Source organism: Chroicocephalus ridibundus, chromosome 11 (genome assembly GCF_963924245.1).
Source record: "Chroicocephalus ridibundus chromosome 11, bChrRid1.1, whole genome shotgun sequence".
Lineage (NCBI taxonomy): Eukaryota > Metazoa > Chordata > Aves > Charadriiformes > Laridae > Chroicocephalus > Chroicocephalus ridibundus.
Window position 1 is genome coordinate 16,074,985 of NC_086294.1, and position 72,089 is coordinate 16,147,073.

Consider the following 72,089-nt stretch of genomic DNA (forward strand, 5'->3'; position numbering starts at 1 on the left):
TCAGTAGGATGTGCAAAGAAATAGTTAATTTTCCAAGCAGTCAACCCCTGTTCCACCATTGCTCCCCTTCACACCAGTCGTCTTCCCACTCAAGCAGAAAAGTGAAAATGGAAGTAGCACTTCAAGTCAAGAAAATAATAAAAAAAAAAATGCTCTGAATGTGGCAATTTGAACAAAAGCATTTCTGTGCATTCTCACTCTTTGTTGCAGACACAAGAAAGCAGACGCATTTGGTCTGCTTTTTATTCACGGCTACAGCTGTGGGTGCAGCTGCAAGCGAGAGCTGCTCCCAGAGAAAGTACTTGCACAGCACGAAGAGCAGAAAAGCTATCATTTTAGGATAAATTACAAAATAAAACCGAAACAAAAGAAAGCACGCTAAAATTCACGTGAAAACATGTCAGGTGAAAATACAGTTTCTAAGCGTGAGCAAATAACATTGCAATGTTGAATTCCCACCTCCTCTTTGCTTTTATTTTGTGCTTGCAAAATAATTCGTATTACATGACGTATTTTCACGGGGAGGTAGGGAAAGGTTATGGGGAATACTCATGGTTACCGCACTTGGTTCATGAAAACAGCGTTTAATGAGTTGTAACTCTATTGCTGAAAATACAGGATTAGAGTCTGGCATACGTGCAGTAATAGTGCCCCGGACATGGTCGGCTATTAAGAAATACTGAGTCCACTCTCAAAGTCTGTTACAGAGAAACATTTTTTTTCCTCATCACCTAAATGTAACTCTAAAATTTGCTCCGGAAGCTAAGTTTAATTGATCTCTTCCGTCAAACAGCGCTAACCAGATTCAACCTGAACTGATGCTTGGGGTCACTGAGGCAGAAAATCCATAGAACTGCTTTAATACTCTGAAACTTGATTATAGGTTTGTAACCAGTCATGCCATTCACTTGACTTGCAATGCAGTTCCCTTCCACTGCACACACAACCCATGTAATGAAAAAGGGATAAAATTTCCTATTTCAGATAGCTACACAATACTATGATAAAATGGTTTGCAGAAAAAAAATGAGGACACGTTTACACTAATTTCCCTTCAAGATTTCTTTAAATTCAACAACAGCAGCTGCACTTACAAACTGTCACTTCCCCAGGACAGTTACTCCAGATCAGACTATATACTTCCAACTCAGCATTATAATCCTTTTGAGCATAAACTGATTTTAGGGTCCCTCTTCCTGATATGGGTGGAAAAGAAGAAGAAAGAACATATAAAACCAACCTCTTTTCTATTTCAAATGCATTAAAGCATCTTAACTTTTGCCAAGACCTTTTTAAAATATTTTGCAGTTGATGTTACAGAAAAAAAGTAAAAAAAATAGCAAGGATTTCATCCACTCTGTACTGGTCATAGTCAGGGACAAATAATAAGCAGCCAGGTTCCAGGATTTATTTTCAATAATGCTGGTTTCATGCCACTAACCACCAAAAAAAAAAAAAGCTATCTGCATTATATATTTCATGTATTTCCTTCTCAAAGCAAGTACCTTGCTGTTTGTTCAACGCTGCACCCAATAAGTTAGTCTGAAAAGAGAACCAGGGAAAAACAGTTCTGCAGGCTGGTGATTTTCAGGTGAGCAGCAGCAAGACAGTTACGGGGAATGGAAACAAGAAACGAGTTGAGGATTTTGAGACAGAGAAAGGAAAGCATAAGGAGAGGGAAACAAAACACGTCCTCGGTGGGAATAGACAGAATTTCAGCAGAAGTGCTCTTGTATGTCCTACTAAGAAAAGACTTTGTCAGAGCAACGCAACGAGACCCCAAGGCATATGAATTTCTGGCCACAGCTCTATCACTAACTCCCTCCCCAGCCCGGAGGAAGTCACTCCTGATGAGCTGAGCAGCAGAAATTGAAATGACACCTTGGCAGTGGGCCCATAAAAGGGGGCACAGGCTCCCACTGCATTATTTCCCCTAGTTCTTGCGGAAAGTTTGCAGCCCACACCACAGCTAGATTTAATGCTCGAGTTGTCTGGTTAGGGCTTATCGCACCAGTCACAGACCTGCTCCCTGCCACCAAGTCACGCAGGCTGTCAGTGCCGTTAGGTGCTTTTGAAGAATACGATGGATGGTAACAGTGCAGGAACAGGCAAGCAAGCTCTGAATTGGGACTAAAAGCAGAGTTAATTTTGGTGTCTCTTGCATTGTGCTGCTAAAGCTCTGGAGAGAAGACGCGATGGTTAACTTCTCAGAAGGACCTAGGGTGAGCTAGACCTATAGCAGTCAGATTGGAGGAACCTAAATGGAACTATTCTCTAACAAAGGTAGGTTATAGTGAAAAGAAAGCATAGAAGACAAGAGGACAAAGGGAACAGTGGAGAAATGAGTTTAAGAAAGTCCCAGGCAACCAAACTATTTCTCTAATACTGAACAACGCACTATTTCTTTTATACTACAGTATCTTGGTCTGCTACCCTTGGCCAGATTAAGTAGTAGTCTCACTGAAATTTCAAATGTTGACCTCTAGATGTATACAACACATAGAATAGAAAGTAAAATCCAAAAAAAAAAAAAAAACCAAACCCAAAGTGAGAAAAACTTCCCTCAGGTAAGCAAGTACTTTCCCATTGAATGTAACTGATAATCTTCCAAAGAGCACCCACTGAAGAACAATTCTGTCACGCACAAATCATTGAAACAAGGGACGGTCTCTGCAACACAGACTTGGCCCCTTTATGTGTCATCAGCTAAAATTTAGGGTTAAAAGTAAAACAACTGTCGAGGCTTTTTCCGCTTGTTTTACACATTTCCTACCAAAACGGCATCAAGATTTAGGATGCTTAAAGTTTATTCCAGCTTTCATTTTCTCCATGAATTCGTTATCTCCATAGCAAATTAAAGGAGCAGATGCATCCCTGGGAAGGTTTCCAGACTGATTTTGAAGAAAGTGAGACATCCAATACTTCCCGAGCTGAGCTGGGTTTTCTGATCGATGATAATACCGCACATAGGATCAAAGAAAAGCTTGGAGCAAACATCTGATGTGTAGAGTTGTATAAAATGTTTAGGATCCAGATGGTTTCTGTACCTCCCCATGGACTCCTGCTGAAGATACAAACCACCGATCCTCATCTCTGATTATCACACAGATGAACTATATTGCTTTACCCTTTGATGCAGCTGAATGCTCTGCATTCCTACATGGGTAGCTATTACGTTTATACTTATTTTCAAAGATTAGGGAAAGCCTTTCAAAAAAAAAATATATTTAAATGTTTCATGACTAATATTGGGTCATAACATAGTAGTCTAAGGAAGTATTTTCTACAAAGAACCTGTCTTTTATCTCTGTTTTATGGCATCTGAATAGCAAAATCACAATACTGCATCCCTGCTTCCCTGGGCACTGCAACAAAGGAAAGTATCCTCTCTTTTGCTCCTAGTGCAGGTCCAAACTAACTGTCGCAGAGCATTTCAAACACTAGGCTATTCATCTGTTCCGTTTATTGTATGTTAACTCCCACTAATTTTCACGGGGGTAATGAGCATAGAAAATGCAGTTGAGAAAATTCAATTACAAAATTAAGCTGACCATGGTACATCTGACTGTGTAAAGTAAGTTTAATCCTTTGTGCGTAGGCAAACAAGAGTTTCAGGCAGGAAAGTGGATTAATCTCAGAGGGGGTATGTGAAAGCTGAAGGAGACGGCGCACTTTTTCTAATATACCTCTGCATAACTGCGGTTTTTTGAACAAAGCTCAGCTGAATTAGGTACATCAGGTGGAATACCACAGACAGATGCTTAAAATGCTACTAAATGACTGTTTAACTAATGCAAACGAGCATAAACTCAGAATAAGAAGCCAAACAAACTCTGTAATTTCTAATACATGCAGTAATATCTTATTTCAGTGACCAATTGCCCTTTTCTCAACATGAATCCTTGCCGTTTATTGGAAAAATGCATTGCTTGAGAAGATTGTTTTGTTTTTAATCATGTGGATAAAGCCTGTGAGGAAATTGTAATATAAGTTGTAATTCATTCATTTTCTTTCAGCTGTAGAATTTATTCTGGCTGAGAGACTGTCCCAGACAGCTTTCATTTCATGCTCATGACTTTGTATTTTCCCTAGTATGGAGCAAAGCGCCATTTTTGTTGCTCTTATTGAAGTTATTTTTCCTGTTTTAAGATCAAAATTGCAAATACCAAGAGAATTATTACATTTATAATAAAAGAAAACTAAAAAACATTTTTCTCTGAATTATGTTTGAAATGTGCGTTCATTCCCTCAAAAGTGCAGTTCATTATACTGTATAAAGCCATATTACTGAGCTACATAGCTAGAGCCTTCAGCAGAGCCCTGAAGGCCAGATCTTGCAGCTCTACCACATAGCTGCTGAAAAAAAAAAAAAAAAAAAAAGGAAAAAAAACAAAGAAAAGGAAATGCTGCAGTTTCATTAGGAAAAAGGGATTACTAAAGGGATTACTAGGCTCTTGTGTGCAAAATATGTATCAAGAAGGTCTAAGTTCCTACCCAGTGTAATGTTTTCAATACTGGCTTTTGGAAACAGCGATCATCTAATGAAGGCAATGTGCAGAAGTGAGGTAGGACTCTCATACCTACTAAGGAGGAACCCACTGATCATAGCAGTGAAGGTACGTATTTCAGTGCAAAAAGTAATTTCAATATCATAGGATTTCCCCATTCCACCATGGAACAACAGCAAGAGCCTCAGACACGGAAAACCCATCTAAACAAAGATTTGTCCCAAAAATGTGCATCACAGTTGGACATCAGGACATTTGGCTGTTTTGGGGTAGAAGAGCAGATCAGGATAAGGATGTAGATCCTGAACTTCCCAGTCTTCCACCTCTATCTAGTTTGACCATCTCCAAAATAAGAAATGTCCAATTTTAATTCCTGATTAAATTTCTTCAAAGCAAGTATAATTCTACTATATAATTCAGCTTGGGCAATAAAAATTCACAACTGTTTCTAGTTCTATGTGGATAATTTCCTCCTAAACGCTTGAAAGTTCACAAATTTGGAAAGCTTCTGAAACTAGATTTTACTGGGGGAAGTGCTGGCAGCTACAGCTAGCACGGCATGAACAGCCTATAATGCTTATTAGTGATGGCAACCTACTATGGAGAAAGAAATTAATAGACTATGAGTCGTTCTTATCGCAGTTAATACTTCTGCAGTGATTAAAATTATATTCTTCATGGAGGGAAGGGAAGGGTGATACAACATTAAACAAGCTGCATGGATGCACTCCGTTAAAGAAACAAATAAGGTGGAATTGGAGCGCATGAGAGAGCATTGCACTAACGTATAGCTGAAAGGCTGGCGTCTCTGGTCCTCATAAAAGTCTTCGGATGTGCAGTTTCCTATCCAGCTGATGCCCTTAGTTCAATGACTTAAAGGAAAGTCATTGAAGGAAAAGCTTCAGTATAATTTGATTTCATTTTATTATTTAAGTAAAACTCTTTCTCCTGCAACGTCCTCAAGGAAGCAGTCTCATTGCAAATACCTTTCCATGTTAAGACCAGATGGAAAGGTCTGCCACCGTTGCTCATTTCAAGCAAGGTGAAAAATATAACCAAGAAATACGGTGGCCATATATTTATTACGTACTGAAACCAATGGCTTTTGTCCCTTCATTTTACATTTTCTTCCCAAGAACTGGGAGGTGAGGAAAGATTATTTTCCTCCAAGTTGTGTTTTCCCAAAGGTTTTTCTTTCTTGGATTTGTTGAGCCTTGAGCTTCAAGATACCACATAAGCTCCTGCCTACCAGAAACCAGCCTGTGGGAAGTACCTACTGTTCTTACAAAGCGGTGTCATTCCTACAAAAGCTTCCCTCCCCAGAGGGCCAGAACACCTCTTACACTGTCATCCACAAATCAGCATCGTGCTCTTGTCAGGTGGGGAAAAGCAAAACTATTTCTGGAAAACAGTCTTCCTGCTTTGGAAACCATGGCTGGACACTCATAGCATATTTTAACACTCTTAATTGACTTACAGCATTTCCAAAAACAGCCCGGTAACATCCTGTAATGAACTAAGTGAAAGTCTAGCGTCAGAAGCCTGTTTTGCTGGTTGTATTCTGAGCAACAAGATAATGGCTCAGGAGATGCAGCGATTCTCTTCTCGCATAATCTCTGCGATTCTCTTTGCAGGTAATCTCTTCAGTAGAGATTATTTTCCTTTAGAGTAGCAATCTCACAGGAAAAAATGGTGCTTTCTTTTTAACTCTCCTGCACACTTCCATTATCCAAAGACTAAATAAGATCCAATTATTCTTCACGCAGAGTCATATCTAGACATAGGGTCAGAGTAAGTGCTCTCCAGCAGCTACCTGGAGACAGCACGAGGAAGCCGTGCAGAGGTACTGCCGCAATCAACATTTGGCAATATCTTTTGAATGACAATACGTATTCAGAGCTGGATTTACAGGTCAAAGCTCATCATATCCAGTTGTAGTATTCAAATTTCCCCTTTCCCTATTGCATTTGTGGTCTACACACAGCAAATTTTGAGCTATCTAGGTATTTTCTAGTTGTTCAGTGGCACAAATGTAGACAGCCAGGAAAAGGTAAAATTTCAAAGACGTTTTGGGTTTTTTGTTTTGGGTCTTTTTATTATTTTTAATATAGTGTACAGGCCACAGCTGGCATTACAGGTCTCAACGTGGGAAGGCTCAGAATGGTAGAATACGAGGAGCTGCTTTTTCAGGGCAATTGAGTATAACTTCATTTTAAGATGAGACGGACACCAAAAGAAACACTGAAAGACATCATATCTTTGTTTCTGAAAGGATGGGGGATACCTCCAGTGCATTTCACAATCCCCAAACTGAAAGCATTTTAAAATTTGAACCAACTAAAAAAAAAAAAAAAAAGGAAAAAATAAAGGTCAAAAAGATTTCAATAAGACCAAAGTAAAAACAGAACAAATGATTCAGCTTGACTCCAAATTGAATTTTTGGGGAAGAAGGAAGAAACACTTTAGCTAAATGCAATCAAGACAAACAACAAAAAAAGAAAAAAAGAACCTCAAGAAGTTATTTTAGCCAATCAAAACCAAGTAGTTTTCCATTTTTACTTTCCTCTTGGACCCACTGTTTTCATTTGGCATCTGAACTGACACACCTGTTTAGCCCTGGAGGTGAGGGAACGTGAAGTGAGGATGGATGAGAAGCAGGACGCAGCACAGCCAAGAAATCCCATCACGTACTGCAGGGACACAAACTAATGCCAAGGGAGTACAACAGCTACCTGCTAATAATCCCTGCCTATCTTGTCAGCTCTAAAGCACTTCCTAAAACATTATCCGCTTCCATTGCTGCACTATACTGCAGGACTTGGGATAGTCAAGGGAATGTGAGTGTTAAATCAGAGTAAAATTACAGTATTCTCATGGAAGAAAACTTAATTAAGAGCTTTCCATCCACATGGAAGACCAGGAGGTGCTTTTAGAAACGCGCTTCATTTCTGGGATTATGTACTGAACCCCAACTAAAATTTCCTCTCAGTTTCACAGATTTTATTTTCCCCCCCCCCCAGGATCAGAGATTTTACAAGATTAGCATTAAGCAGCTATACTTATCTTCATCTTAATGGCATTATTGATGCCCTTTCCAAGGCAATTCAAACTATTTGTTAAGCATTAGTGAACCAGAAATCAAGAATGCCTGACCCTCCCCTCCCAGGAGGGATCCTGGCTCTGGGGACGGTGTCGCACGCTGCCCTGTCCCCTGCTGCACTGAGGAGCTGCCGCCTTCCCCAGCTCTCAGCCATCTGTGCTCCCACTGCTCCAGCAGCAGTGGAAAATTCCTTTTTGTCTGAAGGGTGAATTGCATGCTAAATCTAGATGACAGGATCAGGAAACATCTTAAAACAAATTAGCAAGACAGCAAAGCAGAGCTAACAAGTTATAAATTGCATTAGCCATTCTAAGTGTCCCTCTAGCCTCGACTCTTGCTCTTTGCTTTTAATCTTACAAAAGAAGGGTTACACGATTAGTTTCCTAATGCTTTTTCCACTCCTGTTAGGAGCAGAATTTTTAGAAGCAGTGGATTTTAAGCAGTGGCGTCTCCAATCTTTCATGGTGTGACCCATTTGAACTTCCAGTAGGTCACACAGTACTGAAATTATTTGCAGAGATAAATCCAGGTATCATTACACACCCTGTGTAGCAATTTCTTCCAGAAAAAAAACACCCACCTGCCATGAGACAGATATGAAGTACTTTGCAAACCTGGAGGAAAAAAGAACACGAGCAAACTGACTATTGGTAGCTCTTTTTCAAGCGTGCAAGTAATATTGCTTCTATTTGCTACAGTGCCTCCTCCTTTCCTGCCTTCCTCTAATTCTCTTATTTAGCTTGCTAAATATCCTTCCCATTATATTGTAATTACACAAAATCCCACCATGGATTCAATGAAGTATTTAATACAATCTGATGACATGAAGACAAGAACTTCATTTACAATCACCACTCAACACCAGATCGTCGGCACAACGGGATGACGATGCAACACCGAATGAAATCTTTCATGAAAATTCAGTTCTTTTTAAGGTATAAACTTTGTCACATGAACTGGAAGCTGGTAAGCTAATCTTTTACTGCCATCCTGAACACAATATGAAAGATGAGGTTTTGAGACTCTTCGCATCCTGGGACCGCAGAGGGACTCGTGTGATCTGCTCCTCACTGACTTTAACTCAAGCATGACTGCAACAAGAACTTTGCTGAAAAGATTAAAAGACACTTCTTGTCACTTGAGCTTAGCTTGCACTTTGTCAGCAGTTACATAAAGGCATCGAGGACACTTTGTTCATAAAAAAAAAAAAATCCCAAACTGCATCTATCAGTGTATTTGAAATAATTTTCTGGTTTTCAGCCTGAAATGCTATTTTCAACTAAACTTTGAAAGGATTTTGCCAGGACTCTCCCTGATATTTTCCCAGCCTTAAAGAACGAAGTCTTAATAACTCAGAAGGGTTTTGGAAATCTGAGGAACACAAAAATGGTATTACATGGAAGATGTTCTCCATTCACACCTCAGCAATGAGGTATCCATTTGCTATGCAAGCAGAAGCAAAAATAAAACAATTGTTACTCTACTCTTTTAATCTGCATGAAGACATGGTTCAATACAGCATAAATCTGGAGTTTCAGTATTAAATCCCATACAAGACTTCAATAAATTGATTTGCAGTGGCCCCCCAGCCATATGCACAATCCATTCATAGAATCATCATAGAATCATTTAGGTTGGAAAAGACCCTTGGGATCATCGAGTCCAACCATCAACTCCACTCTACAAAGTTCTGCCCTACACCATATCCCCTAACACCACATCTAAACGAGTCTTAAACACATCCAGGGATGGTGACTCCACCACCTCCCTGGGCAGCCTATTCCAGTGTCTGACCACTCTTTCTGTGAAGAATTTTTTCCTGATGTCCAGCCTAAACCTCCCCTGCTGCAGCTTGAACCCATTCCCTCTTGTTCTATCGCTAATGACCTGTGAGAAGAGACCAGCATTCATCTTAACACCTCTTAAACAACAGAATGGATTTCAGAGCTGTAAATATCCTGGAAATGGCCGTTACAAGAACAATAAAACAATCATGTGCTGAGAAACAATCTTCTTCCTGACCCAGCTAACTCTGAAATCTTTGAAACATTGAAATTCCATAGCAAGCATTCCAATATTGTCCTGTGGGGTTGATTGTCAGAACTGCTCAATACCAGCAGTGAAATATGGAAATATCTCTTAGTCTACAAGAAAACGTGTATGAGGTTAATGTTAGAGTTAACCACCCTATAAGTCAGAAATCCCGTATATTTTCATGCTCCCGTTGCTTCAGCTGTGCTTGTTGTATAAATACAGCACTGAAATAAGCACTAAGGCTTTATCCTCTGATTTTCGCTGTAGATCTATTTAACGAAACATAATGAAATGTGACTAATAGTCCAAACAAACATTTTCTTGTCAGGAGTTTCTCGTCAGGAAAGGACTGTGGCTTTCACAGGTTGCAGATGTTCCCAGTTGCTCCAGAGTACTTATTTGAACCCTGCATCTATACTTCTCATTCTTTAAAGCCAGTCTCTCTTTCTACTCATTTGTTGCAGTGCTAAATATTGTATCCATCTAAGTACAGTCAGACAACAAACAAATCATACACGCAATAACACCACAGTAGAAAATTTACTTCTAATTTTAAGCTAAAACCTCTCATCACTGCATCAGTTTAAGAGATATTAGTGTTCAGGCAAGTCTGATTCCACCGCTGTGCTCCCAGTTCTTGCTTGGGTGACACTTTAGATGCCAGGGTCTCACACAGAGACTAAAAGTATTTCAGTCCAGCTTGACAAAAATTGAGAAAATGATTAAAAATTCTATATGGTCTGTGCACCTTGAAAGAAATAAACAAGCGAGCAAAAGACCTCAGGTTCTTACCTGTCTTTGTAGCTGCACATGGTGAAGAAGTCAGTTCTTAAACCCAAATGGTGGAAGGTGGAATAAACTGCATAAAGAGGAAATGCCATAATAATGAATGACTAGCTGAAACAGCCAGCGATTTCAGCATTCATGCAGTGGAACAGCTGGTAAATAGAAATAAGGGACATTCTTTAAACTTCCATGTTAAACTGATGTTGGAAAATACCTACCTCTTGATTTGCTATCCAAATTGTCATGCTATACAGGTATACGTATTGCCTGGGTTAATGAATAAGAGGCACAACTAGCTGGACTTTTATTTTAATGACCATTTTTCCATTGGAAAAATGTGCCCTCACATTGAAAATGAAGAATATTACCAACATATTCCAATGAATTTCATTGACCTGCTCCTTCCACTTGTTCTGCAAGTACATATTTTACAGCTTCTACCCAGTGTTCAAGTGCATGTGTGATTATTGAAGTTTTACTCCTATAGAGCCATGAGCGCTGCACAGATACTATGACCATGGTTAAAATTCTAACAAGTTGCAGCACATCTGCTACAGATGAACTTTACATACATCCTGTACCAATGATCTGAACTTGCGTCCATCTCAATGCGGATGAAAATCCATCACTGAGTGCCCTTGCATTTGAATGGTGGGCTCGTTTGTCCGCCCCCGTCATGTTTGCTTTCCGAATAGGCTTCTCCTTCCTCAACATTAGGCAGGCCGAATGATAACACACTGCAGCCTTTAAAGCTGCGTCTGCCATCTATAAATTATCTTCTGTCAAAAACCTCAATTTAACTCAGGATGCTGACAGCCAGCTCCACAGACTAGGCCAAATTTTTAAAGGTAGATATGGAAGAAAAACTGCAGTGTCTCCCCTAGTTGTTAGATATGGGCTTCAAAGAGAGTAAACATTTCAAAGTTTATTTCCTTTGGTACAATGGTTGAAGGGACTTGCAACGCAGTTTTTACCGCTGACAGTTCGCACTCAGTGCTAAAGAGAAGTGGTAAATATTTGTTTCCTCTCAAATACACAGCTTTATTTATGGTTGCTCAAAACCAACAGCAGGTCTCAAAACTTCATCCCTCTTTTAGCGTGTGCGTTGCCTGGGAGCAGTGCTTCAGGACAAGGGCTGCAAGGGAGTGAGGCTTTGCATGAGCACAGAGCAAAAAAGACAACTTGTTCTTGCTCCAAAAGGCATCCAACCATTTCTGTCCCCAGTACAGAGCTATGCAGAACTTGGAAGTAAACGTAATATCAGTAGAGATAGCTTAGAATTCCTTTGAAATAATTTTAAACACATATTATTCTACATCTATTATAAGATGGAAGAGGGAGCAAACGTGAGGTTACAAAAAGAAATGGTCAAAAAGGAGGAGAGTCAATGGAAGCAGCATTTTATAGTTGTAAACTCGGAAAGACTTGATGATTCAAAGCCAGACCAGAAGGACGCTGGGGGAAAAGAACTGTAAAACTGCAGAAGGTAAAAAAAGGGAAATAGAGGTAGGAAGGCCAGTTCTTGGAGATACACTGAAGACATTTACTGACCTTGGAGTTCAAGACAGCCTCCAGATCTCAAACCCCAAGCTGGGGTTTGAGATAGGTAACCTGACCTTGGAGTGAGAGTTAGACCACATGCAGCCTTGTCAGAGGAGGAGCTTTTGGACCTTATCAGCAGAAAGACAGAGAGGCACCGGCAGCTCGCAGTTAAGAACACACCGCTAAAACAGTTCATGGGCTGCGACCACCACGACTCTGTCTTTCTCATCTCCTAAATCCACAATATGACGCTGGTCAGGATTGTCCACGAGGAACTTTGTCCATAAGAAACCTGTTTGTCAGTAGTTCAGCTTCCGTACGTCCTCAATGGCTAATTCAGCCGAGGCTGTTTACTGGGGCAATGCGTTAGCCTCTTATGGTATATTTGCCTTCCTCCTGTGAAAATTGCTTTGGAATTTAATGTTTAAAACAAGACCTCTCTTTTCAGAAACACACCCACCCACACAGCGCACGCTGAGTTTGCCAACAATTAACCAGTCAATCTGTCTGTAAAATAATGAAATACGTTTTCAAGGAAAACAAAATATTACTTTTGAAATGAAAAAATTACAGATGAAACAGCACGATTTTTTACCATGTACCGTACACATTTTTTTGAAGACAACATGACCTACGCCTTGTGAGGATGAATTATATGAAAGTTGTGGTTAAGATTTAACAGCAAAGGGCTTGCTCTTAGTCACTCTTACATATCTCAGAAAGCACCGTTCTTTTAAAGAGAGCTTAGCAATGTTGAACAATCTCATGCTTCTGTTGACAGCAACCTGAAATATAATGGGAGTTTTCAAATATAATGGACCTGTTGCTTTTTGATTCTGTCCGTTCACTTTTGTGTAAATCACCCAAATATATACCTTTATGAACTTAATCAAATTAGATTCCATATCAGTCATCATCCTTCACACACATTGGGCCAAGACATTTCCCTAAATACATTCTGCATTATAGGTTTTATTTGCAACACAGCTAGAAAGAAAGCAGCTTATGGAGCCATATCAAACTCCAGGAGGTATCCCCACCCAGGATGGCGTTTGCAGAATACATAGTACTGTAAACTTCTTACCACGGCTGCTCTCTTTTGGATTGTTCTTACATTTACTTTCTTCAACTTCTTTTTTGACATTTGTACATCTTGAATCTACACTAAATAGATCTCCATGCCCTTTCCCTTTGCTAAAACTAATCACCTTCCTGCAAAGCTGCAGAAGAGAGCCTGAAGGTATTGAAAAAGCTTCAAAACTAGACATTTTGAGAATACTGAAGGTAGTCTTTAAAAAAAAAAAAAAACAAAAAACAAAAAAACCCGAAACAAACAAAACCCAACCAAAACAACAATTGCAGCACGCTCACAATTCTGTGCTGTAGGTATCCCTGGAATGAAGGACTTGGTCCCTCAAGGTGCTGAACACTCTGGCTATAAATTAGCCTCAGGGCTGAGCGGATAAGCAGTCACAGAGAGTCAGTCTCACCTACCCCCTGGCACTACACCCATGCTCAGGAGTTGAGGTAGATTGAAATGGGATTACAAGATCATTATGTGATTCAGCAGTATCATCTCAATTTATTGTAAAAAAGCATAAAGCAGTGATCATATGCTTTTAGCAGTTCTCCTATTTAAGATGGCAAGAAGTCATCCGAATCTTTCTAGAATACAGAGTGCATCGTTGCACTTGGACACCTCAGAATTGCTTCAATTAAAATTAATTTCTCTGTTTACTGTAATTCCCAAATTCCCAAAATGGTTTACTGCAATTCCCAAATTATCGACAACTGTTTTATTTGAAGAATTTGTTAGTTCTCCAACAGCACATGGGCAAAAGTGTGCAAGACAGATTATGCCTGCAGCATTGCCAAGCAGAATTTTGCCTGGTACAGCACATTTTATTTTTGAAGACTGAAATGTACTGCTCTAAGAGAAGAACAGAGCCAGTTCCAAAATGTAGGACAACATCACATCATAAATTAATGATCTGTAATATCATACCATGAATGCTTCGTTTCTCTTCTTTCTCCCTCCACATGATGTTTATCTGGTTAAAAAGAAAAATGCAAGAAGAATAAATGCAAGCTGAGTGAAGAGCTGTATATTTTGACAAACTGTCATGACCTTTCCCATTGAAATTTACATATAAATGTTTCCAAGACTTTTTATTCAATTGAGAAAATGAATTAGTGTCTTGGAAGGGAAATACAACCTTTCTGGAAAAGATGACCCCAAAGAAGGAAAAAAACCCACAGTTCAAATTATATAATCAAAATTACATTAGGAATGCAATTTTCATTTCTATAGTTCACCCTAGCTGAAAGTAGGGCCTTATATGTCCTGAATGCCGGCAACATAAGCAACAAGACAAGAGACATAGATCTAGTGGACAGCAAAGGTCTCCATTAAGGCATCCTGAATTCTGAGTGAAACCAACCTGCACATTCTATGAGCAAGCAAATATTACACAAATTTATCCTTGGAGAGAAATGTTGCAATAGAAGTGAGGCAAAGGGTGTTCAGCCCCAGTTTTATCTATGATTCAGAAAAGTTAAGTCAGATAGTTTTTAATATTATGTAACTTTTTTTGCCTCAACTCCTTGGGTTTCCTTCCAACCAATTTTTATGTTACATTTAAGCTATTTAAATCACTTAAACCTCAATCAGCTGTAAAAGCTTTTCTGTCATTGCTACAAACAATTTTGGTTGAACATAACACCCTGAACCAGCAGAGCTGAATGTTCAGGCTGGAATAGTAAACATCATGCCAAATCGGTATAAAGGCAGAATTACTGCCGGGGTCATGATGTACCGTGTGCTTGGCCAAAAACCTCAGCAAAACAGGCAGTACGGAGCTGCACAGTGATATCACTAATTCAGGCTTCCTGCTCAGAGGGTCAACCAGTCAAACACATTATCCTGGGTCAGCGGAGCCGCAATAACTCTGCGTGCAGCTTCTACCAAACCCACTCAGGGTTCTCATTTACAGCATCCAGTTCTTTCCCAAACACTGCTGGAATCACTCATACTGCAAAGCCTTTGCTTTACGTGAGTGCTGGCTTCCCAGCATCCCTGCAAAAATATCCTCCAGTCATAAAGCACTTTCTGGTAGGTCACAGTGCCTGAAAGCATAATATTTTCATTCTCAGGGGAAGAAAAAGGCACCTTTGGTCTAACAGGCCCACAGCCGCTGCAAACCTGAGCAGTCCCACTGAAGTCAGGGGAGATGCTCGACCTCGTGCTACCTCTGCTGGTGCCGAGGTACCCGAGAGATCCTGCACTGAGCACTACCTTGCCTCTAATTAAGCGCTAAAGTATTCTCCGTTGGTTTTTTGAGAAGAATGTTCCTGTTTATAATCCCACCTTCCTCAGGCCAGAGGAGATTAAAAAATTCTCAACTAGGTTCAAAACACACTGATCGGCTTCAAGTTTCTGCCAGTTCCATGCTACCGACAGCAGTGCAAGGTGTGTGGGAAGGAGAAAGCTCTAGTGGAGAAATGAGCAACTTCATATTGATTTAATGAATCTCACAATATTTATCAAATAGATTGCTCATCACTTTGCTTTTCCTTGAAAACCCAGATCCTTTTAAACTTCCCCAATCTAGATTGATTTGTGTCCTGATTTCTTTCTCAAGTTCTGAGAAAGAAAACTGCAGTTTGATGAATTTCAGCTCAAGTTGCAGATTCTCAAGAGCTTTGACTGTCAAGCGCATGAATCCTCAACGCCTTGATTTCCTCTCTCTTCCATGCCAATAGGAGGCAAAATCCTTAACAGGTTTAAGTAGTCATAAATGCTTGATTTCTGAAGAGCACACCCCACTAACGTGCCCACCTCGCAGGCAGTGCAGTGAAACTTGATTATCATCTGCGCGCATTGCTTTAGGAACGCTAGGTGGGAGAGGCTTTGATCAAAAATGTAGTCAGAGCACAATTTTCAAAATATTCAACTCCCACTGAAATCCAAACTCCACTCACTAGCTCTAAAGAAAACAGATTTAGGCCAGCACCGAACACTTTTGAAAATCCAGATCTGAAGTAGAATAACTCTGGGTGGGCTTCCCTTCCTCAATGAAAAAGACACAGGCAAATCAGGTCTGACTAAATTCAGAACTACTGGAATTTACCTAAAACCACACTTGAACCTTTGCTGAGCTTTGAACAGTTTGTTTTCAATTAATTTGCCATTTTTCCTTGCCTCCCAAATGCTGAGTTCTGATAGCAGCCAGGAGCTGGACTGCCACAAGTGTTGTTTCCATGGCATTTCCAGTCTGACTGGAAGCCAGAAACATTAGAAAGCTCATGAGACAGCCTGTTTTCAAGAGTTCTCAGGCAAATTTTGGCTGATCCAGGATGTTTTGATGACTTCAGAACAGCATCCAAACTGGAGCATATCTCATAGCCAAACTAAACCCAAACGCTGGAGAAGTTTTCCTGAAACAAGATGTGATTTGGGTAAGGCAGGGGTGGGCAAATGTTTTCTATGGTTTATTAGAAGCATTTAAAGGTAGACAAAACAGAGACAATAAAAAGAAAGAGATATCCAGAAATACACAATCAACCTATGGTTTTCTGATTCAAGTTTTCAAACTTTACTAAAATCCAGCTCTCCTGCCACACAAAGTCATTCATTTGGGTGAAATGAATTTTGGTGGCATTTGAAGATGGGGATCTCTGCTCTGGACAGGGTTTGTTTCTATATGTGAGAGAAGAGCAATTGCTGTTTTCCCCATTTTATCCAAAGTAAGTGTGGGCTAAGTTCCTGACAAGATGCCAATATAATTTTCAGTGGCATAGGCTTTTCCACCCATATACTAGCGAGAGCAACGCTGAAACATCTACAGGCAGGCTTTGCATCTCTAATTCACATTTTCATTCCTAAGATAGAGCCTTTCCTTCAGCCAGTTGGATATTAGCATGTTATCAAGTCTTCCTTGAGAGCCAAATTGAAACCACAAAATAATAATAGTTCATTCCTCCAGAACACTCATAACTGAGGTGCGAAGTTAAGAGAAATTTGCTATGGTGATAGCTCGCAGCTTGAGCAGTCAGGTAAGTAATGAATTTTCCTGGAGTTGGAATAAAGTTGGAGAACCTCATAACCTGACCTGAGAGAGAGGTGTTTATAGAAAACTTAAAGTTCACCGTAACTTTGGGTAATGTGAAGCCATGCACACATTTTGCTGTAAGCAAATTAGAGCCCCAGCTGTCTCTTTGTCAGCCAGAGGAAAATATGGAAACGTGCTCATTTCGTGCCCTCTCCTCCTGCACAAACACACGCTTTACTTACACCTCCTGACCAAGCTTTCCCTGTCACTTCCTCATGCGTTTAACCATCTTCAAGGCTCATTGCAATCCAGGGGCAATGCTGCTAGAAATGTCCCCAAATAGCAGTAATGCATTCGGGGGAGAGTGTGCGAATGTCCTTTCCATCCAACAGACCTCAGCACCTATTCCTGCACAGCCGAATCTGTGAAAAATCAGAGCTTCTGATTTAGCTCCACTGCATGGTGTGGACAGTGAGCCTGTCTGGAGAGCCCCAACACCTCACTTAGCCCTTCTCCTGTCTCACAGATCAGCTGAGCAAGAGCCATGAGACATTGGGGACCAGCACACACACCTGACACGGACACTGTTCACTTCATGGCATGGTTAGACACATACAACCCTCTTTTCAGCAGCACCTCCTGATAACCAAGGTCCTTCAGAAAGGTGAGAGGGCCACTGCTGAAGAGTGGCTACCAATATCACCGTTCAGTGCAGGAATGCGTAGCCTGCAGATCCTCCTCACATCCCTAAAACACTTGATGTCTCAATATGATATGTGCCTTACTTTCCTGAACCTCAAGTCTGCTTCCTTTCCCCAGGGAAGATGTTTTCTTTCTGAACAGAAAGCATACAACTTCAAATACAGATTTCTCTGCATATTCTTGGCGGAGGCAGAGCTGCCTGCTATAGCTTATGCCTCAATAAGCAGGGGGGGGGGGGAAAAAGCCCCAGACAAATAAGAAACTGAATGCATTCATCTACTCTTCTCTCCATGAAGTACTGAGTTCATCATTTTCTGTAAATCAAAGAGAAGATGAATGCCAAGTGTGATTCCAACTTCTCAGTGCAGATATAACAAACTATTTCCTGGCTCCCAATCTCAATCAACCACCATGCAAGAAAATACATATGCATGTTTGTATTTCTTATTTGATCAATGTCAAGATTGCTTCCATTTTTTTATTTCAAAAGAAACGAAGAAAACACATTTTTAAAATTCATTGCAAAGCGTAGATTCAGCTAGAAGATCAAACTCCCCATTGATTGCACTATTCAGGGTCACTGCTGCAAATTCAGGGTATCAACTTCTTTAGAAATCAGACACAGCATATTACCACATCTTTAGTTTTATTAGCTGCACCACAGATCCCAAAGAGACCTCAGCTCAGTTTGTTTTTCTTTCTGCTGCATATACTGCCCCTGGCTTCTGCTGTACGTGTTACTTCATTCTGCATTTGAATTTCTTATTTCGAGTTCAGAAACACGGTCCTCTTTCCTGAATGGACTTTGAAGCTCATAAAACAGGCCAATACTTTTACATAAATATCTTGATTTTAAGACCATGCTTGTTAGGAAGAAAAATTTGCCGTTAGAAAAATATTCCCTGATAATGTCTCATGATCTGAGCAACGAAATGAATTTTGTTGACTCTAATATGTGGTTACTCATCACAAGGTATAGCTGCAAATTTCACACAGCAGGACTCCTTTGTCAAAACAATCCTCTGCTGCAGAAGTCTCTTCTGCAGGAGCTCCGTGGGGCTCTGAGTACTTTGACATTTCAATCTACTTCACAACTTGTTTTCAGCTCTCCGCACTAAGCGGGTTAGCTCTGGAATTGCACACGGAGAGCGTTCCTTATGGCTCTGCCAGCTCACACGGACGGCTGCGGCTCAAAATTCCCCAGCAATACACTCCATGGGAAGCAGTAAGAAAATCAGTGCAGAACCAAAGACAATGCAGAAGACATTTCAAGGGAACAGCTCGACATTTTGCCTGAGCCTACTTAGTTTTCTTCAAATATTATATGTTATATATATATATATATATATATAGTGTGTGTTAAATGCTTATTAATCTGTGAGAGAGAATTACTGAGGAAAATGTATTTTCAGCATGAAATCTTGCCAATTCCTCTGTTTCATACAGGTGAACGTTCGTATTTACTTTTTATTTTTTCTTTTTTTTCCCTCCTGTTATTAAGTCTTAAACTGGATGAACTAACTATGCGTTTCTTGATTTTAGTTAAATATGTAGTTAATGCCGTGTCAAATCACAGAGTCTGGCTGCCGTCATTTCCTGGACCAAAAGAAGAGCCCCAGAAAATCCTCTCTGAGATCCATCTGATTGAGTCTCCCTTTCACTGTCCCTGCAGATCAAAGGTGTTTCTAGTACACCTTTTTGACTTTGAAAACCACAATCTGGTTGAAGCAGGTAAGAAACGAGTGTGTAACTGCCAGGGACGGAAGTTCTGTGACTTAGTACAGAGCCATGATCTTAGAAAGAAGCTATTATCGAAAAATGAGACTAGTAACATTCATTAAATTTAGTATTGAAAACTTATTTGCTTTCTATTTTTAGATTCAGAAGGAACTAAAACAGTTATTTTTACAAGGAATATGTATTCTAATGAGTTTCTTTTGGATAGGAAAGATAATTGGAATTAAGAGACAGATGTTGCAATAGTTTATTTCAACAGAAAGTGTGGAGAACGTGCCATGAAGAGCAAAGGATACGTAACTTTACCCTTCAAGAAAACTGGTATAATTGGGCTGTACATTTTTTAACACAGAGGACAATTAAGCCAAATATCACAAAGCCAAATACCAGACTTCCAGGGAAAAGAAAGTGAGCTTTCATTCTTTGAAGCTTTTTAAAAATATGTTCCCACAGAAAGGATGAAGGTTACATCAGACCCTGAGACTTCATTGTAAACATTGGAGAAGCTTTTCTGCAAGAGAGCAATCTAGCAACAGTAGCGTGGATTTAGGTGGTAAAAATCCAAAGGAAAATTGACCAGGAACAAGGAAATGGAGATGAAAACATCTGATAATTTTACGAGAAATGGCTCACCACAAATATAATTTCTGAAAATTCATTGAGTTTATCAGAGCAAATTGCTCCAAGGATGGCAATGGATATTTCCTTATTCAAAGATGTTAAGAATTTATGAGGCATAATAATTAAATAATAACCATCACAAATTAATCTAATCATCGGGTTGTCTAGCAGAACAATGACACACAGAGTTCATACCTAATGAATGAAGAACAATACTCATTGATGAGTGTAAGGACAGTGCAAAAGTCAGAGATTTTTAAATATATAAAGTATGACACTTCATGTGAAGTTACAGTTTATAACCGAAGACTGAAAATTATATAATATTAAGTCCTTTAGAGTCTTCTAGAAGTATCCTGCCTTTATTTTTTTTTTTTTTACTTCAGTCAAGCAGGATTCTCAATGAACTGTTTTACGATAACTAAGCAAAGACAGACAGGTAATAAAGTAGATTAATTTGGTCATGAGGTTTTTTCAATTTTCAGCATTGATTATTAACCACTAGCATTGGCAAACACTTTTTTCCCCCACTAAAAAGATTGTGCAACTCACTGTGTTAGACATAATTTTGCTGCAGTTATTCAATTAACATCTACACATATGCAAAGATTAGAACTTCAGACTAATCCACTTTAGTGTAAGATTTTCCTCTTTTCGTCCATCAGTCTAGTAAAATAAGAATCTGTAAATATCCCACCTCTCTAAGCAAAACAAACGCATTTGAAACAGAGAAGTTAATTCAGTTACTGAAACCCAGTCTTCATTCACATGTAATGACAAACAACATTAGACCAACACTGCTTTTGAAATCCTGCATATCATCCTTTAATAATCAATACTCTTATCACTCCTCCGACACAAGACAAATCTTTCTATAACTCATAAAAGCAGAGATTTGCAGGTCACATCATTACCTGAGAAAGCATGATCTCACAATAGCTCTCCACCCAGTAGCTCTGAAGAGAAGCCAACTGCCAGGAATAGACACAACCTTGACCCCCACCTCCAACAGCTGGAGAGCTTGGAAGATCAAAGCTCATCAAGGCTTGGCTCACCAAGGCCACCAATCACTACACACCTTTCAGAGGCAGCTGATTCAGCTTTGCATTTTGAGATCGTTCATTAAGAATGTGTTTTATGGTTAAATACATGTCTACTGAAAACCTTGAAATACAAGAGTTTGCCCCAAAAGCTAGGGATTTTTTGCTAGGTCCTTGAAAAGAAACAATGCTAAATTCAGAGGTAGCTCCTTTGTTAAAAGGAAATCAACTAAATTCATATACCAAAAATTGACACTGAAAGACTTTACCTCAAAGTCATCCATAAGACATTATCCCTTTCTAGTTGTGAAAGTCCATTTCTGAGTGAACAATTCTTTTCCAGCTACTTCTATAGAACGCAAGTTCTATAGAACCCAGGTAGTAACAATTCTGGAGCGTAACTTTTATACAATGAGATATATAAAGTTTGTCTATATAAATTATATACTTATTTGTATGAATGGAGATGTAGTAAAGTGAGATCGACAAAACAAATGCAAAATGGAGAAAATAAGCTGCTGGTGCAAAGCCTACAAGCAGCTTTCATTTCCTTTTAATTTGCTGTGGGTACAATAGCTGCATCTGGTTTTCCTCTGCTTTCCGCTCCCACTGTTTCATATACTGCACAATAATGTGATGGTTTTTATCTTAACTGTGCTTCAAGACAGCTGAAGCCATGGAAAATACAGGCCCAAACGGAATATTCCTGAATATTGGAAGATGAGATCATTTCAAAAGAAAGAAATAGGATTTTTTTTCTGGTATTCTCTGACCATTGCATGTTCTTGTCTGCCAACATTGGGATGAGGTGTCTGAATGGAAAATTCCCAGAGCGTATGATGATCCGTTTTTCCTCTTTTCCCCTTGTTTGTTGAAGCCCTGAGTGTGTTGAACTGTTATCTCTCTTTTATTCAAGATCTAGGATGATCTTGAGTAAGATAGATAGCCTGTTTTCAGCTCTGTGGCGTGCAATTATTTATGAATAATGAGTATCACAGACAGACTGATTAATAGTAATTCTATAACGTGAGAAGGGGCTAGAAAGGAGGACTTTGTGTGGAATATTTATTAATGAAGTACGGCTGGCACTACACAATGAATAAAGGGCAAAAAAGGGAGGGAGGTAAAGAGAAAACTATGCCCAGGAGCTCCAGAGAGCACAGGAAGTAGCTGGCCAAGCAACACGGTATAAAAGGAGGAAGAGCATGAATGAAAGGCAGAGAGAAGCGACCAAGAGATTCACATAAACTTAATTCATGAGCACGAAGGGATTCTGATTAATTCTGTAATGCAGGTGAAGAACAGAGATGATCAGGGTAGTACGTCCCTGGCAGAATGGTTGTATATACTTAAAGGGGCAATCTTTGTCCTGAGCTGACTTGATGAACACACGGCGTTATCTGTATCAGTAGAACCATAGTCCGAGTCTCAGTCAGTCACTTAAACCTGCCATTCAAACACTAAATCACAGTTCTCAGAATAAAGACCCGCCGAAGTGAGCACCTGCTGGGATTTCCCTGCTATTGGTATCAGCGTCTAACAATGCTTCCCAAAAAGTCCCAGACTGAATTACCCTAAATCTCAGGCAGGCCATACAGGAACTCCAATATCTGTAGCTGAAGAGCATATGTTTGCAGCTTACCAGCAGTAATCTGGTATTCTATTCACTGACATAACTGACAAATAAAACGCAAGAAGATTGCAAGATTGAAAATAACCTCTAAGAGAGACATGTTTGCATCACTCAACAGGTTTTTTTCCTGTTTAAGAATCAGAGCACACAGGAGTTCACCTCTGGTGACAAACGCTTGTCAGGGACATGTTTTAGCCATTCACTAATAGCTTCTAAAATTCTCAGCAAACAAAGAAAAAAACTTAGGAAAGCAAAAAAACAATTTTACCATGCATATATTAAAGGTGAAAGCACAATTTGAGAGTCATTCTAACACAGAGAGAAAGAAAAAGAAACAAAACATATGTAGCCATCCACACACAAGACAAGCTTTTGCCTATATAAAGTTGTATGGTGGCCCTTCAGCAACACAAACAAATAAATAGATATATAATAAAAATAAATAAAAACACTTTTTTTCCCCTACTAGTATTTATTTCCCCACCAGTATTTTTCAGAAGTGGCATCTTTTTCTTTGAAAACTGGAAAGTTATTGCATATGTGCACACCCATGGCCGACCAGAAGGTTGCATATTGCTCATCGCTGACCTTTCTTACCAAGTATTATTTTTGTCCTCTAAAGAGGCTATAAATTAACCTGAAATAGTGCTATGCGATATCCTGTTTTTAACACTTTTCTGATTATTGTTTTGAAAATAATAACTTTGCTGTGGAACTGCAGAATCCCCTATGAATCCTTTCTGTGCCAAGCAGCAACTCAGAACCAGTAGGAGACCTTCAGTTCCTATTCCCAATCACATGCTCATCCACTAACTAAGCTTGATTCTTTTAGTCCCTTCTCTATCCTTATCTCTTGTTAGGAAAATAGCAGTAATTTTTTCTTGTTACTCCATTTAGTCATAAAAAACGAGTATAATTGCAATCCTGGTTTATTGTGTTTTTCTCAAAAACCCCACACTTCCTCATTTAAGGTACAATAGAGAAGGATTGTACTTATTTTTTATTGTTGTTGTTGTGTTGGTTTATATATCAATAATTACTCTAAGGAAGATATACAGAGCTCAGCTGGAAAAGAAAGTGTAATGGAGTTTACCAATCTATTTTCAAAGTTATTTGTCTTCTTAAAGACTTTTATTTTCAATTTCTTCTTTGTCTCAATACCCATACAATATGACTTTCTTTTTTTTAATTCAGTGAATAACTGCCTTAGTGATATGTAAAGCCAGGCAAAAAACTCATTTGCAGTATATAATTTCTGTTTCCAGTGACTAGTCCTGTCAATCAACTGGTCTCAGGCTCCCGCAAAAGTATGTCAGAAGCTGTATTTTTCTTGCTATTACCCATAATCAGAGTGAAAGGAGAAAGCACATTATTTCATCCGCAGTTGTGCCATATAAAAAAAAAATAAAATAGGTCTCTCAAACCTCCCCAAGGTTCAGCCACTGCAGATAAGACAAAGCCTCAATTAATTTCTCAGCATCGAGTCATTCTGCATCAGATTTTTTTTGACCCTACCAGTTTGAAACTACCAAGGTAGGTGATCAAAGAGGCCATACGCAGCGACTGTCCCTCACAAGGCCATGAAATATGATGAGAGAAAAGAAGAGTATTTTCACTCCTCTTCCTTTGCTGCTGTCTGGCCTTTTATGCAGCGCAGGATGTTTTTCCAGGAGAAATTGCTCACATCCAGCACCATCTTCCTGTGAGACTTTTTCTGCCCTAGATAAGGACTTTCTCTCCTGAAATTCAGGACATCATTAATGTGATTTTTGAAAGATGCTCTGTTATAGGCATTTAGGGGCCAAGTTCTCTTTGTTGGATGTAGCAAACCATACAGAAAGTTGTCCACTTTAGGAATGCCTAAGGACAGCCCATGTCACCCCATAATATTTGCTGTGGGACCACAGTGGTGAGGGAAGAAATGTCATTTACCAGCGGGTCCCTCCCTCAAGTGCTTGCACGGTGGGTATGAAGGGAACCTGCTCCTGATGTTTCCATCCACTTTGGACCACTCCTTTCCTCCTCTGGACTTTGTTACTCGTTTCCCCAGGCGTGTAAGGTGGAACTTGATGAAATACAGATGTTTGAATAGCTAAAAGCTGGAAACACTATAAATGTGCTGTCATTTATTTTAGTTGCATACTGTGAGCGCAAATTCCTGTCTGTGAGAGAGGAGTACATGGATTAACAGGATGGCATGCCCTCTTGAAGAACACAGCCTTCTTAGAAATGCGGGGTATTTACCGTTTGCATTTCACGTATATATCAAAATAGTAAAGTAACTCTATCGTAGTCCTTTTACCATTTCCTATACTTCTGCCCATATCAAGATTATATCTTTCTTCCTTAAAATGTAAAAGCTTCAGAAAATTGCTTGGAAGGGGACCATATTAGAAATAAAAACATCACAAAACAAGATGAGCTGTATTTCTTTTTCACAGCTCATCATCAGTTTTCTTAAGAGAATACTTGTTTCTCTGCAAAGAAAACCTCTTCAGCTGAAGTAATTCCTCAGATTTTTAATTAGTACATTCCTCTTCAGGACTTGTCTTAATAGCTAATTCCTTCACCTGCCCGTCTGTCTTAACTCTTGAAAACAATCCTCTCAGCAGCTCCAGCAGTGATGTGTTTTGCATGATGACATTTAAAGATGTATCATAAAAGAAGTAGTAAAACTGACCGTCTCAGAGATGAATTTTAGAATGAATATAGAATAAGTCCCAGCTACTTGTTCGGTATAATTTTATTTAATTTAATGCGAACAGAAAAGAGTAGAGGCAATATTTCCTTGCAACGTGGTCTTGCATGGCCTCAGAAGCAGTAAAAGGCACCAGGCATCCCAGCAAAATCTTCTGCTTTTGAGGAGCAGCTGCCACCACAGACTGACGGGCTTTTCAGGCCACTCTGTTTGTCTGCCTAATTGCTCGCTCTCCTCCGAGCGCTGCAGAAAAGCATCTCCCCCATCCACACCAGCCCCCATGAGAAAACCTCGCCATCTCCTTGCAAATAGCCTGTGACCTTTCCAGGAGCAGAAAAGTGCCTGGACGCTCGCTAAAGCTCTGTGTTCCTTCACAGGTGTAAACCTGTCATTTGAAGTTATCATCTAGGAAACCTGAGAAAATTAAGTTAGAACAATATTAATATTTTATCTTGTATAATCACTCCAGCTCTGAAGATCTCCCAACTACTCATCCCAGCGTGTCTTCAAAGCTACAAGCAGAACAGTCCAAAGCTCCAAACATTTTTTACACACAAGTATACACGCGGTGTTTAAGTGAACACACTCTTCTTTGAAAACAGGGGAACTGTAGATAGAAGAAAAAAGAAAATACTTAGAGCAAAATGCGTATTCCTCTTTTAAATTGCTATATAGGTTATTTTAATGGGAGACTTAAAATTGGAAATTAACTGATTCCTTATTTGTGCACAATATGCTGCCTCATCTACTGCCGCTCAATGATAATTTTTGTGTGAACTTTAGAGTCTCTGCTCTATTTAAAAAGACATATTTTATTTTCTCCTTCCCACAGAAGTATTTTTTTTTCCTCAGCAGTAATTCCACTTGTCTCACTGCCAGTATCACTGAACCCAAACAAGGCTGTTTACTGTTCTTCTGCAATTTGAGGCACAAGAAGAATAAACCCAGACACCAAAGTGGCTGCAGGCACTGCCACGCTGAAAGCAGCCCGTCGAGGTAGTCTGATATCGCGCACACTCACACAGGCTGTAAGATAAACATTAGAAACCCTCTGAATTTGTACCGAAGAGCCACAAGTGTGAGCAATTTCATCTCCACCCCCCTCACGTGTTCTCTTGTCTGTAATAGACAACATTGATATTTGGCGTTACTGTAATTCCTAATTCCTCAGGTGCATTCTTTATACTTTTGTTTTCCCTCTGTAGAATGAGTACAATAGAAAAAAAACTTGTTGTACCCCAGATGTTGGAGACGCACTTTGTCAAGCACCTTGGTTTCAACTCCAGCACACATCACCTTTGCTTAGGCTGTGGGACTGACATAACTTCATTGACTTCATCTATTTTCAGCCCAAGCACAGAGCCATATATCAGAAAATCTGGATCATCAGCCTGATTTAATGGTATAGAAGGACTTTTGAGCATTGTAAGACAGGGTGATTCATCACAGGGACTGATTCCCAGGGCTCTGCTTTGTGAAAGGCTTGGTTGGGTAAGCACCAAACAAAAGCGGGGAGGAAAAAATAGTAGAAATATTCGCCAAGTACCCTTTTCTTTTTTAAACCACCATTAAACACAAGAAATATTTATGTAAAAACAATGTTTTAACAGCTTCTGAAAAAAGAGAAAAAGCACGCTGTTGGGTAACAGATGAGTGTTGCAAATCCAGCACAGCTGATTAAGCAGCGTTAATGAAACTGAAGAAAACTAAAGATTGGTCTCAAAATCACCAAAAAAAAAAAAAAAAGAAAAATAAGGTCTATGGAGGAGAATGTTCTATTTCTCGGAAAGTAGAATTGCTTTTGAGAGGGGAGAAAAAGAAATGATTACTTGCAAGAGGTGATACCAAGTCAAGGGCCTGGGAAATTGCTGAGAAATTTGCTGTCGATGTGAGGGACGGGTGAAAGGTCTAGAGTTCCCGACTGCCCGGTCTGTCTGTAATGGAATGCTGGAATTTAGTTTCAGTCATGGGATCCTTTGGTGGCTCAGGTTTGCCAGGACATGTCACCACTACGCATGGGGGTGAGATCAGGAGTCAACACAAGGTGCAATGGGTGAGGCTGAGGTGGGAGGGATGGAGGGCAGAAGGGGACCATCGGGCTCGAGACCTGCCCAGACCTTCAGGGCTTGCTGTGACAGTGAGACATCCCCCTCACTTCTTGAAACCACCGCATTTTTAGCTCTTCTTCAGGCTCTGTGCTCCCGAGGATACGGCAGTGTTCATAACTCCCAACGCATGGCCCAACACGGCGCAGCAATGGAGTCTGTCTCGTGAGGATCAACAGCTCCCCACGTAAAGCACAAGCCCGCCTTTGAATTTGAGCAGACTAGATGAGGAAGATTTTTATCCAGGGAAAAAAACATGTTATATAATAGAAAAAGCTAGCAAAATATGGAGAGGGGAAAAGCACTTTGTTAATTTTAGGTAGAAAATTAATGAAGTCAGACATTAATTTTCAACTGACTGAGATCTTTCCAGTCCTATAGGTTCAGTTTTAATGTCATGGAGAAATGACATCATTTGTCTGTCTGAGCCTTTATTCTTGTTTGAGCCTTTCTGAATATTTATTCTTATTATCAATTACAGCTGGTTTTTAACATGAGGATTTTGAAATACCTAAACATGGTTACATGCACAACGTCCATCTCAGCCAGACCCAATACAAGAGATTATTGCAGAATTTTCATAAAATACAACTAAGAAATAAACCCTACTTAGTCAAGGTTATTTTATTGAAAACTGCCTTTTAGCTTTGCTTCTGCTCCTTGAAATGGAACCAAATATCTCAGTGTCTAATAAAATAGAAGCTCTATAACTGAATAATGTGGAAAGATCTAAAAAAAAGAATATTGGTACAGATTTTTAGTATCCCTGCTTTTGCAAGTAAAGCTTTTACATTAATTAGTGTCTCCACATGCTTATAGATTTGGAGATGTCCCAGAAAAGAGTTTCTAGGGAAACTCTAGTCTGCCTCTGGCAGACTTCACCAAAATCTAATAGGTCAGAGTAGAAGGGACTATTTATTTATTCTTTTATCTATCCATCCCATTATGAAATTATGACGTGGCTCCTGTAAATTAATATTAAATCAAGATCCAAGGCAAGCAAAACAATACATTACTTTTTTATTCTATACCTTTTTAAACAGCATGGAAAGGAGGATAGTAGATGTCTTTGGCTTACGGGCACACCATTGTGCTCTCAAACCTCCAAAGTGGCATTTTCCAGGCAGGGCCCTTTGCATTTCAGTGGGATCCGTTAGAATGAGTGTGCAAAAATATATGACATTTTAATTCTCGGGGAATTTTAGGCTTGCATCTGACTGCTGAATTTCATTCCATTTCAGTAAGAATTGGTCTTTTAAAAAAATACTTTCTTTTTAGTTCAGCTTTCAGAGAAGAAGTGCTGTGTGTAATTACACCCACTGTCAGTCTCAGCTCTGCTCTTCACCTTTTCAGCCGCCGGACAAGTGAAGCTGGACGGAAGGCGGCAGGATTAAGCCATGGAACAGGTCTGGGCAGTCAACTCTATTACTGCTTTCACAGAACTTCTTTTCAAAGAATTTGGCGACTATTCTGCTATAGGGGAGGCTTTGAAGAGATTAATTTACCTTCTTTATACCAGAAATTATATATTTCTCTACAGCTAAAACTCAACTGATTACATATAAAAAACACTAATATTTAATATTTAATTTGAAAATTTCTTAGCTGTCTCAGCTACCATGCTACTTTCCTCTTATATACAAGACCTGTCTTTACTAAAAGAAGAATTTTTTTTTAAAGTGGTGTTTGTCTGAAGGGCATTTTGGACCTTTTTCTTCAATTACAGTGGATTTTCTTCCATATTTGTATTACTAAGATCCAAAACACTGGCATGTGACCATCCGCCGTACCTCATGTAGAAATCAAAAGCACAAAATAATCAAGGACATGGAGGCTAATCATCAGAAGGGGAAAAAAAAAAAAAAAGGAAAACGAAAACTAGACAAAACCGATGTGCTCTGGGGCAGCACAAGATAAACATTTGTTCACAGGAAGATGACAAGCTTTCCTTTCCTTGGCAGCTAGGAAAGACACCAATATACACCAGAGGAAAGAGCCCAATTAAGGCAATTAAAGAAGCAGCAATCAGAAGCTGACCAAGTTGAAAGCTTTTCAAAATGCAAACAGTCATGTGTGTGATAGATGACATTGCTGTATGCCGGGGCACTTTGCGCATTTTCTTTCTTGCTGTAGCTCCTGTTTGATCAGTCAGGGAAGAGTTTTTAAGCTTTTACGTTAGTGTAATTTATTTTGTACTCCATTAGAAGTTAGACAAATGTATTGTCATGGCGAATTTAGGTCAAGAGAATAAATTAAAACCACATTTCTCCACCTTCTACCTTTCTTGGTAATAATTCAACAGTTTTGTAACTAAAACCATAAATCTGGTTGAGTTCATCATAAAGTCAACGTGTGAAAAGCAAAGCTAACTGCACTCTCAGCTTGGAATAGTTTTTAATCTAGGAACAAGGATTACCACCCTCTCCAGAGCCAGGACTGGTTTTATTACTCGTAGCTGCCTCTGGGTAATACACGTTTTCCCCTCCTCCTAAGACTTGCACAGGACGATAGCCTGGAGAAAATCCTTGAAAATGCAGTAAACAAGCCCAATTCAGGCTGTATTCCAGTTTTTCCTTTTGCTTCTGCACACAGAAGCAAAACATAGCTTGGATGAAAATTGTTTACATCTTATTCTAGTAATTTTACCATGGCATAACCATCTGTTTCCAGCCTGCTGGCTCTAATTATGCATCAGGAAAATACCAACCCTACAGGTTCCCTGCGCCTGCCAGGCAGCCGGAGCCAGAGTGGGCTCGGGCTTTGCGTGCTCCGTGTGCCGTTGAGCTTTACTGCATTAGCAATACTGGGAGGACACAATGTGAAAAAGCCCAGAACGGAATATCCTGGTTTGCTTCAATAGGTAAGGAAAGGGAAGGCAGTATTACGGTCTCTAAACACGCGGTAAACTCAGTGGGAAAACCTTTCTGATGATTTCCCGTGAGGTACAGAAAGCTTATTTCAATTATTCATTTATATGCTTTTATTGCAGCTTATTGTCCTCCTCCTAGTCTCTCCCAAACCAAACTTCCCTCCTGCTCCAGAAAAAATGACCACTAAACCTGTAACAACATCCTCCACATCACACCCCCTTTCTAGAGGTGATATTCAGTTCTAAGGGATAGAGTCATGTGGCCCAAATTAGATAACAGAATGCTTAAGCACGTGTTTAATTAAAAGATTAAGTATTGGGAGTTAAATATATCTTTAAATGCTTTGTTGAATTAGGCCATAAAGCAGAATGTCACTTTCCAGTCTAATTTTCAGCTATCGTTTTCTTTTCTACAGCCACAGGAGCAGTCTCCAACCAAGCTGCTACACTGGTTACTTAAAGCACGTCAGGACTTGATTACCTGCCAGCTGCAGCCACTAAACAGGCTCTTGCAGCTTAGAAAATGCTTTCCACTCCTGTGCCAGCCTCCAAATAGCTTTTCCTGCCCCAGGGCCCTCTTCCGTCTAATAAATGCAAAATTACAGGGGCTTGCCATTAGACTTATTTATATTTTTTTTTTATCAGCCTTAAGGAACTGTAGGAATAACATCTAGCATTTAAGTTTTGGAGTAGTCATTTCCAATATTGTATCCCACTGCTATATTGAATGTTGTGCCACAGAGTTTTCAAAGTTAAATTGTGCAATTTTCATTACAAACTTCCATGCTCTAACGTTTATTGTAAAGTTTCCTTCGAAGTACCAGCACTTCTGCAGATTAGGGGGTTCCTGGACAAGCCCTCAAAGCTGTGCCACGGATGGCCTTGAGTTCCTTAACCACATTACAGCTCAGGAAGGGGAGGACTAAACTGTCTGATACTCAGTGGTTTGGGGGTTACTTTTTCCTTCGAAAGAGCATGTTTCTTTTTCAAAATAAATACATCACTCTATCCTTCTGCTTGATGAGCCTGTTGAAGCCTCAGCACGAGCAGAGTAAGAAGCACAGCTATATACAGCCCAGGTACTGCTAAGGTGTTTCAATAACAATTCCTAAGATACTTTTCAACCCTTCTTTGAGCACGTTAGGCTGAGAAGGACACACAGCTTTTAAGGATTTCCATTAACCTCATCTAGCAAGAAACAATCTACAAAACCCCAGCTCATGCACAGGAAAAAAAAAAAACAAAACAGCATATACATATTGCAGAAAGCAAAATATTGAAATATTCTTTTTGGTATTCTGAATCACAGGCTTTAAGGGGAAAAAAAAAAAAGCAAAAAAAAAAAAAACCCACCAAAAAAAAAGCCCATAAAATGTCCTTTAGCTGTGGAGAAGACACCTGTGATTAATTCTGGCAAGGCAGCTGTCCTGGGGAGGGCTTGTGGGTATTTTTTTCTGGGTGTTGCTGGCTGTGTGGGGTTGCTTCAAAAGGGCCATTTTGGGAAAGAGCTGGCTTTTAGGTGATGCAGGATGGAGCTGGGCCCAGAGATCGCTCGGATGCTCAGCATGTCGCCAAGCCTAGAGACACAGACCTGCTTGCGTGGACCAGGTGAGCAGGCTAGTTTTGGGTGGGAACTCTTTTTCTTCTGATCTAGATGCCTTTGAGTCTTCTCTTCTTAAAAAGTGAATTATCCTGATTTGTATTCAAATAAAGCTTCAGTTTAGTCTGAAGATGTTTTGATCTTTGCAGGGAGCTTGCTGCAGAGAAAGGCATGCCTCTTTCAAAGTGCTGGCCTGGGGTCCTCTCCCTTTAGGAAGCAGTGGCTGAGTGACTGTTTCTTTTAAACAAAAGCCTTAGTAGAGTTGATTTAAAATGTGGGAGGACAGTAAGTAACGTGATACTGTAATTTGACAAATTTTGAATCTAGATGCAAAACTTTCTTAGCTCTGCAGGTTCATATGGGTGTTAATGTATTATATGTTGTAGACCTTAAATGTTCCTCAATTATTGTAAGTGCTAACGGAGCACAAAAGTATTCTTTATGAAAAGAAAGAGATGTTTTACTCTTCTTCTTGGTGTTTGGAAATGCCAGTATTGCTGAAAATTGCTGACAATTTATTGGGTATTTCGGAGGTGGGAGCATGTGTTTAATAGTAACGTTGAATTTTGATTAGTGATAATGAAGCAGGTTTATCAGGTGCTTGCTTGTTAAACGTAGTCTGTATGAATGCTTGGGTTACTCAAGGGAGTGCATAAAGAAATTGGAAGCTGGCTTAACTTCAGGCATTCATTGTGTTGGCTTTACTAAAAGTTAAAGAAGCAAAGAATTGTGTTGGGAAAGAAAGTGTCAGTAAAGGCATCTGTACACCTGCTCCTTCTGTGTTTAAGCAGTTGGAAGCTGCTGCTGAACAAGAAAAGAGTTGATGGTTCAAATAAAAAATTACCTTTGAGGAGAAGATAAGGGCTGGTGTGGGATGGCGGGTGTTGCCTTGCTCCTCTGGGTGATCACAGGAGTCTCCATGGAGCTGTTGCAGCCACACGCCTTCTTGTCGATCAGCTAAATGGAACATTGGGCTTCTGAAAGAAGTAATAGGCTTTGAGGAATGGGGTTCTGGAATAAGGCTCCCCAACAGGAATTTTAATGTAAACTTAATTTATAGATGTAATAACACAAATTGTCTCCTGAGGCCAGGACTCCAGAGCCCGGGAGGTACCTCTCAGTCCTGTGTTCCCACATCGCTTTTTCTAAGGCGCGGGGAGTGTATGAGAGCTGCCGGAGCCTGCACAAAATAGGGATAAAATTAGAATAACATTCCTATATTTCCCTATGTTAAAATGTTCCTGTAAAATGAGTGTTACTAAGGGCATTTTTTGCTTTCTTTTTTACCATCTTTCAGGATTAAGTGAGGGAATTACTTATAATCATAGATTAATTTATTAAATTCTCAAAGCAATGTGTTCTAGCATTCATTGGTGATGCTCAGATGAGTAGGTGAATGGGAGAGTTAACAGCCCGAGAAGTGTTACAACATTTCAAGGCATAGCCAGTTCTAAAAGCTACTTCACAAAGCAGCTGGTGATGATACAATGACGCTGCACAAGAAAAAGATTGTTATCCAGCTGTCAACTGTTTCGTGTGTTTTCAGCCATCAAGTGTTTTAGAGGGCCACCTGCCTCAGAGCTGTGACTTCCTAGGTCCATTTTATGCAAATATAAATTATCTGTATGCCAAAAAAACTCTTGACCCCCCTCCCCTCCACCCCCCCCCCCCGTGTGATCTTGAAAACTGAAAAATTCAATAGATCTTTGTATTCAAAATACACAGATGCATATAGAAGATAATTTCCTGGCCTAAAAATTCCCCTGAGTAGTCAGGATCTACCTTTTTTTTTTTTTTCCTTTTTGTTCTTTGCCTTTGCTTCTGTGGTGCTCCTCACAGTTCTTGCAATAAATCACGGGTGCGTGTGCAGCAGTAGCTCTGCAGAGATCCTGGTTGCTCCCTCCATTCCAGCTATTCCAATAGCCAGTATTAGATTATTCCTAGTTAAGAGTAAGAATACAGACATCCGAAGCGTGCATTTTTCTTCTGGTGTTGCTGTCATTAAAATGCTGTGTTTGCTTTTCTCAAAGCTTACCTCTGAAAGGCATACTCTTTCAGTGTAAATATCTGCTTGCCTTAAAAGAATACTTTTTATGGTTAAACATAAACCTAGAAATCTGAACAGATCTCACTCTAAAGACCTAAAAAGCTTGTTTTATCTCTCAGCGCATGATGTTTAGTCAATCTGGAAATGCCTCAATAGGAATGAGTGAACATAATTCCAAGCCAGTTTTCAATGACTCTCGCGAGTGTTTTTAGCTGCACTTAAGAATTTGGGTGTTTTAATATATGAAGTATAACAGCTGTAATATCTGACTGAGACCTGCCAAATATCCATTGAACTTACTGAATTCCTTGATAGTAAATATTCATGAAGTAGCAATGACTTGCATTCATGTTTTAAGATGAAAACTGGTATCAAAAGTAGGATGTTGCCTTGTCTGTAAAGTTGTGTCGAGTTGTTCTCTGCCCCTTTCCAAGTGGGGTGAGGGAGCAGAGCTGAGGGAGCAGGAGCAGGGCTCATCTCTGTCCTGGCATTTTTAATCCATTACCATGAGTCAGAGTGGCATTTTCCAACATGGATTAGCTGCAGGAGCCTGAGTCAGGCCGAAATTCAGTGTGCAATGCAAGCTAAAAGGCTATTGCCACCGCACTCCTAACCTTTCTGCTGTTGCTTTGTTGGGATTTGCTGTATCTCTGCTGCTGTGGGGTTCGTTAGGACCAGTAGCTGCAAAGAAGAGCGGGAGAGGCTGGTCCCAGCTCCATCCCTGGCCCACTGAGATGGTGATGTGTGTGCCAGTATGCTCAGGGGCTCTACCCAACCTTATGTGGCTCTGCCCGGTGTCCACAGGAGCTGCTGTACTGAGATAAGCGTTGGGTTTCAGCTTGTGGTCAGGTCTTAAACTTGACTTCATCCTATGGACTACAGTAAATACCCCTGGGTGTAACAGTAGTGACCTGGCTGCATGTTCAGCGCACGTGGTTCAATCGGGAACGACGTTTGGACAAATCTGTGTGGCCCTCCATGTATTTTATAATATGGTGTTCGTTCTGCTTATTACCACTATGTAAAACAGAAGAAACAAAATATACTGCGTCTGTTCCCAGAACAGATAAACACTGGTGCTTTTTCTCCACTTAGTTGATATTGCTCAAAGCTTGCAGTCTCTTTAAACTTCTGCCCTCACTGTCAGGACGTGGGTGTGAGTCCTTAGTCTAATTTTGCATCATGTAATGTACTGTTTCTTTTCAATGTTTTCTCTTAATGTTGTATTTAATTTCTTGTAGGCTGTGCCTATGCTGACACGGCCTGGTACAAGGAGCACTGATTTACCTTGGTTTTGCTGTCCGTTACTTTATGTATCTCTACTGCAATTCATAAATCCATGCCAATGTCATTTTTCCACAAAGTCAGTGCTTCCTAATTTCTCTTGCCAATTAATTGGAAGTACTCTTGACAGAAATGACAGATATGCCTGAGGAAGAACTGGTGTCTAGGGGAGAGTGTTAAGATAACTTATAAAGCTGAAATTAATACGTAGATGAGTTTCTGATGATGTTCTTGAATAAAGTGGCTAATCAATAAAGCACACTTTGAACAAAAACACTCATTCATTATAAGTGCAGGGGCTTGTCTGTGTCTAGAAAAGGGAAAATATGAGCAAAACTTGCTTTTGTGGTGTTAACGGGACTCTTACAGTAAAGTATAGGGTTTTAATGCAATTATTGGCATATATTTTCCAGAAACACATTATAAATCTTTTGAGTCAGGACAAGAAAAATAGGTAAGGATGGTTATAGGATGTGTTGGTTGAGGAATGCCCCTTTCTCGCTACTGGGTGCAGGGTATTTTTATGCCTTGTTTTCCTGTTTTGTGCAAAACAGCCTTAAGGGCCACAGCTGCCACCTATTTACCAATTGGACAGGCTGGCCTTGTAAAGTGTACACTGGTACAATGAGGTTTTCCCTCCTTTTCTTTTGCATATTTTTCTGATTCTCCGTTCAGTACAATTTTTAGGACCCCCCCAATCGGTCTCTTTCTCCCTGTAATACAGGTTTCCCTACAGCTGTCCTATCGATTAATAATTTGACTTCCTAAGTGTCCATCAATCCCAATGGATGCAAATCCATGCAGGCGGTACCATAACTATTAAATGCCACATTGTAGTTTTTTTCTCACTTAGCATTCATGTTCTAACTGTTTTATTCCTTGCAGCAAAGCGAGGCAGGTTACTTGTTATTCAAAAGCTATCAACAAACCAATACCTTCTGTGCATCTATCCTTCATTCTGTCTGTCCTGTGTTTTTCTTTGTGGTAAGACACATTCTGTTTTCCTTTCACGCTGTTGGCTTTGTTATTGGCTCTGAGATTCAAAACCATGCTCTCCAAAAGTGCTGATAGCCACTATAAAATAATATTTTTAAGTATGTGTAAGAAAAGTGCTTTACATTGCTTGCCTGTGGGATGTGCTGCTCTTCTGATGAAGTTTTTCTGATATCGAGGGAAAATTCCCACACCTAAATTATGGATGTTTCCTTGCCAGTTGTTCAAACTCCAGTTCTTATTAAGCTACAAGGGTAAATTGCACAGAATAACTTGCATATGTTATTTTCTCAGGATAACTTCTGCCAGGAAACACGTTGGCCAGGTTTTTTTTCTCTCCATGTACTTCCTGAAATGGCCCTTTATCAAGGATGAAGGTTCTGTGCTAATAGCTTCAAAATGGGACTTTATGGTATCAAGGGGAGATTTGAAAAACTACATATCGTTACATGGCCCTAGCCGAGCAAGCAGGTATGTTTGGGTTTTGGTGAAGCAAGGCTTTTTTTTTTTTTTTTCTTCACATGCCTTTCATGTCTTATCTTCCTGTGGAATAAATGTTATGCCCTGCAAATCTGCAATCAGAGTTCTCAGGCAGGGATTCTCTGCACTGAGCCATCTGGTGGATTTTAGCTGCAAACGTAGGGCTGGCCAGCTTCATAAAGCATCTGCCTTGTTAGTCCTGCTCCTCTGCCTTCGTGGTTAGTTTTATAGTTGCATGATGCCTTTCCAACTTGGTTTAAATTGTATGATAAGGAACACGTTTCAAAACAAGATTAGAATGGCAGTATGTTTTGGACTCAGTCCTAAAAACGCGTGGTTTTCACTTGTTCCTCAAGGACACTGACTCTTGCTTTGATTTGTGTGCTTCCCTGGGTTTTAGATCCAGTCTGGGCATAAGAATTCCTCATGTAGACACAGTCGGGCAGCAGGAGATCCCTTTAGGCTGAGATTATGTGGCCCCAGAGTAACATGAGTCAATGCAGAACCGAAGGTGGGATGCAGTTTCTGTTGTCATAATACAATGTGTTTTCTACGGTACCTTTTGTTTATACTTTAAGCAATAACCCTGCAATAACAGCCATATGGGGAAAGCAGCTGAGCACCTCTTGTACTCATTTTCCTCCCCTGCTTTCCCAATCATTAACAAACATTCTCCAAGGAGTTTTTATTCCTGTGGGCACTATGTAATTGCTCCTGTATGACTGAGAGAAAAAGTAAAAAAGGGGAAGAAGTGGGAAAACTTCCCCAATGCCTCCCAAAACTGCCTAGGTGTTCATCAGTGCAATAATGTACGTGTCTGCGAATTACCGTGTTTTTCCTTAGTGTTGTTAATGGAGTGGGTGCCTGCAACAACAAAAGTGTTATTCCGCAGACCTTCCCTGTGGGAAGGGACTCATTTGGAAAATCAGCTCTGTGTAATCATAGCGAATTTTGAAGGGGGGGGGGGGGGAAGTGACTGCATCAGGATCAGATGGCAAAACTCTCATTGCTCTCAGTAGGATCAACATTTCAATAATTGGTCCTGCTTCTCCAGAGACTGAGATGGAAGGGGAAAATACTCCGTTTTGGGCAAAGCAGGATGGTCATCCAAGGATATGTACATACACAGTACAGGCGATACTTGTCAAATTGATTTAAACTTTCTAATGAAAACCTTCATATTTCCAAAAGTACAGTCTTGGTGAAAGCAGGAGGTTTTGCAGGGATTTTTGGAGTTTATTGCATGTTTTGATTTGACTTTATCAAAGCCGGCAATTTCTAATATTTTTCAAGGTGTGTAGGAGCACAAGCTAAGCAAATCTGAAGCTGTATTATTTAAATATTTTATAGTAGCTCAGTAAGGTTTATGTCGCTGAAAATTGGAATTTTTGATTCCTTTATGCTATTTTGGTATTTGGATGTGTTTCAAAAAATCTGGGACTCCCTTGCATGGGTTATTTAAACTAATTCTGCTCATTTTTCTCCTGGGACTGAGGGGGAGACCTGTGGATTTGGTGCAGTCAAGCCTTTCTCTGTGTACTTACATCCCGAGCCCCTGCTGGAAAAGGGAACATATTTTTTTCCTTTGATGCAATGGCTAAAATGGCTTTTCTCAGCCTGCTGTAAAAGGAGTGGGCTTTTATCACATCTCCTCTTGACCCTGCACATTCCCGCAGGGATGCAGTTTCTTCTCATAGATGTCTCTGTTACACAGAGCTATAAAATCACATATGGCCAAACTCCGCCACCAAAGCGATGCGTGTTTCCACCGTGGGATGCACTTATGTGAATCTGGCAAAGTCAGATTTCTGCTAAATCAGACTCTTTGCTTAAACCAAGTATATTTCCAATTTCAGTAGTTAGTGTGTGTTCACCGAGCTGAAAAATACATGCGTTGGTAAACTGTGCCTATGAATACAAGGTGTTTGCAGAGTACTTACTGCAGCAGTTTCAAGTGAATATATGTAGGAAATGTTCCTTTACACCTGCCGCATGGGAATGAGCTGGTCGGCCCAATAAAGCAGACAGACTGCAATCACCCCTGTGATTGCTAGGAACAAATTATGGATGGATTTTGACTCAGTTTTCTTAACTGCAAAAACAAGACCGAGTTTCACGGTTATTGATCCTGCTATTTACTTCAGAAGTCATTTAAACAAGTATGGAAGGGAACTTGAAAACATTTCATTGCCAAGTAATCATTTCCATAAAGTAACTGTGGTTTGTGTCTTTACTAGGCATCCTGACGGCGTTTTTCTAGATGTGAATTCAGGATAGTGAGAGGTTCGGAATCAATGTGGTTATTAACCTTCTGGCTTTCAAATCTATTATTTTCTGAACACTCTTTTATATGATACTTCATGTAATTAGTGCAAACCCTCTTACAATGGCAGGTTTCCTTGCAACCAGATAATCTGACCCTGGAAGAGGTAATTTGCTTTTTGTTCTCCTAAAAACTACCCCCAAGATGACAAAACTGCTGGGTTCAGGTTCAACTGAAGCTGATAGTATCTGGCAGTTGACGAACTGCCCTCGGGGTGCATCCCCAGGGGCTGCACTTGTCTTCCTTTCCCCTCCCTCATAAGAGCTATTTTGCTTTATCACCTGGCCAGGGTTTGGAATAGTTGACTAGAGCTGGCTTTTCTGCAGCTTGTGTCAAGAGTCAGGTCTGCCACTGTAAAAAGCACGAATTCGCAGGATCCGTGCTAAGGCCAAATCTTTCACACTAGCGAAAGGTGTCTCTACCTGCCTGGTGATGTGCAGCAGAGGAATTGAAATAATATAGATGAGACTTCAAATAATTAACCTGCTGAGGAAAGCTATTGAAAACATCGGCAGAAATCTGCTCTCTCCCAATGGGTCACAGTGCACTTGTGGAGCTTGTAGTATGCAGAGACAAACAGAGGCTGTTTTGTTCAAGGAGCTGCTGGGTAATGCCGTTAATGTATATCCATGTTTACATATGTATACAAATACCTTTTTTTATATATATCCTTGTAGATTTTTTTCTTTAAATTGCAAAGAAATGTGTCCCTTGGATACACCTCCTTGTAGTTTAAATGGGCTGTTGTCAGTCTACCAGCCCTGAGAATATTGAAATCAGTGGGGTAGGCACTTTGAACGGTTCCTATGCCAAAGGTGGCACTGGCTGTTCTGTGACATACAGGAGGTATTTTATCTTCTAGTTTAGCTGTTTATTTTGCTTTGGGTGGTGGCTGCAGTCTGGAGGCTGGGTGTTAGCCAGCGGAAAGCCACTGTGTAGGATTTGAGGCTCATTCCTGGCCTCTCAAGTGCTCCAGTGTCAGAAAACAAAGGCTGACAAAAATCTTCCTAGCCTTCTCTATTTTGTTTCTTTAGAAAATTTCTCTACTTAAACAAACAAACAAAAAAACCCAAAAAGCAAGTTAATGGCTTTCCTCCTCAAGCAAACGTTTGTACAACTCTTGAGACAATCTGTAGGTATTTTCACCTAGTTCGTAGAAAGCTAATTTAATTATTTTCAGTAGATGGGTGTTTTCTGTGTGTCTGTATGTAGAATAAAAGGATACCACCCTTGGCTCAGGTTGGTATGGTAACAACAAAAAGGTATGTATTTATTTATTCATTAAAAGTGCTGGCAGGGATTTTAAGTCCAATGATTCTGTCCCTTGTGCCTCCATCTTTAAAAGGGCATTAAATCTTCTAGCTGTTTCTCAAAAATAATTCATAACAGTTTCTGGACTAGTTTTTATGTCTCTAAGATCAGAAGGATGCAAAGAGGTACCTAAAATTTTCATCTTCCTATTTCTTGGGAAACTGCAACAAGACCGCCTTGGCAGATGTGTTATCCGAGTACATCAGATGTTCTTTGGAACACTTTTTCATTGATTTCTAGCTACTTATTCAAATATATTAACATTAATATCCTTGACTGCCTGCTGTATTTTACTGACTTATCTTTGTGCATAAAATACAAGATTCTTTCCTACCCCTCTACATTTTTTTCCCCTGTAAACTATTATGACAGTTAGTATTGATGCTTTTCCTACGTTTAAAAAAAAAATACAGGATATAATTTCGCCTGCATTTTGTGAGTGAAATATATTTGAACTTTGGAAGCAAAGTCTCGTGTTTCTTTAATCACATTGTATAAATGGATTTTAGAAAACCTGAATGAGTATCAGCGTAAGTAGCATAAGCTTTGTTATCAAAGTTTCATCCATCTCATGGGACTAACTTATCTATTCATCCAGGTTTTTGCCTGAGGAGGGAAGATTAGAAGAAAAGAAACTTTAGTAGGAGGCCGTCTCCTTTGATCACACATTTTATGATATGTGATATATGCTGCGGCGTTTTAATGCCAGAAGTCTGCTAAAAGCTCAATAAATGGTCTCAATTTATGAAGGGAAAAGAAAAGCAGGCAACCTTTCTGTGGAAAAGACCAATAAACTCATAGTGCAGTAGTGTTCTTAAATATAACAGATGCACTAAAAATGAATACTTGATTATGCAGGCTTGCCATGAATTTGAGATATTTTCCAAGGCTGACTTCTTGCAGTCACTTCAGAATCATTTTCTGAGATTTTAATGTTAAAAGTGGAGTTGTCTTGACATCCAGGAAAATGACTCTGTCAGTCACCTCCAGGTTGTTAGATTAGCTAACCTAATCTAAGGCCATAAGAAATGGCCTTATAACCTAACTCAAACTTACTTGGTGACACAAGCTGCTCCTTTTGATCCAAACCTTTGTAAATTATACAAGAAATGCTTGGTATGGAGCCAGTTATGATTTTTTTTTTTGATCATCAGCTGAAACCACAGAAATAAAAAAGAGACTTAGACAGGAAGGCACGAAGCCAAACCTCAGCTGAGAGGTAAAATATTGGGCCTGTTGGAAAACCCAAAATTCCTTTAGGTAGGATGTCCAATGTCAGATGCACTATACTGTTTTCTTTACCTGGAAAAGAGATCTGTATTTCCATGTTCAGCCACTCTTTCAACAAGTAACATAAAAACATGACTTTTGTGCAGTGTTAAAATTATTCTCCGTTGTAGCTTTCCTGAAGGCTAAATTCATCCATGTACTGTCGTTGGTAAGTACATCTGCAGTAGATGCAAATCTTGTTTTGTACAAACCGACTCTGAACCGGTAGAGCAGTTTCTTGAGTGTCTTTATTTTTCCCTTTCACTTGGTCTAGTTCCATGCATTCTTACAATCTAAAGCCCATTTTTCATTTTTATGCCCTAAAAATCTTAATAGTTAGTGTCTGTGCTCCCTTGACACTGTCACTGAACCAAGCTACACCGATTTAGCTCTTTTAATCTTCTCTAATAAGTCAGTCCCCTTCCATCTGCCTCAATTTTTGTTGCTCTCTGAACTACCTCCAGTTTGTCCATCTCCTGCTAATGAGGTGAACTACCCCCAGAGCTCTCGGGAATGAGACTAATTCCTCCCTGACTGCTGACATGATCCTTCATGATATGTGCTGGGCTGGGAATAGAAAGGGATTGTGAAGAGTCTACAAACGGAGGAGCTCATAGGCAGCAAAATACACATTAGCTGCAGTAAGTCTGAGATAAGAGAGCTGATTATTCATGGCAGACTTTCCTTGTTGGTCCTCTTCCTAACCTCAACTTGGCAACACCCACTGAGTTATACTGGATTTCCCTTCTCTCAGCAGCCAGTTGTTTTCCCACTGCTCCTATGGCTCCCTCTCCTTTCCTGCCCTTCCATCTGCTCTTCATCGTGGTGCTGTGCCTTCCTGCGAGCTCCCAGCTCGAACGTGCTGGTATGGGTCATTCTCTCTCTCACAGCCTGTTCCCATAGGGAGGAATCTGATACACAGCAGTGCTATATGCTCTTGAAATTACCAGCCTGCTCCGTGTCTTTTGCAGGCACGTGGTTCTGCTGCGTTAGAGCAGGAGATGGCTGGGAAGATGTCCAGGAGCCCTTTGCTCCTCTGGGACTTGCTCTGCTGCCTGTAGACCATTCCGAAGAAAGCTCTGCTCTTCAGAGATGACATTTGTTTTTATGGCTGAAATTATGCTGTGACCGATAAGCAGGTCTCTCTTGAAGCACTAGGCAGTCTTTTCTTATGTACTCTAGACCCAGGTTCTAGAGCTACCTGCAAGACAAGGATTGAGAATATTACATTTAACCTGACAATTTAATGGGAAGCCAGCCATGAAAGAAAGCCAAGTTCTTACAGCTGTTGGTGCTGAGGAGATCTTTGATTGTGCCTGTGTTTGCAGAAATACTGTATTTCCTTTCCTTCTCTAGGAAAATTACATAAGAGGTGTAGTTTTCTGTTTGCTGCTGGCAAAATTTTAGGTATACTACTCAAAGCAACTTCCTTGCTGGTCTGACACTTGAGGTTTGGAAGACTATTTACCAGCAATATCCAGTAGTTCATGAAAGTCTCCTCCTTTCTGTTGTATGTATTACTCTCCGTTGTATTTTCCATAGCATATTCTTTCAAGACACAGTGACTTCACTTAAATAACAAAGAAACATTGCATGCAGAAGTAATCTATGATGTTAGAAACTGTTAAGCTGCAAAAGAATACTAATTCAAACTGCTGGAGGCTCCAGTGCACATAAAGGAACTATCGGTAACAGAGAACCATCTCTGTTAGCCCTTTGTCTTCAGAACCAAAGTCATCAATTTTAACCTATTGTGAGAGAAAGACAATCTTGGCATTATTAAGCTTTCCCCACATTCCCTCATGAGTTTTGCATCCATTAAGCATTTGTTGATTTTTATCCTCCTCTGCCCCAGTCACTGAAGACTAGGCATGCAATGAGCATTTGTATTTTCTGTATCGGTGCATGGAATTTGTGGATTCAAACAGGTGTCTTACTCTATTCTGAAATTTGCTGTTGGAAAAGGAAACAAAGAAATATGAAACTTTGTGGTTCAGGGGCCTTAGTTAGTGTTTTCATGGAAGTGAGCTACAGACAAAGGCAATTCAAGCTTCCTCTTTCTCTCTCAAGGGATCTTAAGCTTACCTTGCCTGTCTACTTATTTAACATCTCGTCCAGCCAGACAGGAACTTCTGGATGTTGCTCAGGGATGTAAATGTACACACTGACAGCAAAGCTCTGAGATCTAGGAAAAAAGAAGGTGGCTTTTGTTGTATTTTAAAATCTTTAGAAGTAAATTACTGCAAATTGTATTGCAATTACATCAGCTTTTTTCTGGAATATTAATACAAGTCTAGATTTTACAGGCTTTTAAAAGTGATCTCAAGATTTGATCCAAATTTAAGTGTGCTAGTAATTCAGTTTGTGAATCTATGACTTTGTTAATGGTTAGCATCTGACCTGGGAGAGTCGTGAATATAATAATTCAAAGTTTAACTTGTCCATTACATAAAGGATCATGACGCTTGCTCCATTCAGTCCTGAGTCAAACAGCTGGAGTATATTGTCTCCTTGCTGCAAAGGATGGGTAGAACTTGCAGTGTGGGATATCTCCTGTCTTCTAGCAGACATGTTCTTTACACTATCAGTAAATTTCTCCGCACCTCACACCAGGTGCTTAAATACCAGTGCCTATCATGGAAAGTCTTCTCCATGCAGTCCTAGTGTGAAAGGTGCTCTAAGGCAGGCAGGCATGAACACAAATGGGGTTTCCAGGCCCAAAAGCCAAGCTGGAGGCTTTCGCTCAGATCCTCTTGGCTTGCAGATCATCCAGTCTGGGGAAGGAATCCCTTTCCTCTATGGAAACAAACTTCACTGCCTTTCTCAAGTGGAGGAATCTGATTAAAACACCTCAGTTTCCCTTTTAGACTGAAGCAGGGGAGAGCAGAGGACCTCAGCAAAATGGGTGCAGACAAACCATGAGGGTTTACTCAAAAAATTCAGAGGAAACGTGATGAGCATTTGGATTTGGCCCTTTCTTTGAAGGCATCTGAGCTTTGAAGGGTAGGACATGGTTACGTTTAAATGTTTAATGAGCCTTAGTCTGCTCTTGTTTGGTGGCACTTAACTGAACCGCGTCTATTGTGCTCTGACCGTTCAGTCTTAGGGCACACATTTTGCCGGTGGCCATAGACTTCACTGTCACAGCACAAGCTGAGTGCCCACATCGCGGTGGGTCCGGCAGCTGCTGCTCGCTGGGTGTCTCCTCAGTGTGTGACAACACCCTGACAAGAGAGATGGGCAGCAGAGGGCTCTTCAATCCACGTGTTGTGGGGCGGGAAGCAAAGGAAAAATGAAACTACCTGGATGCTGAAAAATCCTGACATCCTCCTCTGAACTTCCCAAGTTCACACTGAAGGTTTGGGGATTTGTCAATATGTGTATTTATAAGGCGGGGGGCGGGGGGGGGGGGGGGGGGGGATATAAAATGAGCCTCTCCTGGCGCTGTCTGCTCCTGCATTAGCATCGCCCTGATGGATTGGCGAGCTGCCTGGAAGAAGCAGGCAGCTGCCTCTCCATCCTTCCGCTGCCTCCGCACTGGGCAGGGGCCATGCCTGGAGCACAACCTCAGCCGCTGTGGCAAGCGGTGCCTCACTTCTGGCATCGCAAGGCAGCAGCTGAAGCAGAATTCATGTTTAAAAAATATTATACTGTCGAATGATAGTTCATTTAAATAAGACAAAGTCTAGGCTATCTTTTCTTGTTCCTGTTAGTCTGGGAACGGCAGATCATGTGCCTTTGAGTGCTGTTCTGCATAGCAGAGCTTGGCTCAGGAAAAAGACTGTGAAAACTGGCTCTTTTCCTGCAGTTTGGATCATCTTATCTTTTGTTGTACCCATATCACTTCAGAGATTTAGTGTCCCATCAATGTACAGTTTGCCGTATAAAGGGAAAGTACATGCCTATTTAATTTTCATCATCTGAATTTCTAGAACTACTACTCTAGAGACATTTTTGGCTAGACAAAACAGTGATTTAAAACATAAAGCGACGTTTATGGCCTATTTTCCACTATTTATAGAGTTTAGTAAACATACATGCGTGATGAATCATGATAGTGTCTTCTGCAGTCAAAGCTCACTGGGATAAATGTTTGATGCATAGTCAAGCAGAGTTATGTTTATGCAAAGGAGAAAATACAGAGACAGGTTTTTTCTGTCTTAAACGGTAATCCTGATTTAGAGACATTTTGTTTGTTTGTTTTTATGGCAGGAGAGAGATAAGAGTTATGATTTTTAAGGAACACAAAGCAAATCCAAACAGGCCTTTTTGTTTACATTCAACAATAACATTGACTGTATATTTTGGGGGTTGGGAAAAGTGCTTAAAAGGCATGTCTTACAAAATCAGCCTGAATAAATGTTGCATGCAAAGCTGTAATAACACCTGAAATAACACTTGATGTTACTTCACCAGACTGGCTTGGAGGGTACACGCTCCATTGATTTTCAGAGCTTTATTGCTTGTAATATTTCTCATTTCAGCACGCTCATTACAGCTCCTTGCTATTATCGGGCTCAGAGCAGGCAGCTGAGAACTGACAATAACACCTGACATGTTGCATGCCTCGGGTTGATAGAGATTTTCCCTTCTCAAAACGATTATGTAGATGGCAGCAGCACCTTCACCGTTTTGAATTCTCTTGCAGTGCTCTTGTATAGTGTTTATACTGTATCTTACTGCTCGTATGCAAGACTGCTTGTTCCAGTCATAAAGATTCACATCTGTGCTGCTTCTGTGAGGAAAGAACGATGGGGAGGGTGACAATACAATTAGTACTGTCAAGAATATTTTACCAGTACTGTCTACAACCTAAAACAGTTATCTGGATGTTTATTTATGCTGCACACAAGTAAACACTGGTGGTGGGTTTTCTCCTTCTGGATAGCGTATTAGTGATTGACTTATTTCTCTACAGCAACAGGATCTGGACTGTGATCTACTCAGCATTTAGGAGCTGAACCTCCTCTTTTCCGTAAGGAAAAAAAAAATTCCTGAAAATACAGCTACTACCTCAGTTGACTCCTCCAGTTCACTGATTTAACTGACTTCTTGTAACCTAATTAAAAATTAAATTTAGTTTAAGATGGGGATAATCCCATAAAGGAAAACAGGGCTTGGGCCTTAGATATCAGTGCTGTGAGTTGTCTAGTCTTAGAAGGAAAACAGGCACATGAAATATCTAAACTAACATTTCTGAAGCACAGCTGCAACCCCAAGTTGTACCAATCAAGGCCGTTTGTGTGATTCAGCTTAGACAACTAACCCAGGTTGGTTTAGACGGTCCTGAATCAAAATAATGAGGCTTTTATGTATTCTAAGAGTGAAAATTAAAAAAAAAAAAAATAATAAATTAGTAGTCTAAAATTTTTTTGGTGCATTTTTCCTACTATTGAAGGTACAATATTTTCCATAAAATAAAAACTGTCAGGAATAAACTACTATTTAGATTCAGGATGCTGGAGAACATATCTGACACGAGTACCAAGAGCATAAGCAGTGTCCACAACAGGGAAAACTATAATGAAGTGGAAACTTTCTTCTGCAGGGCTGACATAGCAGGCACAACCCTGAACACATAAACATAGACAGCACCACAATTATTCCTTAGAGACTGATAAGGCACGTTGCATCGTTAGGCTGAGAGGCTTGTGCTGGCTAACACCCCAAGGCTGCGAGTCTCAGTGTACGTTTTTTGCATGGAAGGAAAAGGATTTTAAGCCCTGGACAGAAGTCTCTGACATTTCCTCCCACAAAAGCAGTCGTCTTGTTCACCGTGCCTGGAAGTGATTTGTGGAGTGAGAGGCAGCAGTAATTCATCAGGCAGAGGCAGTTGCCTGCAGGACACAACATCAAGTTGTCGTTGTTTTTCCCCGCTCTTAATAACATGCTTAAAAAAAAAAAAAGGCAGTGAAGATTGATGAAGTCACCAAAGCAAGGTGATGTAAGGGCAGGTATTTTGCCTAATTCTCTCATGATATTCAGCTACTGAATTTTGCTTTCCCAGTCTTGAATTTGCCTTATTGCAGTCATGTAGTTCTTTGATACTGGCAGCTCGTACCTGTGTTGGACTGATGTCTGCTTTGCATGCCCTAGTGCTTTCTCACCGCATTTTTTTTTTTTGGCAATGATTGTAAATTGGTGTTAACAAATACCTGTGTGTGGGGGGGGTGGTGATGGTGATGAAGGCCATAAGCTATTGCATGAACATGTCATTGCCAAGGCCTTGTCAAACTTCTCTTGAGACGGGAGCTCCTGCCTGCAGCCATCAGGAGGCTCAGCCACCAGCAAGGACCCACCTCACCCAGGCCGTGGTCAGTAATGGCTAGTTACCAAGCAGGGGGCATAACGCTAGTGCTGCACTCACTATGATATGACAAGCCCCCTTGGATGTTCCAAAACTGGCCTACCGAGCCTTTTCTATGAGTTTCTTGGAGGGAATTGCTTACCGCACACATCTCTGTGCCAGCAAAACTTTGTGTAGCGGCTTAAGGGGAGTGCTTTTTATAGCCTAGCTGGTGTTACTGTGAGAGCTGGTGTGACTACACCAGAGGGAAGATGTGCTGCATCTACCAGAAGGGGCCTGCAAATAGATGCACCAGCAGAAAAGGACCCTTGTCTGAGTGGCGGACATGCCCCGTGCTTGTCCCCTCTGACCAGGCTGCAGCAACGCTGCTCTCTACCTGCCTCCACCTCCGCTTTGTGCTTCCTTTTATCCTTAAGGAAAGGAATGCATGGACCCTTTACTGTTGTAGAGGATCCAGACTTCAAGTGCGTACAAAAGAAAGAGACTGACCTCAGTTGCCTAGGAAAGGCTTTGTGCTAGGAGAAATTTTACACGTGCCTCTGCCCGTCTGACTTGCACGCGTGGACTATCCCTGTACACGTACAAAAGATAAAGGGTGTGTTTGCACCCTCGCAAATATAGACTTCTCTGTATGTATATATGTGTAAATTTATAACATGCATTCTTCAAAGTTGTAGTGTTCAGACCATAACTATCTATACCAGAAACCTTTTCCTATTAAATTTCACTTGATTTCTTTAAGGGAGGAGTGAATCAAAACGTGAACACCATGGATACTAATTGTAACTGCCTCTCGGAATTCACAGTTGTGCCTCTGGTTCGTAACAGCACAGGAAATCTATATATCAGACTTGAGAGCTGCAAATTATTGCAATAATTTAAGTAAATAAGCTTGTTTTACCATTATAGAAAGTTTCCTCGCTGAGCTAGATGTACTGATATATTTGTTTTTTCATTAATATAAATATCTACTGCTGATGGAAACAGTCAGCTGTCACTACAGTACAAATGCAAATTGCAAACTAATGGTTGAACAATTAAGATCTAGTGCACGGAGCTTATTGCCACTGGAGGACTGTAATTGAATTCCTATTGCTGTCAGACAGGTTGAAAATTACTGTAATGAAGAGCATCAGTTTTCTCCTCTACATCTCATTGTTTCCCAGCCAAGGAGCATTACTGTTAAAGAGTTTCCCACAAATAGATCAAACCGCATTAGAAAAAGAGAGCAACAACTGACAGAGGAATGCTACCTGTCATTAAAGAGGAAAGTAATTAACACTCTCTAGTTTGATTCCCACAAGCCCAAGAAATCCAGGAATCTAAACCCATGTTTCTTCCCCCAGCGATCCTGGTTGTGTTGCTGTGTGTGCAGAGTGGAATGGGTGATCAGGCAGCAGTGTACCCAAGCACTGGGGCGCTACAGTAAATAATTTGATAACTCGATACGATCCCTAATACCCCAAAGGCTTTCACAATACGATAGCTCTACTGACTACTCCAATACATTTTTAAGTAATCTTTGTCTATGCATGTGAAAGCAGGTATTTCTTTTACTAGTACCTTCTTTAAAATATAAAAGATGTGCATATACAATTGTGCGTAGCATCTTAGCTACAAGAACTCTGAATAATCTCTAGAATGAGCAAATTTGTAGGAAATATATATGGAAGGATACAAACAAGGAAAGATTAAATCATTACTTACAAAACACACTAGTTGGTGTCAAATCCTGCTTTTTATATAGACATTCCTGCTCCTGATATTGCAGGAAAAGGCATCAATTAGGGAGTTGTCTAAGACTTGTTTCTTTGAATTTCTTGTTCGGAGAGGCTATAACCCATAATAAGAGTAACTCCATGTTCTGGGTCACTCTGCAGGGAAAACTTCCATCCCTTCTCAAATCTGAGAACTCAGTTCTGTAGTCACTGAAGATGACTGGGGTGTCCCAGCACCCTTCCCTTAAAGGTGTCTGTGAGTGAGATGTTTGCATGAGCTGGGCTGGGTCAACCCTGGAAAGGGTTGATCATCTGAATCACCTCCAGAAACGCTGTGCAGCGCAGATGAGCTCATTGCTCCCAACTTTGGCGTGTATATTAGATATCTAACATTAGACTGTAGTAGTATCTATCTGCTCAGTATTTGGAGATGCCACTTAAGCTGTTGATGACAGTTCTCGCACTCAGAAATGCCCAAGAGCTATCGTACCCTGCAAGAGAAAAAGGAAATTCGGTCGCACAGTGTCACTCACACCACTTCTTCTTGAGGTGTACCAGCCTTGACCATTCTTGACCTCATGCCTCAGTAGATGCGCGTTGCAGCAGGCTTGAGTTGTGCCTCAGACAGTACAGGTGCAGACCCAGCAGTACAGAAAGCAAGCACCTGCTTCATCTAAGCAACTACAAAATGTTTTGTACGACTAGGTCACAAATGCCATATGTTATGAAACTTATTTGAATTTAAAATATTGCTGTTGTGAGTAATTCTGTCTGTTTAATTTTCAATTACCCCGCTCAGCGTGATTGTGCATATATTTCACTATATTAAATGTGAGAAGAGAAGGAACTTTCTGGAACACGAACAAGCAACATGCTGTAATTGTTTCAATAGTCTAGTCACTTTACAATTTAAAATAGTGCAGTAGAAAAATAAAATTGAGAATACTGCACAGCTTTTGTATCTATCTTCTAATCCTCAGAGGTTCTGGATGTGTTCAGTACATTCAATATACCCCACCATACAAATGAAGACAAAATGGCAATTTTCCTGCGTGCTTTATAAGCCACCTAGCTCAGATGATGCCCAAGCAAAAGGAATCCTTTATCCAGTGGAATTCCTGAGTATCAGTTGCATTCATTCTCCTGTAGTAAGAACTTTCGGCTCTTCTGATTCTGAGTAAGTGCTCAGAGCTCATTAGTGACCAGCTTTGTAGCCGAATCCATTTACTTTGGACCAGCAGTGAATTCTCAACAGAAAATTACCTGACTGACTGTTGTTAACTTTGGTTTCCGTATCGGAAGTGTAAATCCGTCTGGATGCTGCACAGTAATTCTATTGTCAGGTCAAATATTTACTTCATTACTATTATGGAATATTAATTTTGAATATTATATTATTGAATATTTACTTTAACAGAATTCAATGCAGTATTTATTATTTCTGTAGATACTAGCCATTGACAGGACTGTCCACTTCTCCTTGCTTCAAGAACCACTAGATCAAAGCAGAGGAGAAGCAGTTCAAAACAGACGTAGTTTTCTTTAAAGCACTCCAGTGCTATAAACTTTGTGCTAACACAGAGATGGTAATGACAAACAGCTGCTTCTTGGCAAAAGCAAACCAATTACAATCTAATAACTCTGTTACACCCCAGCAGCTAAATAATTCATGGTATTGGCAGAAGGTCTCTGTTCTACAGGTCTTTTCAGTCCAACATAACGTGATGTTAATAAATCAGAGGAGAGAGATCTCCCTCCTTATTAAGAGGTTATTGTACGTTAATAGAAAAACACCCCCAGATACAGCATTTTCCAGTGCATTATATGACATGCTTGAAAAGCAAAAGCCACACAATCAAGTGCCTCAAATTAAAATGCTCTTCCTTCTATAGGCTGGTTTCATCCTTGATGAATACTAGAAGTCTAAGCTTTGTTTCTTTGTAACAAAGACCGTTTCTGTATAACGACGAGCGATGTACTCCAATTGGGTCATTTAACAGCAAGCTACACAAAGGCTGGACACTTTTCCTAGTGAATAGTTTTATAACTAGTAATCACCTGATTTTGGCACCTGACATCTCTCCTTAAAATATCTTTGCTTATGCTGAAAGCATACCAGGGTATCTGGAAAGCTCAGCTCTTCCTGGAGTACTGTCAGCTGGGCAATATATTCCAGGCTGATGACACCCACCTTGGTGGGAATGGTTGGGGAATTTAAGGCATGTACCTCTCTTGGGAGGACTTAGCCCCTTTAATAAATACAAGTGATCTGATTTTCCTGAACTTGAAAAAGCAATATTCTATACCAAAATTTTAATAGGCCACGAATAGTAGGAAAGGGATATCATGTAAGAAGTCCACTTAACCCCAAAATATTAATTCTTGCTTACAGTGGTGACTTTTAAGTAAAAATCAGAGCAGACAACTTGTGGTTGCTTTCTCGCTGCAAATCTGCACACACCTATAACCTTCTGCTTCCCTGGCTACTCTCATGTAATCTAGCGTTCTCATCTTTTCCTGGTTCCTGAGGTCTAGAAGTATGCACCCAGCTCCACTAGAGTGGACACACAGGAGAAATAATCTGATGACACCAGAGGGTAGATTTGGTATGGAAAGCATTTGAAATAGCTAGCTGCCGTGCTCTTTATTCTACACCCAGCGCTAAAAGCTATTCTGGTGCCTGCCAAACCTTTATGCTTTGTGCTCCTGTGTTGCTTATTTGCTAGGGAACACCAGAAAACCAAAGTGCTAGCAACTGGGGGCTAACTGGTGTAACCTGAAGACTGTCCAGTTCCCACTGTGTGGCCCAATCTCTATGAATAAGAATAGGAAATAATCCCTCCTGTGAAAGGATTTCTCCTAACTTCCAGCTCATTGGATTAGTTCTGCGTTGAAATGACGCTTCATGTGGCCAATTTACATCAGCACTAAGCCAAGCTTGACTGCACGCTGCCTCGGCAGAAAACGTCTTCTGTGTGACGTGAGGTGTGGTGATCAGACGCGATGCTGGCTGCTATCTGAGGGGAAAAAACTGGCACCAGAAGAAATTACAGGGCTCGTTCCTGAATGTGATGATTCAAATGCCAAAAACTTGTGTTTTCATTGAGTATTTTTTTGTTGTTGTTCTAGGCCTAATGACAGAAAATCAGCCACTTTTATTTTCTTATAACAATTCTTAAAAAGGCCTCAGTTTTGGCAATCTCTTTTTCCTTCTCTTGAAAGTATTTGTACCTCTAAAATTGAGGGGCGGGGGAGAAGGGGGGGAATCTCCTTTCAGAACAACTCTTTGCAAAGAGGAAGACAAGTTCTTGTGGATTATCCTTACTTCAGCTAGGAAAAAAGCCATTAATACTTCTCAGATGCTCTTTTCTTCACCAGATATTTTTTCTGTAAAGAGAAGTCCATCACTGCTTAATACAAGAACAACGGTAGTTTTCAATTGCCATGGGTGCAATTCTTCTGTAAACTTAAAAATAAATGAGATTACTGAGGAGCCTTTAGTTTACAGCAAGAGCCACATTTACAAGATAAAAGTGTCAGATCAAACAAACAGATTCAGCTATCAGTTCTGGATGAGCTCAAATGTTTATTAACATAAGTTGTTATTGACCCCAAGAGGACAATTAATTAAACGGTTTCAGCAGTGAGTGTTGAAAAATATTATCTGCGATGGATTTGTCCTTGTTCTGTGTTTGGTCTAATCAGCACAAAGAACAAAGTAAATATTGTGAACTTCACCACCTCTGTCTCAATTTTAAAATCGAGACAATGTTTTCCTCCATTGCCAATTTTCCTGAGGAAGATTTTAAAATTCACCTGTGGAGCCAAACTCACTTCTGTGCAAAACCACTGACATCATCGTTAGCATCGATACGAAGGAACAAGTGAGAGAATTCCTGCTATGAGTGGATTTGCCCTTTTTTTCCTTTTTTTTTTTTTTGTGAGCAGAAAACTGACAGCCAGCTTGTTTAATTTTTATCTTGTGATTTGATCCTGCAAATACTTTCATATTAATGATATATCAAAGTGCATGCATTGCCCATTTACATGGTATAAAGTTATGCCCATTCTTAAGCCATTGCGGAACCGGAAGTTCAACAAAAAGAAATCACATCAGTATTAAACAGCTTTCTTCTGCAATAAACACTTTGCAAAGTAAGGTAATGCTTTCCATAAGCATGAGGAATGTGTGGAAACTGAAGCCTGGAAGTATCAGGCTTCCTTGCCTGTTCATAGAGGATAATTAACAATTTCAAGTCTCTAATACGTTCTTTAGAAAAAAGAAGGAGTGCTAGATGCTGGGGAGACTTCTTATTTCTCGGAGACCTGAAGTAGCTGCTTCCTGGTGGTACCCACATAGTAGATATCACACTGTTTCTGCAGCTTACTAGTGTTTTATTAATTTTATCACTTGCAAATGAAAGTTAATTCATTGAAGGCACTTCCAAGATTTCAATTTCATTTTCCTGCCCATTAATGTCAGATACTTGGATTTTCAAAGTTTTTTTCCCCCTCCTCTGAACATCATCATCTTTGTGTCTGATTTTCTTTAAGGCAGTATCTTTTCAAATTTAAATTCTTTTTGAATGATGTGGGGGGTTTTCTTTGCGTTGTTTAAGTGCAAAGGAAAAGACTTCTAGGAGAGTCTGCTGTAATTTTAGGGAAGAGTCAACGGCAAACAGGTCTCTCTTTGCAAGCTGCTTTTGAAATACAGAGGCAGCGGCAAGGTGTAGCTTTTATATTGATGAAGCCCATTACAGGTTGGATGTACGGACATGGTTCCTTAAAATGATAACATGTCCTTGTTAGCTAGTTCTACGTCAATAAATATATATATACATATATATACACACATAATATTTCCAGGGACAGCCATAATTTCTTTCTAGGTAAAGAAAATTGTAGTATCTAGTATAAAAGTTATATCAGAAAGATACAGCACGGATTTAGAGTGGTCAGAAATAAAAACGTATCAAGACCTGAATTTCAAGCAATGACTGTGGTATCATTGCGCTCAGTGCTGAAAGGATGAGGGTGATGGAACCGTAGGGATTCTCAGAAATGCAATAAATTCTATGATAAACAGAAGAGGCAGTTCACTTTTCATGTCAGAGAGATTTCTACTTTAGCAATAAATAGTTCAGAATTTTTGAAAACGTACTAACATACCAACCAAAGACATTTCCATTGTGTATTATGGCTCTTAAATCTACATTTCTCTCTCCTTTAATACCTGCCAATTCTGTACTTTACTTTTTCGCAGTCTCTCCCTGAGCTAATGCAAAAACCATTGACTGCCGTTACAAATTGCAGTTTTCCAAATACTCATTGTCAAGTTTTGTCAGATGTGGTCTGACTGGCGTAGGCTCAGCTGGCCTCAGTTGCTAAAAGAAACTGTTGTATGAAGGTAGCGCTTATTATAGAGAGGAAAAGTGGTATTATCCCATGGAAGTTTTTCTCTTGAATGGTCAAAAATACCCTCTAGGGAGGTTCTGGTGACCTGGTTCCCTACTGATGGTCTCACGTCAAGCATTTCCCCAGCTGTGGTGACATTAAACCTGCCACTGCTGCGTGAAGCATGCGGGAGGTGATGTAGTGAGAGGGCAGGATTCCCAGTGCTTCCAGGAACTATATGGGACTTCACTGATTTTAGTGGTATGTTATATGTTGGTAGGTAAATCTTTACTTTGATCCAGTGACACTTGGTCATTTTGACGTACGAGGCCTTTGAAGCCATCTTTATGCAGAGTTTCTAGACATCTCTCTGCTCGCTGGCTCCTTTCTCAAAGTGTCCTGCATGTTAGAGCCTCTCCCAGTTGTGACAGTGATGGGAGCACAGCAGTGACTTCAGGCAGATTCACAAGTGGAAGGATGCAAGTTCCTAAAGTTTAATGCAAAAAAAAACCCCAAAACCTACAAAAGCAACCCTAGAAGCATTGCTAATTATAAAACAGTCTGGTACCTCGTGTTCTACCTCCATGAGTGCTTGTGCTCTACCTGCCAGGCGATACAGGAGCATTTCCATTCCTTGATCTTTCCAGAAAGGGAGGAGTGCCCGGCACCCCAGACAAAAGGTGTCTTGGAAACTGGCACAGCCAGCGGAGCTATTTTGGGTGATGGAGGCACCGGGGATGCTGTGTTGAGCCCTGCCTGTGAATACTAAGGGATATGGTAATGCTTCTGTCACTGGCAATCAGCTCAGCAAGTCAGAGGCTGCCTTTAAAGGCAGTTACTCAGCCTGGCAACGAGCCGCCCAAGTGTTTCAGAGGCAACAAAGTACTTGTGTACAGAAATCCTTGCAACGATCCTGTGTCCGTGTCCTTCCCTAGAGGGGAGCAGCGCTGGAGTACGTGCAGCGTGCAGGCTCTTGCATTCTGGGGGTGACAGTAATGGATCGCATGCCAAAAGCATCGTTACCCTTCAGGGGGGAAATAATGGAGCAGGGTGTGTTTTTCAGCCGCTAATCTTCTCCTGTCCTGCCAGTCTCTGTTAGTCTCTGTGTGCGCCAGTGGGGCAGTCCTGTTTCTTTGCCCCAGCGCTAACTGTAAAATTAACTTTCAGATACTCAAAACAGCTTGCAGGGATTTAGCCATGTAATTTCTTCTGACATTAGTGGGAGATACGTGATTAAAACTTAGCTCTGTGGCCTGAAATTGTCCCTGTTGGTGTTGTGTTTTCACTTTATACTGGCACCAGGGATGCCTCAGCATAGCCGGGGCTGTCGGAGGCAGATGGGCTCAAAGTCAGGGAGGTGACCTGCTGCTTCTCCTTGTCGGAGACATTTCTCATCCTGCTCGCTCTGGACACACTAAGCAGGAGCATCTCCTTTGCAGAGTGATGATGAAGGAAGCAGGAGGTGGTGCAGGAAGGAAGGAAGATGGATGAAGGGGAAGGTGGAGGCGCAAGGACTGGCAGAGCGGGAGTTGTGGGTCCTCAACTTTGTTCTGTCCTGGCTGAGTCCTGCCTTCTCTAGTGCAAATTTCCAATGGATTGTAACATGTACGTGTGTGGCCACCTCCCTAAATAGCCAGAGAAAAGCTGGGTGATTTCTAAGGCTTTAACTTTTCATTTATATTCTTCATAAAAATAAATATAGATAAAGCAGACAAAAGGGAATTCAGAAGCACCAGGACAAACACTTAGGGGTAAAAAAAAAAAAAAGGTGTCCCACAGTAAAGCTCCTGTTCCCACTCATGGAAAATGCATGTATACTTTGGGGGGAAATAAGCCTATTTCAGCTACCACCTGTTCCTGGGAAACATGTGCTGCTATTGCCCCAGGGGTTGTTCACGGCAGTTTCCAGTCATCGCGAATAACCGGCAACAAAACTCTGAGGAAAACTTGGAAAGGGTGTATAATCTTTGCTCTCAGAATTGGAAAAAAAAAAAATCCATGACTTTGAAATATCTTATTCCCAAGAAGCATTTTGATTTAAAATTTGCCCTTTTGGTGTAATTCAAATTTGATCAAGCCAAAAGAATATTGGAGAAAAACCCTCCAAGCAATTTCTTTCTCTTCACTCAGTAATAAAAATTAATGTTATCCTTGTTCCTCGTTTTGAAGCAGAATTATAAATCTATAGTTATATGAATGTTGCGAGCACTGTATACATTATTAATTGTCTGTAATAGACATAGTCTATTTTATATTTTTATAATACAGTCCCTCCTCTCCCATCACACAGCCATAGTAAAAGTAATTTCAGAGTTAATATTCGTAATTCTAGGAGAGTGAGAAACGGGAGCTCTGCCCTTACGGTTTTTAACCCTGCAATACATCTTCCTGAAGAAAAGGCACTCAGTGCTTGGTACAGCTCAGGAGGGGTTAGCAAAGATGACTTCAAGAATTATTTCTGGTTTTCTCCCATCCCGGAGAGCGTTCAGCTGCTCCCCGTCTCAAAGGCTCTCTGTGGTAGCTGCCTGCAGCCTGGAGACGTATGTGACAAATATCCATATGTCCTGAGGACACAAACATGCCCTGGCCGTGCTTGTCCTCCCCGCCTGTGCTGCGGTGGAGGCTGTCACCTCCAGCCCCCTCCTGCCGGCATTCAGGGCTGTCAGATTCTTACCTGTTCTAGCTGGTTCCTTTTGACATCTTTGCTAAAACTGGGGGAAGAGGAGGGTGCGGTTTGTCGTGCGAAGTGAGGCATCCACTTTTAGAATAATGCTTCGGAATATTTTCAGTGGATTAGTTGCTCTGTTCTTCCCGTACAAAAGCATTCCATATAACCATGTTGGTTTATCGGGGATACAATGAAAAGCAATAAAAATGCATGTTTAAAAAAAAAAAAAAAAGAGAGACAAACTACAATGAACTGAAAAATAAGAAGAATCTAAGGACACAATGGATTTCATGAGTTAAAGACCAACTTTTTGTCAGAATATCTTACTGGCTTTTTTCGCTTAATATAATGGATTATTTGTGTTTAATTATCTGTGGTGATAAGTGAGATCTGTGAAAGCTATTATAGAGACATTAAATTTTGCATCTATCCAGTAAAGAGATAATGATACCAATTACATGTATGAGTTCCAGTTTTGTAAACGTTTCTCACTGGAAAAATAATCTATCAGGACTTCAGAATCTTCCTTTAGCTTTATGCCATCAATTGTAACATGCTAACTGAGCAATCATTTACCGTGACAACAAGTTATACGACATAAACCACTGTAGCAGAGCAAAGCGTTTGCTGGTTAAACAAAGGACAGGTTAAGATGTTGCAGTGAAAAAAATGTTATTTAAAATGTATTCAAAGCATCATAACTCTTACGGGCTTTTAACTATTCATGATTACTTCCTAATAGCAAAGCTGCGCCCGTAAGTCAGTGTTTGCTGCTATCTGACCGCGTGCAATTTGATTTTCCTTCTCGTTGTGTGGTGGGTCGCCCAGGCAGCACTCTGGCAGCTCTAGCTGGTTCCTTCACTTGAAAATGAGGTGGGGGTGTGAGGGTGTGGAAATAAATCAATTATTCCCTGTATAGGGTGAAATTGAAGCTTTAAAGAACTTGGCATCCCTGCTCAGGAGGTGCCAGGTGGGGTGTGCAGCGTGCCGAGTGCCTGGCAGCTATGGGAGGTCGGGGTCTCGCTTGTGCTGTCTTGTCTTAGTGCAGGTAATAACGTGTTTGAGGCAAAGGCAGGTCGGTGATGGTAACTCTGCTCCTAACGTGGAACTGAGCAGTCTCCTCAGACTGGGTTATTCCGCTAGTTAAAATGCATTCACTTCTGCAACAGCCATTCCATGGAATAAAACAGAACTTAATTGACTAAACTGTGAAGTAAACTGTCACAGTTTGCCTTCCTCTTACCCTTAGAAACACAACACATATTGTATTAGTTCAGGCTTGTTTCACAGGCTGAATGTTTATGAGCTCCTTATGAGTACATTTTACTGAAACAAGCTTTGACAGTTGCTAAAGATTTTCAGTGGTAAAAATACTTTCTCGGTGATTCAGACTGTGCCTAGTCATATTAGAACAGGAGAGAAAAATTTGTCTCGTGATAAGCTCGGCAAGAGATGCTTTCCTCTGAAGAAGCAAGTCAATCTGCAGAAACTTATTGCAGAGAACTGCCAAACAATTAATAGAATGTTTGTTTATTACCATAATTCCCACACGAGAGAACACCAAGAATTTTTATTTGGCTTTTATTTTATTTTGTTGGTATCTTCCAGCCGGAAATGCCAAACCAAAGCCAAAGCCCGACCCAAACCCAAAGGTTGGGGTTAAACCTCTCTGAACCTCAGGAGCTCAGAACAGGGTTTTAATATGGTTTGTGATTATCTGGCTTGGGAAATTGTCCGGGCAGAAGGATTATAGCCTACCTACTACAAGGACTTATTTTCATGTGTCCACTTCCTCTTTCTATCGGGAACCTTTGTATTTTCTCCCGCTGTATTGTGTCTAGTCACAGGAGCAGCAACCCAAGCCATCTTGAAAGTAACCTCAATTCCACACTTCAATTTAACAGAAAATGTGCAGGAATCATAATTCATGTAATTCTTGTGCTCTAAGCTGTCTGTATGTATATATAAAATCTATAGCAGTACATGTGTTGAAACTACCTCTTGCTGTCACCTGTGGTGCCAATGTCCTTTTCTGGGGTGCTTGTGTCCTTCTCTTTATTTCCTTATTTTTAAACTAAGATCTTTGGGGTAGTGATTTTTCTCACTGCGCCATTGTGTATTCCCAAGTATAATACAGGAGCCAAGGTTCTAGTTTCTCATGAAACACAAAAGGCAATGATGATAACAACAGAACTGGAAGGATAACAACATTTCTTCTTAAGTCTTTGCTACTGTCTTCTGGACTTACGGCCACCCACTGCTCTGACGCTCTTGTGAGGTTTTGCTGACAAAAAGCCGTCTGGTTTGACTTGGCATTGCTGCTGTGTCCCAGCCAACCGCCCTGGCTTTGTGGATTCCATCCAGAGCAGTGAGCTGTGGATCAAAGCAGGAAAGGGAATGACTTGGGCCTGAACGTGAAGAAAACTGTATGCTGACATGTCTGTAAAACTCTCCAATAGTCTGATTCTCAGCACTGTGGAGTCTTTTACATGCTAATTGGTGTCAAATGAGATGATTTCCTTATCCCAGACGGGTGAATTCAAGTTTGAAATTTGGTGGTGCCCTCTCAGCACCTTGCAGAATATCTTACACACCATGGATAAGAAATTTCTTCAGCATAAATTGAAAAGTTAATCAACTGGACCTGTGATTTTTTGTGCTGCGTGCTTTCCCCTGTTACAGGTAATGGATTCTGCAGTTCATTTAGGGGAAAGAGGTTGCTCTAGCAATCAGTTTAGTTCCCACGGATGCCATTGGGAGTTTTGCTCTGTAAAGACCGCACAAAACTCATTAATGTCCCATTAAACTGGTGTCAAGGTATCCTTCAAAACAAGATTGGAATGCTAGTTCACTCATTCTGATCCAAAGTAATTGGTTGCTGTTTTGCTTGATCTTAATCAAAGGTCTGCAGTCAGCTGCATGCATTAATTACATCTATATATGCACGCATAGTGCATTTGATGATTTCTTGTCTACAAAAAGTATAAGGTTTGGCAGGCAAGGAGGCTTCATCTCAGTGTTGTGTTTCACAGCCAGCGTCTGTGCTGTTTAAACTGGTGTTAGCAGCTACTCACCCCTCAGCTTCATGTACTTGCATGGTTGCATGAACTGTTTATGTGTTTGCCACCCAAAAACTGCTCAGGTACCTCGTCAACTTGGTGGGAAGGGTGGTCATGCTTCACAAGGACTTAAATGTATACTCAAGGTGCAGGCAGGCAGGCATTACATTTGTCATTGCAGTGGCATCTGCTACCCACAAGGAAGGCTTGCTCCCATATATCCATCCTTTCCTCATTGGCCATCCCCAACTCCTTGGTGCTGTAATGGGATGACCCTTCACAGAACAAGATTTCCGTTGGCAAAATTTCTGTCTGTTGTAAACTATCACTCTGAAAGGAATAAAATCCCTTTGTGTCTCAAATGCTATTGGATTACTGGCAGTCCAAACTCCTAATCCACCTGTCTCCGAAGAAGAATTTTGCTTCAAGATATGAATGTCCTTCAGTCCTGTGTATTTTCTTTATGTATGGAAATCAGTACAAAGTTTCGAAAATAGCTATTCCAAAATCACGGATTAATAGATCTGCCACTTCTCTGTGCAGTGTTAAAATGAATGTTCTTTCTGGTCTTGTAAGAGGCTGAGCTCTGCATAGAAAGGAGCCCATCCAGGTGATAAAGCTTTAATTTTAACTAACATGATGCTAATGAGCCGTTACTCCGAGTGATTTGTACTGGGAAAAAGAAGTAGAAGAGTAGCTAAGGAAAAGTGACACAACATCCTTCAACTAAACAGAGAGCACGGACTTAGTCCTTTGAACTAAAGTGTGCAAACAATTAGTACAGACATCCAAAATATTTGACAGCTTCTTTTCTGTGCAGTATTAACACTGACAATTTTAGCTTAGCAGCATATAAAACTTAGTGTTAACAACAAATGAGTCACCAAAGCAATGTCTTCTAGAACTAAAGAGTGGGGGGCAAACACGTGGATTTTCCACAGAGGGGCAATGCAAGAGAGGATGTGCCAGGGAAGAGCAGGGTAGTACTGTTGCAGATGTCCTATATTCAGAAATTGTATTTACTATGTAATATATTTTTATTTTCATCCAAGTTTCAGAACAACTAAGAAAAGAAAACACTTTAAACTTATATGGGGAAAATGGGTCATAAAGTTCAAGCAGCTAGTTGGGACTGTAAACCCTGCCTTGGACTACTTTGTGTATTTGTAATAAAATGATCGTGTAGAGTTTGAAACACCTACTTTGGTGTATAATTTCCTTGGTAAAAGTCCCATTTGCTGACGTATATGACACTAAAGAATGAAGGAGGACAGTATAACCTGGTCCATGTCAGACTAGAAGATCTTGCTACTTGCTAGAAGAATAATGCCACCATTAGCAAGTGGATTTAATAGTTAATTTTAATTGGATTAATTGTGTTGTAACACCAATTTGGCCCCAATCCTAAAAACAAGGGTGTGAATGTGATTTGCTCCCTCAGACTCTTGTGAAAGCTGAAAGTCCTCTACGCTTGCAGAAGACAGCTGTTAACAGATCGGAGAGTTGGACTTCTCATACCAACAATATCTTTATCAGATCCGCTGCAAACATTTTTCGCCAAGGGAATTGCTCTTTCTGACCTGTATTACCATGGCCAACCTTACAAAATAAGAAACTGGCTGGGACAGAAAAGCTTGCATTTCTTGTTCTTTCTGTGACAAGATGCAGAGAACAGAATAATCAAGGTGGGGAAAGGAGATATCATAAAGTTCACAGGCACCTTATTGGGTAGGTTTAACATTGACTTTGGTCAGAACTCGGTTGTGAAACAGTTGGTGTTGGCTGCATAAACATTGCATGAGCCGTTCTATTCCAAGTTTTCCACAAAATGCTCACCAATGCCTCGTTGGCTTTATTCTCCCCCTTCATAGTTAAGTGACCCTGTTACTCCCCTGAAATATGTTCACAGTTTCAGGAGAGCAGAGACTCTGTTGGAGGAATGATGCAAGTTGTCATCTCGGTGAGGGACGCCTTTGCGGATCTGCAAAGTCATTTCTGTGTTTGGAGGCTTCAGTAGCTGCTCTTTCACAGGGAGAGCTGTGACCTGCAATGCCTACATTGCCTTGAAGAGGTGGGTGATAGGAAGCAGATAGCTTTGCGTTTGCACCTCCTTTGGGGTGTGACAGAGGATGAGGAAGTGTCTCCTCTTATTTCATTTCAGTGTATCTTCCGCTTCCTTGAGTGATCGAATCACTGACTCATAAGCCTCTTCCTAGCTTGGTTTTCTCCTGCTGACAATGTCCGTAGTCGTAAAAGATAAAAGCTTCTCTGAAACAGATTAAACCACTCAAATCCTATTACATGTTTTCTCCCCTCTAGCAGGAGACTTTTAGCACTGAACATAGAAAACATCGCAGACTGCAAATCCGTAGTCTCTTGCTGGTGGTTACAAATGAATTGGATTGGCTTTTCTTCATGGAATAAGATGGAAACAAGGCACCTAAAGGCTGAGCCCAGGGTGCGTACTCTGTGTTGTTACACTGCCGAGTGCTTACTGATTTCTGTGGGACCCTGCATATAACCAATACTGATTGATGTGAAAGAGGGTTCTGTGCTTTGCAGTGATGATGTTGGCTCCGAGAGGTACGTCTGCTTTGTTGGCTGGTTCCTTAGGTGAGCACCAGCCTTGAGATAACCACACCATGATGTAAAACCCGTACATCCTGCAGACCCAGGATGTACTGCGGCATGTTGCCACAACCTCCCTGCCAGCACATGAGGGGTCCCAACTCCCACACAAGCCGGGTGTGCATGCGAGGACCAGGGCACACAGCAAAGAGCACCACGGGGTATCTGTCTAATGAGTCCTTCTGGTCTTCTGCTGGGCTAAAAAAATGGTGCCAAAAAAAGTGGTACAGCCGGGATAATTTGCCTGGGTGGAAGGACGTACTGTTCAACACAAATTTTTCTGCATCAGAAAGCAGAGGAAAGAAATGAGCCCAATGCTTAAAGGAAGTTAGAGGGAACTGTCTTTTAAAAAGCCTGTGCAGTAGAGCCAGGGAGAGCGATTCCTCTCTGCTTGGGTACAGAAAGACTAATGCATGTGATTTTGAGCAGTTAAAAAACAAACCACTCACCCACCCCACCTTCTCAAAAAAAAAAAAAAAAAAAAAAACCACCAAAAAACCCCAAACAAACAAACAAAACCACAAACAAACCAAAACAACAAAAACAATAGATCAAAAAACAATAATTCAGTTTTAAGCCTTACCCACGCTATTCAGCAAAGGGAGAAGCAACTTAGCAGGCCACAGATCAGTTTGATCACTTGCCCTCCCACATTAGCCTGTTCTCCTGGAAGGCTCATGCGCACTCTGAGTGACACTTCTTCTGAAGTAAAATGCAACTCACTGCTGATTTTCTTCTTTATGCCATAGTTTCTACCCAGGGATACTAGCCGTTCAGAAGGGAAGAAGTTCATATTTTCCCCCACGTAAAGGTGGCATCATTATACCTAGCTATTTTGTGCTCTTTGACTTTTTTTTTTTTTTTTTTTTTAGTGAGTAATGTTGAAAAGGATGCTGGCTCTGGCTATTTTGTGAAGTAGTATCTTGGACTGACATTAGTGAGAAAGCTCTTCAGCCCAACGCAGGAGTGATATTGCTGACGTGCCTTTCACATAAGGTGTTTTATCCCTCCTTCTTACATTCAGATTGATGGATTTACTGGGATTATTCCCTCTGGGCTAATAGCTACATTTTCTTTGTACATAGAAAATTTAAAAGGAATAGTACATTTGATTGATTTGTTCAGGAACTAGGTGTGATTTTTTTGTGAATACATTTGAAGTATGAGATGTTTAAAGCTAACTGTGCATTTAAGTGCTGAGCTGCACTGAGATTTAACTTTAGCATTGAGGGCCAGATGAACCAGCAGGTACACACAACTGGCTGAATGCTAAGAAAGCAATGCAATCCTGTCTATTCAACTTCTACCTGGGTTTTGATCATGCCTACATTTTTACCATCTTTCAGTCACACTAGAGGTTCCTCCCTGCAAACCACCTTGCTAATATCTCAAACTGAACTTTGAGATGAAATAAGTTGCCTCGAAATCGTGGATGCCCCATCACTGAAACTACTCAACGTCAGGTGGGACAAGGTTTTGCACAACCTCACCTAGTGAAAGATGTCCCTGCCCATGGTGGGAGGCTTGGACTAGATGATCTTTGGAGGTCCTTTCCAACCCAAACCATTCTATGCTTCTATGCAACTTAAGCCTTTAAAGAAAAGTTGTTACGCCTCCAAAACTTGGTGTCCCTTATTAACATGCTACCAGTGAGAAGCATTCTCCTGCCTGGCACAGTGTCCGTACCGCAAACATCTTGGTGAAAGCAACTTGGTTTTAGTGGACTTAGTATTTGTGGTGGCAAGAAAAGCATTAGCTGTGAGGGGGACTGTGTGGTTTCCATGCCACAGACATGTAGAGACAATGGACTCAAGGTTGATTTACTACCGGTGTGACTTGGCCTTGGATTATTTATGTGCCTGTATGTCTCCCCTTCTTTCTTTGACAGCCTGTCTGTTTTCTGTTGCCGTTCTGTCTCTAATTTTTTCCCTGGGTAATTTTTTCACTGTTCTTTTTCTCACTTAACCTGAATGTTAAAGCAAAGACTTCCAAGGAATGACATAGTAGACTTGGCTGTGTCTTGGGACAGAGAAATAGACTAGATATCCTTTTAAAATTCTTTCTTGCCCCGTGTTTCATGATTCCATGAATTTAAGACAAAACTGCATTTTTAGTGAGGCTTTTCATGGGTTGGTAAAACAGGACAGAATTCATCACCTTCCTTTGAAAGAATAAGTGTTAAGCTGTGAAAGGTCACATGATTATTAGAATGCCAAGACCACTACTATCTGCTTAAATATTTTAAATGAAAGACAAACACAGTAATTATTTTTCAGAACAGACATCTGTTACCGAAAAAAAAACGACACAAAAAAACCCCAAACAAACAAAAAACAACAACAATAAAAAGCCTCCAGCAAGTTACTCAGTTACCAATGGCTTTATGCTAAAAAATACTCAATTCCATTCCAGTAACACTTACCAAACGTGGCATATTCTTTGATACATGAAGGAAGCTAGAGAAGCTGGACGAAAATATTTTCCAGTTTATGTTGCACAGCTGCATCTGAGGATATAAGCGTTGATAGGGTGTGATGTGTTATATATGAATATATAAGAACATATGTTTTGAGTATAGTCAGGTATTGCCATTTAAATCTGCCATTATTCACACTCCATTTCATGCAGTTATTTGATTGTCACTTGTTACAGGCACATTATGCCTATCGCAAATATTTTTAGGTTTTACATAGTCCATTCCATATATGTAATACTAGAATAAATTACCACCTGCAGAGCTGTGCAGAAGGGGCCGGTGCAGAACTAACACCACTGCAGTTTTCTGTCATTGCTGTATTTCTCTCCTGACGCTCTTCTTTCTGGGATACACCAGATCAACACGTGTTGGAGAGTCTCACGTCTTTTTATTCCTGTCCATAATTGTTATAACTTGGGATCAATGTGATCGGTACTTTCAGGTTATTCTCCCACAATAGTTTTTTAGTGCTCCTTCTCCATTTTTTTTCTTTGATTTGCTTTCTGAGTTAAAGCCGCTTTAAATACCTGTACTTCAGCTAGTTATGATTTAGCAGTAAGATTCGCTCTAGCTTTTGCAAATCTCTTTACTTCTCCTTTGAAGCACTTATCTTCATTTCTACACTGGTGCAGTAGCAATCTTTCACACAGTGCGAAGCCTCTCTCCCTGAAAGAAATGCTTACTTTTCACTCAAAAAAAAATATATCCATCTAGGAAGATAGAAAAGTGGGTTTGGCAGTTTTTGGCAAGCGGTCTCAAGAGCACCCAGTGAAGTACCCCCACGCTATTGCGAAAGGATGAAGACGGGTCCATCTGACAGGGTTATAGGGGAGAGAGAGCTGAGCAGAAGAGAGGAGGGGGGGAATCATTCGCCAGGCTGACGGCTGCTCCAGACGCTCAGACATGAAGGTGTCTGAGTCGTAGATAATCAAGCACAGCCACATTCACAGCTCTGCTTAAGAGGACGTTTCAAAAATCAGTCCTGTCTGCCACCTACGTCTGCTCTCTCCAAATTCAAGGAAATAGGTTAATCCAAACTCTGCTCATAGCTTGTGTTATGACGCTGTACCATGGCATAGCGGGCAGCAGAAACCATTCCCCCATTCACAACAAGGAAAAGAATAAAAGCAGCATCTCCACAAACTAAAAAATGTGGAAGAAAAGTCGTACCAAACGCAAGCTCCTCTGATCCCGTGCCAGTCCACAGGAGCTGCGGGTGGAGAGGTTTTTCCTCTTGCTGAGGATCGCCACAGCCAAAGGGGCAAGGGAAGGAACACAGAGGAAGCTGCAGAGTTGCCTGCAGGTGATATTCCCGTGGGGATGAAGAGCTCGTGCCAAATGTGACGCTCCCAGAGCGCTCCCCTTGCAGGCTGCATCCCCACCGTGCAAGGAGTAACAACTCCGTTTTAGGTCAATCAATTTTCCACCCTCTTTGGGAAATGTTTTTTTCCTAAAGATTTTTCTACTTGGGCAGTCTCTGTTTTCTCAGCTGATCTTCCCGCCCGAGAGGCTACGGAAAGCTGAGCCCGTACAAACGAATTGTGATTGTTGCTACTTGTTCTCTGTGCCTCCTGCTGACGCTGCAGCTCATTGTGTATCTCAGCTATCATTCATGAGCCTAGCTTCTGATTTCTTGGCAATCATCATACTAATTAGTCATTTCTTTCCTGTGTATATAGAGGTGTCTAAAGTCCCAAAATAAGACCCCTCAGTGATGTGGATAGGAGGCATGTAGATAAGTCCTATTCTACATCAGTCTCCTGAATATTTAGAAGGTTAATTTGAAAATGAGAAAAAGTGCAGCTCACTAATGAGTTATAGCTCAACGTTTGCAAGTCATTCATGGATATATATTCTGCTTGTTGATCACTAAGGAGGCTTGTCACCTTGCATGGAGGATCAGAAGAGCTCTGGATTTAAAGTCTCACTGTCCTGCAGAGCAAAACTGGAGTGTAAATAAGAAGGGCAACTTTTAATAATCTTATTATTATTTATTTAGTCCTAAACAGAAAAAGCAAACCTTCTCATTATACAAACTAACACCCCAAATATTCTTCCCCCTACTACTGAGATTTCTTTTTAGTCTCAAACTTTTCTGATGGAAAAAAATAAAACAAGGAAGAGGGAAGTTTTTGTAGCCATTATTCTCCCTTGGGGAGAGTGGTTCAGAGCAGTTTTTTCAGTATGAACTATTAATGAGGCTTTCCCTTCAAATTCCCTCTTTCTCCTTTCCTGGAGAGAGCTTATTCTCTCATCCTGAGGCCTATAAATGGGACAAAGTACAATTAAAAAAAAATAATAAAATTACTGCATTAATAACCCAGCAACTCTCTCAGTTGTGGTAAAACTCCTGCTGGCAGGTGCAGTGTGACTTCAGTCCTCTTGAGCAGTATCTGGGTTGGAGGCACATGGGAGTTTTCTCCTTCGTTATGGAGCAGATCAGAAAGATGATAGGAAAAACTTCCCAGCAGCAGTTGTCTGCTCAAGGAATAAGAGGTGGAATAAGAGCTGTCTGGCCTGTGTCTTCCCTTTTAGAGGTCTTAATTGTGCTGAATTCAGTGCTCTGGAAAACCTCTAGGCACCCTTCGCTCTGCATTAAGTTCCTTGTCACTGAGTTACATGACTTCCCTGATCTGCAGCCCCATTATGATTTCATGAGATAACCCTGGGACTCTGCCAGCTGCCCACTAACGCCGGCCTGACATAGAGCAGCTTGAGGTAACGCACCCTGGGGCAGAAATTTGTTGCCCTCCCTGACCTTGGCATCATCTTGAGGGAACACAAGAGGGACTGGCTGGATTGGAAAGAGACAGGCAGTCTTGACCATCTACCCAACTTCGTACCTGTTTGTTGTAAATCAAAAATTATTTCCAAGGGGCAAGTGTGTGTGTGAGGTGGTTTTGTAGAGAGGCAGAGACAAGGGTGTCTCACCTATTTCTAGGCAGAGCTGAGGCAGTAGCTAAGAGCCACATCATCCTTTCCCCACGGCAGCGTGGCACTGCACGGGTTGACCACCAGCTCATTTGATGCTACAGCCTGACAGTCCCAGCTGGGCTGGCAACAGCCTTCCTCTGCTGAGACCCCGCCATCCTTTACCAGCAGAGATCCTTCTGATTGGTACAACTGCACAGGTACCACTGCAAAATCAATCCTTCACTGCTTGCAGAGGTGGGGTTCCCGGTGTTAAATTAGTCATGTGAAGCAGCATCCAAACCAGGCTTCTGCTATGGGCAGGGTGGCAATCTCTTCCTTCTTGAAACTAAGCCATACGTCCTCTGCAGGACCAAGTCACTCTCATCTCAGTAGGGTTTTGGCCTTGCTGGTGACTCAGCTTCTCCCTCACTCCTAGGTACTCCTTGTATTTCTTCATGCTTCTCTTCTTTCCCTGTAATAGAGAAGTGGACCACCTCCCTAAGAAAACAAATAGAAAAAAAAAATTCCTTACACACTCTACCTATGTAGCAGTAGCGGCACTGTGGGAGATGTTATTTACATGAACTTCATGAATATTTATAGTAATATTTATAGCTTTGTTCAGCAGGAGGCTTGATCAAGTCAGTAGTATGTCTGGGGATCAGTCTTCAATTCACTACTTTTAACGAGAATAATTTGCATTTAATAAAGGGCCTGAGGTAGCAGGTTTCAATCCAGATTTGAATTTTCTTGATATTTGGCGAAATATTTGGATTAGAGGTTTTATTCCACATCTATTTGCACTAGCAGTGATGGAACAGAAACAGAGATCTCAATCTAAAGAAACAGGGTGACAGGAACAGTGTGAGAACATGACAGAAAATAAAGGGGAAATTTTTCACTGTAGACCCAACAGCGCGGATGCTGCATAATTAGAGTTGGACCCCGATCTCTTTTGGTGACTGCCTTTCTCCCTGCTATAATCGCTGCAGATAACTAGGATGGGCAGTCCGAGAAGCCTAGGGGTCCTCAATTGATGCATTTTAAGGGTGGTATACCTGTTAAATCCACCTTTCCCTCCCCACAAATATGTGTGCTCAGACTGCTCTGGGCATCTCATGTGCGGTAGAGCCTGGACAGAGATGTGGGACTGCCTGGGGGTACCGGGGGGTACCGGGCTGGAAATACAGAGCTGCTCTGGGAAGCGACTGTGCCAGGGCTTGGCACACAAGGGGTATCTCCTGCCTACTTAAACTTACGTCAATAAAAATACCAGGTACAACCCTCCCCGTTGTACCAGTTATCTCATAACTGGCTGTGTCTTCAACTGGCCAGCTCACTATGCAGTACTGACCTACCTAGAGAGAGGTAAAATCAGTTTTTCTCTACTCTGAGGTGTCTGGGAAGGAATCGGTGCTCTAATTTCACCTGTCCTTGGTCCTGTGGCTTCATTGAGATACTGTTCAGAACAAGGCAGATTTTGGGATGAGCCCTTCAAAGGGATCCTTCTGCCACTGCAAAAAGCACAATATCAACTTGGCTGTAACTATTTATAGGCTCAAGCCTCTCGACAAAGTGTTGAAAGGCCAAGGAGTTGAGATGCAGGGTGACTTCAGCTGAAGATGCTGAACAGAAATAGCTCCAGGATAAAACACATAAGAAACATCTCTCACTCATCCTGACCTCTGGATAATTTTGGGGAAGGGATTTATATTCTTTCCGGTTCTCTTCTATCAGCAAAGACATAGAAATATGCTATATCTAGTTATATGCACCACTGTTTCTCGTTATTTTGTAACTTTGTGATTGGTTTTAGCCTCCCCCAATTTTTTTTCAAAGAATTATTTTTCCACTGGCAGCATATTCTACTTGGGTAGCTGGTATGGACAGGCTGTGTCTACAATGGGAACTCCCTGAAGTTGGTTGTTATTGCTTGGGAGCATCAAACTGTGACCGCTCTAAGTGGTGTTATAAAGGAATTAATAATCCATGTGTTATAAGCAACACTCCAGTACTGCATGCCCTGAATAACTTGTGATGCGTGTGGTTCCGAGGCATCCTTTGAATCCTTGTAGGGCACGTTTCACAGAGCAAGGTGCTGGGACGGAAAATGCCCAGCTTCCCTCTCTTGCTTTGGTTTTGGCACCATCATTCCATTTGTTGAGTTTTGCTGCTGAAGCCAGCTGCTTTTCCATAAAGCAGGATATGACAAGGGCTTGTGTGTATTGTTATTAGACCTACCATGAGCCATAAACATTTGGATCTACAGTTACCTCCAGCCATTCACAGATGGTTGCTGAGTTGCCATCTCCTAGCATAAATGTTACAATAACTTTACTAAAATAACATTTACAACTAAATTCAGTGTATACGCTTGTGGTTTTAATGTTCTCAACAAGAAAAACATGAATGTAAGGATTATATTATGGAGACTAGAATCAAGTTTTTAGCAGTAGTTGCAACAATTTCTTCTGAATAGGCATTTTCTGTTGAGCTTTGTTTATATATTTTGCAACCATTCCAAGAACAGTTCAGCAAACGTTAAAAGAAGGGCTCACTGGGGTCTGACCTTCCCTAGATGAAAGGCAGAGGAATAAATAGAGGATCTGCATCTGTAGGTGCTTGCAAATTACTGAAACCTTGACCCAGGGTGATTTAGAGCCTGAGCAGGGTTTATGTAAATGGTATGATCCTTTTGCATTCATACTTCAGTGCTTCTTCCCTGCCTCGGGAATATGTTATTGTGTCCCAGGTCATTAATCTCACCACACAGTGTACTATTGCGCTCAAGATTTGTTAATATATTTGGCAGTCTTCCTTGTTGTTCTTAAGCATATGTTGAATATTTACGCAGCAGCTATTTGTACAGTTCCTGTAACACTCCAGGACAGCTTCCAGTTAGGTTCAAGAATCAATTTTCTGCCTCTCTGGAAGGACTTTTTGAAAAGAAGGAAAGATTTAGATCTTATCAAAACATCATTTTCAATTTCTTCCTTTCTTGCATCTTTAGCTATTGTGTGTACCTACTAATCTGCTTATGAAGAATGTATCTTCATGGTTTGGATAGCTTGTTTTGAAGTTTAGGGTCTGATCATTAGATATATTGGGGTAAAAGCTAGAGAATAATTTTAATTACACTCTGGAGGATAGTTGTAACGTCTCTCTGACCATTGCATTTGGAGATGGACAGAGG